We start from the raw sequence: 72,089 nt of genomic DNA, 5'->3' as shown, positions 1-72,089 counted from the left end.
TGTTTGTTCTGCATCTGATGCCTGCTTGCTTTATTTGAGAATAATAAATCAATAAATCAATAAATCAATAAATCAATAAATCAATAAATTTTTGGATTGTAAAACCCAATTGTCCTCTGTCTGTTCTGTGTGTTGCTAATGGCTGCAGAGGCCTCTATATTGTATTCCCTCCTCAGCAGTTCCTCTCTCATGCTAGCACTTGTTCTTCACAGAGCTGGTCCAGACCCTGATCATCTCTGTTTGCCCTTCTCTGAACCCATTCTAGTCCCTGGGATAGGAAAGTCGTAACATCTCAGAGTACCCAAGGTGCAGGCACAGGGGTTTTATACAGAGAAAAATATAATGTTCCCTATCCTGTTCTCTCTTCCTTTGTCCTTTTCAGTACTGGATTTCTTTGTCTGAACCAAGCACTTGAGCATTTAGGTGACATTTTATTAAAATTCGCAATTCCAATGAAGAGATCTTTTCCCTGAATGGTAGTAGCAGTAAGAGCAGCGATTATTTTATATATAAAGTTTTCCTGTGTGAATTGTCTGATCTTTAATACTTTTCTCACTCTTGGTTTTGTTCCCAATACTCCTGGCCTTTGTTACCAACAATTCAGTGATGATTTCAAAAATCTTGTTTTGCTTCAGATTATTTTCAGCTGCTGCCTATTTTGCATGTTGGAAGTACATATCCAATTATTTGACGTAAATCAAAGCTTCTAGGCTATTACTCAATTTAAATTCTACTTCAAAGCCATGCCCAATTTGAATAGAAAAGGTTAATATCCCCTCTTTTTATTCAGAGACTTATTTTAATTCACCAAGTTTTTCATCACACAGAGCAGGCTAAGATTTCTACCTTAGATCATATGCAGTACTTTTTTAAAAATAAAACGCCCTTATACTTTTTCCTCACAAAGAAATTTTCATCAGTTTGGGGTTTTTTTTGCCATTAGATTAGATCTATCATCCCTTATTCTGATCCCAATTTACTTTTCTCATTCCTTGGAAGTCCTTCATAACTATCCACTTTTCCTTCAGTGGCATGTATATTCCATGTGGAAATAACTAGGTGTGAAATTTCCTGAATTTGTGAATTCCTATTTTTTACAAAATTTATGTTAAAATCTGACAAACTGCACTTGGTCATGCTGCAATGTTTTTTTAAGATTCAGGCATCTGTGAAGCAATTCAGAGTTCACAGACCTGTACAACATTCTATATTGTCACTAATTCTTCTGTCCTACCTATCTTGTGCATTTAATCCCTTTAGAGATGCTCTTCTGTTGTGCACTGTCGGTGTCACAGAGGCGGAAACTGCAGCAAATGTATTTTCCCTGTTTATCCTGTCTTCTTCTGACAAATACTTTCTGTTCTGACCAAAATTTGTCATTAACTGCTTGCTGATCATACTAAATAGTCATTAAAGAATCCTCTCTGGGGGAAAAGGCTATCGGCAGTTTTGAAGGCACAACATGTGATGTTTGGATAGGGAGAAGAGAAGAAAAAAGGAAATACTTTTTGTTGTTGGGGTGGTGGATAGAAGTCAGTGCGCTTGTCCTGGTTTCCACTGGGATAGAGTTAATCTTCCTAGTAGCTGGTACAATGCTGTGTTTTGGAATAGTATGAGAATAATGTTGATAACACACTGATGTTTTGGTTGTTAAGTTGTGCTTACTGTAAGTCAAGGACATGTCAAGTTTCCCATGCTCTGCCAGTGAGCAGGTGCACACGAAGTTGGGAGGGAGCAGAACCAGGACAGGTGACCTGAACTAGCCAAAGGGATATTCCATACCGTCATGATGAATATATAAACCGGGGGGAATTGGCTGGGGCCAGAACCAGGACAGATGACCTGAACTAGCTAAAAGGATATTCCATACCGTCATGATGAATATATAAACCGGGGGGAATTGGCTGGGGCCAGCTGATTGCTGCCTGGGGGCTAGCTGGTCATCAGTCAGTGGGGTGGTGAGCAATTGTATTGTGCATCACTTGCTTTTCTTGTGTTTTATTCCTCTCTCTCTTTTTGTTACCTCCCTTTTCATTACTGTTATTGTTATTATTTACTTTATTTTAATTATTAAACTGCTCTTATCTCAACCCACGGGTTTTAGCTTTTTTTCCATTTTTCCTCCCCATCCCACTGCAGGGGCCAGGGGGGAATGAGCAGCTGCCTGGTACTTATTTGCCAGCAGGGGTTAAACTATGACAACACTGAAACAACGTTATACCCAATTCATATTGTATGTGCAATTATATGCTCAAGAAAAAAAGGTAGCAAAAATATTTTTGAAAGGTTTTAAATTTCTTTATGACCATATCTCATTTCTCTACTTGTAGTACTCCAGTGAAGGTGTACAGCAGTATCAACCCAGTATATTTTCCCATTTAACAGTTTGCAGGCTTTCAGGCCACTTAGAATATTCATAGAATGATAGAATTGTTTAGGTTGGAAAAGACCTTTAAGATGCTGAAGCCCAGCTGTTAACCTAGCACTGCCAAGTCCACTACTAAACCATGCCCCTAGGGTACCAATGGGGCAAAACTCCCTTCAAGCTTACAGACAGTCGCACTGCACTCTACAGCATCATGTGCACACGTTAATTTTGCCACCATCAAAAATAATTGAAAAAAAAAAATACAAGGAACAGAAGTAGCATTCTTAAGTTAATTCTGACATGTTCAGTTTGAATCAAGAGAAATTAAGATCAGAAAACTAAGGTAATTAAACGACAGTTGTACAGCACATTGTTTCATGTCTGTCTCTTTAAAATCTGCCTTTTACTAGTGTGCTGTTTCATCAGTGGTCTATCCAGTATAAAGAGATTAAATGAGAATTTTGACCTGCTTCATTGCTTCTGTAAACAAGTGTATTCAATGAGTTTCAGCTTGTTCATTGACATAATTATCTAGGTCATCTGGAGCTTGACCAAAGCCCACGAAAAATCAATGGAAATACTTCCATCAGCTTTAGTGGATTTTGAATCCTGCCTTTGGGGCTTGGAATAAAGATGACAGCAAGGAAGCCATCTATTTCTGAGCTTAAAAAGAACAGATCATACTTCGATGGTTTTTTTTGATAATTTATTGACTGGCTTTTAAATACTGAATTGAATACAGACCTCATGATGTTTCTAATTGTGTTATGAGTGTCTTGATAGACATTTTTTATAAAGAAAACAGGAATATAAATGAAATAAATTTAGTAGTGGTAAAATTGGATGATGCAGAATGTCAAAGGGGGAGCTGTTTGCACGTCTTAATTTTAGTTCTGAAAAAATATAGTTAAACTAGTAACAACATAGCATTTTGTGTTTTTAAATAAGTCAGTGATGTATGCTAGCTAAAGTCTTTGAAGTTACGTTGGTAACTAAAGAGGTAGATGGGGTCTTGGGGCCATTCAGATATTTAAGCACGGAAAGATTTAAATAAACCATTTTTGGAACTCTTAATAGCCAAAACTAGTGATAATTTAAATGAATCCATGGTTGTTGAATACTGCTCTAGAGTTTTAGTGGGTTCTTTTTTTTAGGCAGAACACCCAGAAACCATCAGTAATAACATGAAACCAGACTAGTGCTTTGCTTCTAGAGTAAAACTTGTAACTGTAAAAAATTTACAAGTCTAAACTCAAGACCTTATGCAGAAGAATAGTTCACTTTAAGGACTGAATGAATTTAATCAGTTTTAACTCAGTCATGTTTTAGCAATATCATTGCAGAATAAAATTCACTATGGTAAAGTAACAGCATGAAGAGTGTCTCCATTGGAATCTTATTAGTGTTAGTTCCCTTTATGTGGAACAGTTTCCAGGAATGGAGATGGATCACTATACTTTTCTTGCAAAAACTACCCATTTGAAGCTGCTAGGAAATGTATTTTAGTCTTGGAATTCTAATTTGACAAAAGATTTCCCTGTTGCAAACCTCATTATTTTATGAAATTACTTACTGCAACTAAAAATATCACTAAGAATGCCTGTTGAGACATCAAATTTACTTCAAAAAGCCAAGTAAGCTCATTAGGTGTATTCAAAAGACTAGCTGCATCCATTATCTGTTCAAAGTCAATTAACTGACTTACTTAAGACCAGAAATCCTTTCTACAACTGTGCACACTTTTTTCAGTGATAATTAAGGGACTAAACATATGTAAAAAAGTAAGAAAATTTCAGAATACGTTTATATCTAGGTCTCTCCCCATCATAAGCTGCTCAAATCTATTTCCTTCCAACAGAGCTTGTAGATGCCACAAAAGAAATGAAGTATTTCAGTCCTCAATCCTCCCAGTTTCAGTTGTTCTCTGAACTGTCCAGACTGATGCCATCAAACTAGACTTAGGCAGCTAAATGTTGAGGCCTAAGAAACTCCCTCAATTACTCATCCAATCTCTTGCACAACACCAACTATGTTTGGCCTTTTGAGTTTGTCTATAGAACTAAGGAGCTTTAAAGCTCCAAAGGGGAGAAAGTATGTGGGGCTGAAACTGGTTATACTTAAAAAGCTCATTTTTCAGTCTTACCTAAAGCAATTTATTTTTTTACCACCTTTCTCTTCCAGACACATTTACAATAAAAATATCTATAGTTGTAGTGTATAGGGAGCAAGCGTGATAATATTTAGCAGATCTAATTTCCGATAAACAGTAAAGACAATAACCTGGAATTTATAATATTCAGTATGTCTTATTTGATGGTTAACAAACTGCTTTTCAGATTTGTGAATATCCAAGATTTTTGAGGCTGTATTTTGGAGCTGTTTGGTAATGTGATGCAATGTTTCCTCTCACCACACTTGGGACTATGTCTGGAGATCAAGGAATTTGGTAAGATTTCTTTTGTGACTGTACAAATCTGAAACATTACTTTTTTCGTTCCTTAATATTAGATAGGAGAGAGGTAATGCTTACTATAAAAGAGCAATGAGACTCTTTGAATGGAAATGGTAGTTCATCACAAAGAGAGTTTACTAGACACTTGTGACTCATCAAAGGCGTATTCAAAATGCATTTACTGCTCAAGTTGCCATAGCAGCAGGAAACTTTAAACCCCCATGGGTCTCAAGTATGGAAAAACCCATGATTCTGCAATGTTTTCTAAAATTCAGGCTCTTTTGCATCAAATGATAAACTGGGAATAAGTTCTACAGTAGTAGGCTTGCTGGAAGACTGTCCTAAAAACCCCTACACTCTTCTCTCTTAAATTGCATAGGTGCAGCGTTGGCACCCTAACTATCAGATGTCTGAGACACTTTCCAGCAATCTACAGGTTCAAGAAAAATTTAAGCCAGAAACGTATAAACTTCTAATATTTTCATCCCTTTCTAAGAAATTAAAAGATGCCTCTTAAATGTGATTTTGATCCAGAATGAGGCAGTTTTAATACCATATTGTGTCTCAGGGTTGTATTGAAGGGCTCATATTTCCTAAAGCACAGCCCTGTCTCAAGCCATTCTCAGTGCTCTGTGCTGATAGAGCAGCTCCAGTGGTTTGGGGTGTTAAGCTGGAGAAAGGAAATTAAGTTCTCAGACTTGACAGAAACATGTATTTACTAATTCTAGAACCCTGAGAACGACTAAAAACATTTCCTTCTAATAGTTCATCCCCCTTACTTCTTCAAGAATTAGACCCCATAAATACAAAAGTAAAACACAAGCAATAATGATGACCTGAATTTCTGGAGGAAAACAAAGATGGCCCCAAACTCTTATTTTGCCCTTCTTCATTTATTTTAAAGAAAAAGGCACACACTGAGTAGCCTTCTTCTGGATTTACATTACTCTTGAATATTTTCTCTAATATGAAACTAGGATCCTTTTATAAAAAGTCACAATGTAAAATTCTTTTAAATAAAGGAATGTCATATAAGACCGCTATAGCTTTAACAGGGTTTAAATATATATAGCTTTAACAAGGATGATCTTCTACCTGTCTTTAATTTCCTCATAGATGACAAAATATAAGCTTCACAGGATGGCTAATTATCTGAAAACACTCTTGTAATAGTTACAGTACATAAAAGCAAAGTCTAAGGCACCTTTTAAATTTTGGTAAGTTGGGGAAGGAAGTTCCTACTGCAGTAGGGCAAATCTGCTTTCATAGAAGTATGAATCCAGTCAATTTCTAAATAAAAAGACATATGGTTTTGTTATCTCACAACAGCTAGTGCTAATACAGGTAGAAAACACCCACGCTGATTTTACCACAGGTTTGCTCATTGCTGTTAGGTAAGCCTCTCCTATTTCTCCTAGACAGGTATACTTTTCCTTGTATGAACGTTCCCCTAGAGAATCTGAAATGGATGAATTAAGCCTGAGGAGCCAGTGTGTATGGCAGTGGTTCCAAGGAAAGCACTGGGTGTTCATGAGATGTTGTATCAGGATTGCTGCAAGGTTTGTTTTTACCAGATTATACCATATACAGTAGTAATGGATTGTGTTACTGCATGTATATATATTTGGAAATGAAACAAATACCTAGCAGAGTATTTATCCCACTGAAAATGTACTATATCATTGGCTTAGCTGCAGTGTAGCTCAGGATCAGGGGAGTGAGGCTTTATCAGTGTACGTTTAGGGGTGGAGAAAAGGAGATACTGTGAGTCAGTGAGGTCACCAACAAATAGGGACATGAATGGAAATATTAGAAACGTTGGGGCAAGAGAAGATAGAAAAATGCCAGACTTGCATTTTTTCCTCCCCAAGGCTTGAAGTGCAAGTTTCCCTAAACTGAAGGTGAATGTCTGTAGATGAAGTTTATAGTGTTACAGTAATATATATATATATTCTGATAACAAAACATGAAGGCAATCTTTACAGAGTATAGCAGCAGGGTTATGTATTGGCCACTAGAGAGCAATAGATAATCAGTAGTTGTATGTTTGGTACAGAAAACCTGAGCCCTCTATAGCCATGTGACGCTTTTAAAAATACAGATGCAGAAATTAACATAATAATGTAAAATTACCCTCTTGACACTTCTTAATAGTCCTAATGCCCTCCAATCAAACGAAATAGCAGGAGGGAGCACTATGGCAATTAGCAGCAATCTGTATGTAAAGAAACCTCTAGAACGCATGATATAACATATGCACTCTGCTTAGCCACTTGAAGCGGAAATGTATTGTACAGCATTAAGATCAGCTGCAGAAATGCAAATACAACAACTAAGCTAGTTCCTTCAGTTTCAGAGTCCAAGCCTGCGTTATGAGGGGCTGGGAAACTTTCAGCAGTGAAAGTTCTTTTCCTGCTATTTTAAATCCTGAGTATTGTAATTGTATGCAGTTTGTGCTTGTGTTACCAAATTTTGTAACTGGAATGTATGAGCTAACTAACAAATACTATATGGACATATGGTTTTGTTTAACAATCTGCACGTATTCTTGAAGAAACAGAATGCATGCGTTATTTCAACTCAGGATGTCCCATGCAAAGAACTATCAAGGATGATTAACTGAAGTAATTGCTGCTTAGGACAAGGCAACTTTGAAGAACAATTACATCCTGGAAAGCTGGCAAAGACTCTGGCAATTAAGATGTATCTGATACTTGTTAGACAGCCAAAGATGGGTCCTTATGCAAGCTACCTTCATTATAATACTAAAAATCACACCCCCTACATACACCAGGTACCCCGACCCACAGCGAGACCCTTCCTCAATGATCATGCATAGTTAACCAGTAAGATTGCGTAACCATTATGTAAATTACCATCCAGTCAGTGTTAGAGGGTTGGAAGTTTACAAGTTAATATTCATGTAATTGTATATAAATCTGATTGTGGAAACTACCAAGCTGTGCTAGTTCACCTAGCACCCAAATTTGCACAACTTTGTATTAAAGGCAGTATCTCGTCTTCTTAGACTTTTTCTTCAGTTCTGCACACTGGGTAACTAACTCACTTTTGAGATGACACTTGCACATTTTGGAAAACAAAAGATGGTGTTTTTCTTTTCTAAGTGCTCTGAATACTTACAAAGTAATGTATTTTCACCCTGGAAGCCAAAGTATTCCATGTGACGTAATTCAGATCTACCAAGTGCATTCACAGCGTACATACCCAAAAGCAGCTCTTTCCTCTGTGCTCCCAGAGTTCAATACTGTGCTATTGCATTATTGCAGCCTAGAGAGTGAAAAATGACATCCATGCGACTATAGTTAATGCTAGTGTCCTGAAGGGGGATAGGAGAAGCTGTTATGTGAAGGTACTGCAGTGGCTCAGAGAGAAATTCTGCATGTCTCCAAAAAGCACCCTTTTTAATTTTCAACTTGAGTTATCAATGCTGGTTTTCACAGGTTTTTCCAGTACGTTGCTTGCTTTGTTTTTGGGGAGGGCTTATGAATTTAGTAACATGCAAAGCAAAACTGTTCCAAGAAAAGCTCCTAGAGCACCTGATTAATCTTATAGCCTGTTTACTCACCCTCTTTATTCTCTTTCCTCCCGAGTCTTCTCCAAACACAGCAGTTTCACAGTTTTGCAATTGAACTGCAAAGCTGAAGCTCTACAGCAGCAACTGTCTACTTGTGGGTCTCATGGCTCTACAATCCACAATCAGCATTTCATGTCAGATAATCTTGTTAGAGGGTGGAAAGAAATGCAGGCTGACAGCAGGACAAGCAGTAGCAGCAGAGGAGTCATGCTGAATTCCTAGTATGTTGGTGTCCCACAGCAGATGACAGGACCAGTCTTACAAGGGATAGCAAAAGATACAGGAAGGGCATTGTGCCTTTCCTGTAGAAACTAGGACCCGCTGCAAAGTAAAATAGGCTACTTGCTTGAATGCTGCTTCTATTTGCCAATTAGTAGCATTACCACCAGCATCTCCTACTTAGGTGACAAGTATTACCATTACTAAGTGATGACCCTCCCTTTAGGGCCCTCAGCAGGGACCCTCACAAGTCCCTAACTAGGGTTGTGGGGTGGGTGAGTCACAGGACAAATTGAGAAGGAACAAAAGGCTTCAAGAGAAGTGGGAAATCAGAGGTCATAAAAAAAGACTAGCAAATGGCAAAGGAAAGGGCAGTGATATGGTGGTAACTGCAGCAGAATTACTCCCTTTCTGATAGTCTAAATAGGTTCAGGGCTGGAGACTAAGAGGAGCTATGATCTGGTCTGACTCATCTCTGCTAAGACAACACTCGCATGATAGGGAAAGGAATAGCTTTGAATGCAAGATTAGAAAATGCAGGGAAAGGACTGAGTTTATGTAGCTGGAAAACACTGAGGAAGATGCAAATTGACTCTCAAGCTTTCCATAACAAAGCCTCTTCTGGATGATGTTTAGTCTGGCCTTATTTAAATACTGAATAACCTATTCGAATTTGTTACAGGCAATTACCTTTCTAAGTTCAGAACAGGCTAGCTACACGTATCTACTAAAGAGTGGTAAAAGTCCTTAATGTTGTGTATCAGATAACTGATTCCATTTTACTGATATGCAGTATATTTATTGCTCTCTGGACTGTTGCAGATAAAGCTAGACGAGCTGAAAAGTAACAGTTTGACTAGCAAACTGTTTCTTCAGTTATCACTTGTGTTAGAGAATATAATTCTTTAATTTTAGGAATGTCTCAAATTTTTCAGGTTTTTAAGAAAATTATCTGCGAAGTGAAGCTCACTGTTCCAAAAATTTGCAACTGCCCCGTGCTGACCAAGCTAGGAAACAAAGTATAGAATTACATGGGTAAATATTTATCTGCATGAGGTGTCCCAGCCAAACTGGGTCACCTTGATGGTGGTTTCATACAGGGTTCTTACACCCTTCAACCATTCAGGTACAACAAAATTTGACTAATTACTAAGACCCACACTATACCAATTACTAATCCTAGTAAAACTTTGTAAAGCAACTGTATTTCTGCAGCATTCTTGCTGCTTTATCTATTAATCCAGATGTCCCTGGAGTCAATCGTGCTACAGTTACTTATCTATGATGCCAGATGACAACTGGGAGGGTTTCAAAGACATATTATTTGCGCTAGGATCCTGGCTTTATCTGGGTTGTCTATGGGTATCCTTTATCCTTCCTGGACAGCTCTGTTTCCAAGAAGCAAAGTCCTTTTCTCCAGGGCTGGGTTATCCTTTAGTTTGTTTTAGTTGAGCATGTCTCAGTAAATTCTGCTACCTTATTACATTGCAATGTATAATGTGAACTAATACATATTAACAAAGTGAATACACTTTCATGTTATACAGACTGAGTGATATAATAGTTAGGGAAGTCAAATTTTCTAACACCACATAATCACCTTTGCAGAGTAGCTGACACAAGCCAGTAAGTGCAAATTGTCCCTGGTGGCTTTCATGGGGTTCACACACACAATTCCCACCTCTAAGTGTTTACATTACAATATACACTCATGATTTTTAGCCCTTTGTTATATCAATAGTCAGCTTTTCTCAGACAGAAGCTTATTTATATGAAAGGTGAGTAAAGTACCTTTGATCACCATTTTTACCTTTCATTGAACCTTTTCCACTACTATTCTTTCCTGAGCTCAGGGAACTTGAAACCACAAACAGATTTCACGATGTGGTCAAATCATATATTTACACAGCAGCATAAGGATGCTTTATTCTCTGCTCCTTTTCAAATCTCAGCATACAGCTTGTGTTTCTGAACTCCATTAACCATTAAAGTGAAAATTTCACAGAAATATATTGTAATTCCAAGATTTTGCTCCTGCACAGTACATCAGCTTGGAGCTCATTATTTTATATTTGATGTTAGGATGTTCTTCCCCACTGTGCATCACTTCTACCTATCCAAAATGTAATCTGCCATTTTACTACCTAATTATTCATTCTGATAAAGTCGTTCTGCAGATCTTCAGTGGGCTTTTGTCCTTAAGTCCCTGAATAGCTTGGTATCATCAGAAGGTTGTCACTTGAGTGTCCAGCTTCTTTTCCAAGTCACTTATGAGTATGCACTACAGCAGTGCACCTTTGACATGCTTACAAGTACTGCATGCTCACTCTCATCCCCTGTGCACCATCTTTAACCAATTATTCATTCCAAGATGTTTGGTCTTATGTAATTACTGCTTAGTTTCCTTGACAGTCTTTGCCAAAAGCATTCTAAAAATCCAAATGGGCTCTATCAGCAAGATGACATTCTTCAGAAATGTAAAAAATGTTCAATAAATTCAATGTTCCAAAGTCCACCGTTAACATTGTTTTCTTACACTGCTGATCAAATGATGTAACATCGAGGGCAACATTTCATTTTGGAACAAAAAAATTCATAGCCGAGAGGCCTCTTTTTCCCCAAAGTTCCCCCTCTGATAGATTTAGCTTTCCCTTTTTTTTGTGACCCGAAGGGCCTATCCCAAAATCTGAGATCCTTGAAGATCTGTGTTCATGTCTAGACAATGGTATGAATAGGTCAAGCCTGGTTTCTAATCATTCCAGTACAGAATCAATCAGAAGATGTAAGTTACTAGTGGTTCCTCTTATCACACAGAATCCATGAGAACAATCAGCAAAACATGGTTTTACGTCTAAGCCACATACAAAAATAGCTTCATTTTAAAGATGCCATCTGGAAAGACTCTGGGCCCTGTGTAAAATACGGTTTCCTTTTGAAGCAGAGTGGTTAGATATTGCAGTGATGTTAAAGGTACTTTTAGAGGGCAAGATGCTGGCAGTTAAAATCGTACTTTCTCCCTTCAAATTTTACTAATAACAGTTTATTTAAAGAGAAATTTGGATTTTATAGGAAGCATATGAAAATGTGCTATTACTACATCACTGCAGTACTTAACTGAGGAACCCCTGTGGTATGTTTGCTGTGTTTGCCCGCGCCACATGCTCGTGAAACGTGGTGGTATCAGGGGTAATGCGGAGAGATTATTGGGAACAGCAGCTCTTCCTGCGGCCTGTTGTCCCGAGCTAGCAGGCATCAACACAACAGCGCGTCTTATACACCCTCGTCTGCCATCCTGTCGTGTTTCAACACCAACCAGCTTCTCCCACCATGGCTCGCCCTGCGCTCCCCGCGCGCTGCTGGCTCCCACGGGGGTGACAGGTCCCCACGCGGGTGCGGACTGCGCTCCCCGGGTCTCCTCAACGTGTCACCCCCAGCGCCGGGGCCTCCCCAGCGGGGCCCCCCCCAGGCCGGGCCGGGCCGCTGTGCGCAGCGCGCATGCGCCGCCGCCGCCGCCGCGCCCGGGGCGCCTCAGTAGAGCTCTACACGGCGCCTGGCGGGAGCGGCGGTGCGGCGCAGGCCAATGGGGTGGCGCGGCAGCGCAGCGGCCGCTGAGGTCAGTTCCGTCGCCGCGGTGGGCGGTGGGTCGTGCTGAGGCGGCGGCCCGCTCTCGCTCGCTGACGCTGCGGTAAGTACCTCAGGATGGAGCGGGGGGGCGGGAGCTGTGTGCCGGGAGGATGAGGACCGGCGCTGCGTTTCTCGTGCGGCTGGAGACGAGGGGAGCGATGGCGGCTGGCGGGGTCTGCCGCTGAGGCAGCCAGCCAGCCAGCCAGCCACCCACCCACCCAGCGCGCTCGCCCTTTTCTCAGCTGGTCCTTCTCCGAGCCAGGTAAGGCTCACACACCTCGCCTGTGCCGGCCAGGCCAGCGCCGCGGACGTCGGCTGCCCGGAGCCGCCCTGCCTGCCCGCCCGCGCGGCGGGCCGAGGGGTCCGAGCGGCGAGCGCGGGCTGCGGCTTGGCGGGCCGCGCGGTGCTGCCCCCTGCGGGCCGGCGGCGGCACTGCGCGGCGGCGCGGGCGGAGCCGCCTTCCCGGCGGCGGCGGCGGCGGGCCGAGGTCAGCGTGGCCTGCGGAGGGTCCGCCAGACGCCCGGCAGCCTCTGCTTGGGCAGAGGCGGGGCTCGGCCTCCGGCGACGGGCCCTAAGCGCGGGAGGACTCTCATCCCAGGGGAGGCGGCAGCCAGTTCTGCGTGGGTGGGCTGGATGCCCAAGGAAAGGGGAATTTTTGGTGCTGTTGGGCGGGCGCTGCTGTCTGCTGCTGTCTTGTGGACGCCATCAAGCTGCTTCAGACTCGTCTGGACTGTGAAGCCGTTGTCCAGGTTTGTCATCTTGGTCTTCTTCCTGAAGGAAAGAAGCTTATGGGTTAGTGACTGTGTTACTGAGCAAGGTAGGGCATCCTGTATTTTGTGTTTGAATTGAATAGTTAGGCATAGGATACACTTAATTAATACTAAATTAAATTTTGTTGCAAGAGAATCGGTCATAAAGTATTACATTAGACACTTAAAATAATGTAGACCTGTAATATGACTTAGATTTTTTTTCTAAATGAATGATCCAGTCTTATCATAGATGTAGCCGAAGTGTCCCAAAATGTACGTTTAATGAAAAAAGTCAGTTTCATTATTAAGGCGACTAATGGCATTTTGCAGGATTTTGCTAGCATTCTCTTCTGCATTGTTGCTACAGTAAATGGTTATAGTCGAGGCCATTTTCTTGCACATGCAGATTGTATGTGGCTCATCTTAGCAGGAATTAAATCTCTAGACATGAATTTCAGCATCTACATAAGTGTTTTAAGGACTGGACATGGAGGGATATGTACTTTTAATGGGACTCTCTCCCATTTTCTTCAGTGCCATACTTCCTTGCTTTCTTGCTTATGCGCCTTAAAGCATAGAGTAAAGTAATGCTTAATATTAGTATGTTTTGGATATACAGAAAGATTTTGAGAATGGTTGTAAATTGTGTGATACGATGAAATGTGCAGAATAAATTTAAAAAATGGTTTATACATGTAATGATAACTGTATAAACATCTCTGAGCGCTCTCAAATACTACTTTTGATACAGTAGTTATTTGAGAATGCCTTGCTTAGCTTATTGCAAGAAGACACCAAGCAATTGAGTGCTATGTTAGAAATGTGTATCTTTTAGATACAAATAAAGCTAGGCCTCAGTCCTAGAGCCACAGAGAAGCAGACCTCCTTTTCAGTAGAGTACTGTATAGTGCATACGTGTACCTGCCTTCATACAATGCCAATAAATGTTAATGGCTGGACATTTGTTCACCTATGCATTTGAAAAATAGTGATTTAATCAGCATTTTGCATAACTTTAAGTAGTAAAAATGTTGAATGTAATTATTTTTTCTGTAGAGTGAAATAGCTGTATATTTTATAATAAAAATAAGCTCTAAAAACCTAATGAATGGTCTTTGCTCTTTTTAATTCTCTGCATTGAGATTCCTCATTCATTTTCATGGAAAAACTTTGTGTGAATTTCAAATACAAAAAGTGTTATGTTAGCTGTTATTGTGAAACAATGTCTTTTTAAGAAGAAATAATTGTAGATAAAATTTCCTTGGTGTATTTGACTGACTTTGTTTTTCATACAAACCCAATAATTTTAATTAGTACAATATATTATACTTGAGTGAAGCACTTAAGATCTCTCCCAGTCACTGGGCCTAAAATTAGTGACTAATAATCGACAGCTGCAGTTGGGTCAGTGGAACAGTTAACTCTGCTTATCAGAGGTTGTCAGTTGATGTTCAGTGTGTAGTATGTTGCATATATATAATTGTAAATTACAGGCATGATGATTTTAAGCTTACACAGTTATAAGCTTTTCATAGACTCAGATTTAACACACTGCATCTTCCTGATACAGTGATGCACAGTGTCTTCCAGGTCTGTTTCAACTGCTATCTTAGGGAATGACTTATGTGTGCTTTTCAGTACAAAGCAGGTGTTCATAGCTGGGTGCAGTCTGTGTGAGGTATTTGCTTTGCCAAAGTAAGGTCTTACTTATTTGATCCCATATGATAAATGCATACTGCTTTTCACAGCCATCTCATTGATAGCAGCATATAATTTGAGATAAGAAAGGAACTAAAACACTGGAAAATATTTTTCTTTGAAATGATGAACAAAATATTAATGTATTTCAGGTAAATGGAAATTTCAGGCATATAGAATAATGGGAAGGCACTGGCAGTTCTTGTCTTGACAGTGGCCACATCAGTGTTCTGTAATCTACTGCAGTGCAAAAAACCTCGTAAAAAACCTTGAAGTTGGCATCATCAGGCTGCAGAGGATGTTTCTTCCTGTTTTTCTTGGTTTTAATTGATCTTTGTTTTCTAACCTGTATGTACTTTATATCCACTGTTTGAAATGCATTTTGACTCCTGCAGATCTGTTGTTCTCTGTGTGTTGAGCAGCAAGTTTCAAAATACACTAGTGTTGTGTGAAAGGCAGGATTATTTCCTTTTATTAAATGCCTGACTTTTTAATGTTGAATGGCAGGTGTTTGAGCAAGGTTGGTTTACCTTCCTTTTGTTGTCCTTTTTCCATGTGCCTCTAAATCTTTGCTGCTTCAACCCCCCCCCCTCCCCCAACTAGGGCTCTAATTTTTTTTCATGTCTCCAAATTCAGGTACCACCAGTTTTTTTCTGAATCCATTCCTATAAAGCCAGTGACTGGAATTAATTTTAACACTACTAGTGTCTCTTACTCCATTCTTCATTCATCCTGTTCCTCTTTGCCATTTGGACTTCATACAGACTTCTAGGTCTTGCTTTAATGATATCTTTGGATTGGTCTGTGTGCTCTGCATTTGATTGTAACTGGAAAATATCGCCTGTGTCTTTTAATTAAATATTCTGAAGCATGTCTTTGTTAACCCTTTAAATACCAAAACAAATTTTCAGGGGAATCCCTCTGGCCAGGCCCTGCCCCCCCCCCCCCCATATGGAGCAAATGGGTGCTGGATTTTACCACCCCTCTGTCTACATTGATGACCTCATTTTTCTGAAGTCACCAGAAAAAGCAAATAACTTTTTAAAATAAGAGTGACATTACAGTGTACTGGTTGGGCTTGTTTTATCCAAAATAATGATACAGTGGACCTGTTTGCATCAAAACTTTTCTTACTAACTATTCAATGTTCAGGAAGGATTGGTGAATAACTGTGTAGGGCGACAACAGTGATTTCACTTCAGCATCAACTGGTTATTCAGTTCTTTTTTGTTTTGTGCTAGGTCTGGCTGGGGTGGGGTGAAATTTCTTCATAGCTGTTTTTACCGTACTGTGTTTTGGATCTGTGGCTGAAACAGTGCTTATACCAGTGTTTTGATTGTTGCTGAACAGCAGTTTTACAGCATCAAGGTTTTTTTTCCCCCCCCATCTCTGCCTCAACTGCAGGGAGTAGGCATGCAGTGGACAAGAGTTTGGGAGGTCATGCTGCTGGGACAGCTGACCAGAATTGGTCAAGGGGATATATTCCATACCATACAATATTATGCTCGGCAACGAAAACTGGAAGTAGAGGAAGATGGGGAGAGTGAGCTTGTCTTCCAAGGTGGCTGTTGCTCAGAGACTGGGGCATTGGTCTGCTTGTGGAACATGGTGAGTGATTTCCTTCGCATCACCTCCCTGCCTCTTTCCTTGACCTGTTAAAGTGCCTTTGTTCTGACCCATAAGCTTTCTTGATGCTTTTCTCCAGTTCACTGCCCTTCCTACTCAGGGAGGGGTGGAGAGCCAGCGAGCAGTTGTGTGGCTGCTTGGCTGCTGGCTAGGATCAACCCACCACACATCTGAAACACAGTTACAGTAACTCCAGCAACATTCAAAACCTGGGTTCTAGCAATATTGTATTTGTCACAGGTGTGAATGAAAGCTTGGTTTTGGGGTTAAAACATGACAAACCTGTTTGCTTCTACTTTCATATATAAAGCTGTTTGAGTTAAAAAAGTTTAGAAGGATTACTATCCTGTTGTTTGAATTATCTCTGTTACGCTTTTTAGTGTCCTCTTGGGCTGAGCAGCAGCTCAGATCTGTCTGGTAAATTGGAACATTCTTAAAATGTTTGACAGCATTTCTTGAACTTTCTTGCTCTTTAAAGGTGGTGGATCCTTCTTCATATTGTCCCATAATGTGATGTTTATAGTCATATAAAAATAGAAGAAATAGTAATTAAAAAATACAAGAAAAAGGGTTTTAATATTGTTTTTTTGTGGTCAGGGTTGTTGATGGCATAAAATGCTCTATGCTTATCAGTTCGTATGGAAGGCCTTTTCAGTATCAATGGATAGCTGTTAACAGAAAAAAAAAAAGGCCAAATATTGATCAAACTTTCAAATGCAATTTCAGTTTGTTCTTAAAGCTGTATAGAACTCTTCAAAGACTCTTTGGTTTGGATCTTGAGCTTATCAAGATCTCTTATCTTTGTCCCAAAATAAAACAGTGAATCTCCTGAACATAGGCTTACCGTCACACTTGTGTGTCAACAAGGTTCATCTTAAGTCTTAAGAAGTGATGTTAGTAGGGGAAGAATAGTCCACCTGAGTCTACCAGAAATGTATGTCTTCTTTCCTCTATGTCCTCTATTATCCAGATTCTAAAATGTTACACTAGAACATTAGACTTGCTTAAGACAAGTTTTCAGACCATGATGTAATAGTCATGTATACTTGCTTCCTTCTTGGGAGCCTGCCATTGATTTGTTTTTCACATGGGGATATAAAGGTTTTTTTACATAGGGGTATACAGCTGTCTGCGTTGCAATGAAATGAAGTTGCTACGCTCTTAAGAACTACCTGCTGAGGAGTTTTGCAGGGGTGCTGGCTGCCATCCATCTGCTAAAGAATGAAAAGCCCATTATGTTGTCCCTAACCAGTTTTGTAACTTTATTTTTACTGTTGTTTGGGATTACATCAGTATACTTGCTCTTAGCAGAGCCTTACCTTTAGGGCAGCATTCCTATAGCAGTTAGGGATTTTTGGCAGATGAGCACAGGGAGATGCAGGAAAAACTTCCTGGATCAGGTGCTTACTCCTGTCAAGCCATTGTGGAGATGTACCATAGTGTAAAGCTTTCCTCATTCATGTAGGATTATTGTAATAGGTTGCTGCTTAAGTGATCGCAGTGCTGTGCTTGTGGAGCCCAAATCGGGTCCTGATTTCTGTAGAACAGATTTGTAGAGGAACTGGATTTCAGAAGTAGAAGCCTTCTCTAGGATATATTGTTATCTAAAGGAACCTGGAAATAACCTCATGAAATAGGGTCACTACATGAATGCAGATGTGTGCAACAGTATGTCTGTAAGTAAGAATGTTTGAATAAGGAAGAGGTAATTTTAGTTGTTGCTGTTAGCTTTGGACTTTGTTTTGTTTTGTGTGTGTCTGACTACTATAGTTGTTCATTTTCCAAATAACAGTGGCCTCATAGTCTTGGCAAAAGCTTAAAGGCTGAGATCTTGTTCATGTTAAATATAGAAGAGAGACAGTTAGAGTGCTGGAACCTGTGGGGCCAAATCTACTGCACCAGTTAATGTGGTTTTACACTGATACACTGGTATTACTGTTCTCCCTCTGCCTTCTGTTGCGTTGTTTATTTTGCTTGATTGACACATTCTGTATTGCCAGGATGGAATGAATTATTTATATACTTGTCCACATACATAGAAGTGATTGCACTGTGATATTTATAAAGTGAAAGTAATTAATTTTGCAGCTGCAAAAGTTTTGACTTCATTACTTTGAACACATGTGAAGTATAAATCACATCTTGTTATGAATTAGTGTTCAAGACTGTTCGAGTCTGAAACATGGGCACTGATTAGAAAAGAACTTCCTTCTGTACTTCAGGAATTTCCATGCTAACTTAAAATTCCTTGTATTTAAAAACAAACTCACAGTTGCCTGTTTCTAGTAACTATTGTTAGCCACTCTCCCTTTTCCTGCTGAGATTCACAAATGAGTGGCACTTGCAGTGTTTCATATCTTTTCCCCGAGTTAAGGGCTGTATATGAACTGAAATCCTATTCTGCTGCTCAGTTCTGTTACCAGGTGTCTTTCCTGTTAGGTTTATAAATACATGTCTTCAATGTAAAATATTTTATGATTTGGAAGAAGTAGCATGAACTCTCTAGGTTTTGATGCATAGCAAATAATTTTATGAATTTATGAACATTTTGAAGAAAAGCAAATGTTGAAGGATTATTTGATTGGGTATGTTTTGCTTAGAGTTAATGGTGGTATGTGTAGAATACAGTCAGTGGTATATCAACAGTAGACTTGCACTCCATAATTCAACTGTAGTCCACTAATAGTTACTAGTTCATTGTATTTCAGCAATTGGTGAATCATTAACTGACTTATTTTTCTGCTTTTTATTCTTCAGTGCTAGAAGCTGATAAAATTAAGAACATGGAATATAATACGGATGCAGTTGCTTGAGCACCGTTTCTTCCAAGGTCTATATTCTGCAGATTGGTGGCCTGAATGATTGATTAATGAGCAGCATACACAAGGCTAATATCAAGAAAACATTCAATCTGTTGATGCTCTGTTTGACAAAACTGGTGCAGAGTCACGTCTTCTGAAATGCAGTTGAAAAAAATGAGGGAAATTTTACCAAGATTGTACCCTGGCCAAGTCAATGATAAAAATAATTCTTTAACTACATCCCCAAAGCAATCTCCTGAGGATAAAACAAATCCATCAAAAGGGGATGATGACCAAAACTGTTGCTACCAAGGGACTGAGGCTGAGAACAATCAGTTGTCACTGATAAGCTGTATAAAATGCAGAAGTGTTCAGAGAATTTCAATGCAAGATACAGAGAAGCATAAGAAGCTTGGGTGGACTGAAGACAAAAATTTCATCTGCAAGAAGTGCAGTCATATTACACCACCAGTTTTCCATTTTGTTCCTGAGGGTGCCAATGCTGTTGAAAAACATGAAAAGAAATCCCCAAGTAAAGCCCAGAGAACGTTTAAAGTTAAAAACTTTCTGCCAGGTAAATACTACTGTGATAAATGCAGGTTTTCAACAAAGGATCCTTTACAGTATAAGAAGCATGTAGGTCAACATGAAGAAATTAAATTTATCTGTTTCCACTGTAGTTACGTATCCTACACCAAAGGAGAATTCCAGAGGCATTTGGTAAAACACACTGGGGTTTTTCCATATCAGTGTGAATACTGTGAATATGGTGCTGTTAGACATGACTATATAGTAAAGCATACAAGAAGAGTACATGAAACACCCACAAAACGGCTGTCAAAAAATATCATAAACCACAAGCAAAAGAAGCAGAGTCAAAGCATTTTATTTGAAAAGCAGAAATATGATAAAATTCCTTTTCAGAATGAACTTCCAAATTCGTCTTCAAATATGGTTTGTGAGGTTCCAGGTAAAGCAACTAAAACAGTCTGTTTGTCTCGTGATGTAGAATGTAGTGTAAACATGGCACCAGTCCAGGATAAAACAGTATTGGAGCCATCTGAAATAAGCGTATGTGAGAATCAAAGTGTGGAAGTTGAGGTTTATTCTCCAAAAACAGAGCCTTTAGAACCTGGGATGCCTTTAACAGTAATTGCACCATCTGAACTTGTAGTTCCTTCTAACTGCTTAGCCCAGATAGTAGAGATTAAAATAGTGAATGGAGCACAACAGCTGGTTCTTAAACTAATTCCTATGAAAGAAGCGACTTATAAACCTGTGAACAATCCTGAAGAGGAACTTGAGAATCAAGGTATGGAACGATCTGCAGAAGGACGAAAAACATCTTCTGTGTCTCAGAATGAGTTACTAACCATGGAAGTGAATGTTGACAAACTCTCCAGCGTTAGTAGCCAGCTTAATTTGGATAGTACCTATGACAAGAATTCTGAATGTCTTTGTTCTTCTGATTCTCAAATCTCAGACTATAACTCTGTATCTGTACATAGGGAAGAGGCGTCAAAATTGTGCTTTCATTTAGTGAAAGGTATTGATGTCCATTCAGGTGTTATAGAACTTTGTTCTCAGTCTCTGGTGATTAATAGTACCGAAAAAAAAAATAATCTCAAATCCTCGCGGTGGGAAGTAGATGGGAAAAATAATTTACATTATGACTTGTATTGTTATGAAGAAGGTGTGGATATACCCTGTCCAAAATATGCTGCTATTTCTGAAGATAAAAGTTATGAGAACACTTCAGTAGAGGCTGCTCAGGAGGGCAAAAAATCTTCTGTAGTCCTTGAACAAAAGGATCCATTGCCTCTAAAAAGTGATGACAAAGAGTGTAGGAGTCTGCCAGTCAGCTCTACAGAGACACATTTAGCTGGTAACGGTTTTGATAAAAAAAGTGTTACACCTTCTGAAGCAAGAAAAAACCTGAATGTTACTAAAATTCCACCTTGCAAGGACCTGACTTTCGACTTCAGCAAAGCAAAGAGAGCTGAAACAGTAAGTCAAAAGAACAGTCATCTTGTGGAATCATTAGAACTACAGAAGATGGAAAATAAAGGCAATCCTCTTGAAGGACCTGTTATTTCGTCTGTGTTTTCTCTTAGCTCTGGAGCTGAAAATGTTCCAGAGGGTGTCAGATGGGATGACACAACATGCAGTAAGAAGTCAGCAACATTACTGTGTAGAAAGATTGCTCAGCTTATGTCTGCTGCTGAATCTAACATGAAATCTATGCCTATGAGATGTCAAGCTTCTAGTAGAAAGGTGCTTTTCCATCAAGAAAATTCATCAGGCTGTGAGAGAGTTTCTGCTGCTGAAGTGGAACAGCCTGCATCTTTGCCTCCAGGGCATGGTGGAAACAGTGTCATTAACAGTGAAGAACACAGTAAAGATCAGTTCCTTACATTTGCAAGAACATCTAAAAGCAGGGTAACTAAAAATTCCCATGTTGCTACTCCAGTGTTTATTCCCAAAGGGACAATGCTGAGAGTGCTGAATGCTACTAGCAGTCAAAACTCAAATGGAATAGAAAACAGGAGTGAAACATCAGCTTCTGTGTATTGCAATGAAATGTTTCTGCCTCGCCCAGTTCCTGTCAGTGTTTCTGAGACAGTTAGTAATTTGCCATGTTTGCCTAATCGGAGTGAATGGAATGCTGAGTCCCGAAGTATATCACTCAGGCAAAGACCAAGGCGAGAGGCAGGTGTTAAAAATCATAGCAAACAAACTGGTGTACCATTTCAGAAAAGCAGTGATTTGAATAAGCAAAGCAGACCCTACTCAAAAAGTCAACTAGGTCCCAAAAATAAGGCAAAACAATCAAGCTTCAGGGAACTTTCTAAGAGGAAAACAAGAACTCAGTCGGAGACCAGTTCTGACATGTCTTATCTGTTGACAGCAAGACGTCTTCGGCTTGTCCCTCTGAGAATGAATCAGTTGATAAAATGCCCTCGTCGTAACCAGCCAGTTGTGGTACTAAACCATCCTGATGTTGACTCACCAGAGATAATTAACGTCATGAAGACTATCAACAAGTATAAAGGTCAAGTCCTGAAAGTAGTTCTGTCAGAAAGGACAAGTAGTTGTCTGGGTGTCAAACGTTACCGAAAGCGTCTTACTCTTCAGAATGTTGAGATAGGAAACCAAGTGAAAAAACAGAGTATGCTAAAAATGAAACTAAAAAAGACCCATAAAAACAACTACCAAGTGGTGGAAAATTCACCAGCTGAAACACTTCAGTGTCTGTTTAAGTGTTGGTTTTGTGGAAGAGTATATATGGACCAAGAAGAATGGATAAGTCATGGGCAGAGGCACTTGATAGAGGCAACGAAAGGCTGGGATGTTCTTTCTCTTTCAGCAAAAAAGCACTAAGTGAGAGACTAGGGGTGGTTTCCCCTCTTATGTTTAATGAGTGCCACTAAGTTACTTGGAAAGGAAGACTGAAATAACTGCTTTATTTTGCCAAAAGGTCTCCACTGTTAGCAAAGTGCAACAAGAGAGCAGAGTTATAGAGATACAGAAAAGCTGATAGTGAGGATTAAGCACTACTTTGCACTCCTGTGTGTGAAATTTGTATTTGAGGTCAACTTCATCTGTTTTGTAGGAGAAATTTGTAAAAGATTTGCTATGCAAACTTCTTTCTGGTTACCATTTTCTGTGCTAGTATACTGTGCTGTAACTAGTTTGTGCTCAATCTGTATGAATTAAAATCTTAGACAATGAGATCTTTGTAAATTTAACAGGGTTTAGTTTGCTTTATTACAGTGTAGTGTTTCAGAGATCAAGTGTATGTGTACTGAAAAGCACCTTTGATCCTCTCTGGGCAGCAAGTGTGTATCATAGGTTTTAGTGGCAAATTAAGCACCACACACAAAAAGTAAAACTTACATTTTTAAGTGGTGTGTTTCAAGTACTTCTGCTGACCTCAGAGGAGACAAAAGGGTGTAAATGAAGAATCTGTGGGATCGGTTACTCTCACTAGGTCAGATAGCACTAAAAAGTTTTTACTTTGATTTAGTACTTGAAGTTTTGAAGTCTTTAGCTAGCCTGTATTGAGTAGATGTGAGAGCAGCACACTGTCAGCTTTCTGTACCGTCTTTGTTCTGAACAGGCAGATTCGGAGATACCATCAGGCTTGGACCGACAGAAGAGAAGCTTTTCTCTAGATCATCTCAAGGCTGTTCTGAAATGTAAGGAAGTAATAGCAAAACATAAACCCTTTATCACCGTGTGTGTAGCTTGATAGAAACACGTTTGCAGAATTAGGCATTTGGTTAGAACTCTAGTCTGTGAGGTAATACTTATTTACAGGGGGAACTTGCTGAAGATGAAGAACTTTCAAAATGGAAAAAACATGTTGCACAGCTTTTACATTGACAGTGTTGAACCAGATTCTCAGTGCAGTCTTTCGTCCTCCTTAATGTCAAGAATTTAGATGTTAAAATACACTTTTTGTAGGCCTCAATTCATACAAGCATGTGCCTAGTTACATACCTATGTCTGATTTGTATCTACTGACTTCAGTGCAGTGTGAACGTTGCTCAGTTGCTAAAACACTTTCCTAAGTCAGGGCCAAATTTCAGGTTTTTAGTAAAGAGGAGGGATGGATGAGACTGAAGTCTAATGTTTCTGTACGTGAACAAATGTTTTTCTTCATTGTGTCAATTTTATGTAATTTTAAGTAATTTTAAAATCATATGGAATGAACTATATTGAAGCACATATTTATAATTCAAATCACTTCGCATTTTTACAGATTAAGAAAATACTGACTAATGCTGGATGTTTGTTCCATGTTTGAACTTGGACTACTCTAGAAAAACTGGTAGTCCCTAATTCTTTTCACTGTTTGTGCATTTTTGTAAACAGTTTAAGCTAGGAATATTTTTTTATATACTCCAGCAGATTATACATTGTTTTGATAAAGTATGTATTTGCATTGAAATGTAAATATTTTAAAACTGCATCTGATTGAGGCTTATTTTCAAAGCCAGTTAAAACATAGCTTTCCCACCTTTTTGCAATACAGTGTTAAAGTCCTTCAGACAGCTGGTGCTTTAAGTCAGATCTTTTTCATCATATACACATAGAAAATTTTTGTATCATTTGTATCAGACTAACCTGTTCCACAAAATAACCTTCCTTTTGTCTGTTTTGTCAATAATAATGAAATGACAGTTCTCATTTTATATTCAAATGGAATTATATTTTTTTAGATGGGTGCACTAGAGGGTTTTTTTTCACTTCGTATACTTCAATGCCAAACCTAACAGTACCACTTGCATTTTTGATGGTGAAAATAGCATCCATATCACATATAAATGTTGAGATTGTTAATGTAAGAAAATATGGTTAAAATTCCTCCTTTGTTTTAACTCCTTCAATTCAGATTATGGTTTGAGTCAATTTTGTTTCTGTAGAAGCTACTAAATAAATAGTTTTGAATTTGCTTCTTAAGAGTTGTCACTGGCAAAACTAGAACATTCCTCATGAAAGCTATACTGGGCAGGGCAGGGGAAGTGTTGCTGCTCAGCTTTATGAAATCTAGGTGGTTTAAGTGTACTAGTAATGCTTGTCTTCTGTAAGCAAGTTTGCTGTTTCAGTAAACATCTGCAATGCTTTGTATGTCACTGCCTTAATCTAGCTGAATTGTTAAGCTGTGGGGGTTTTTCATGTGTTTAATTTAGAAAATATTTTTTTTGTTTTAACATGAAAACCATTTGCAAGTTGAATTGTATGATGGTTACAAAACTCTTAAAGCATATTGTCATGCCTCTATGAGCTTTGCCAAACTACTTAGCAGCTTCTGTTTTGTTGATTTTCATTCTTATTAGATATGTCATGTCAGAATAATTCCCTTCAAGTTTAATAGTCTTAGTGGTTTGAAAGAAATAATTATAACGAATGTTCTCTTGCATTTTGATGCAGCATTAAGAAATAAAAGGTTATGAGGAATAACAATGAACTGCTGAATTTTTTTAGAGCTAGTTTGTGCCACTACACACTACATCCATCATAAATTGGGTTGGAATGTCACGTTTTGGGCTTCAGTGTTTTTATTAGTCTTGTTCTATTCTGTAAGGATAAAGTAACTGAGGTTGTTTTCTGGGTATATTCCAGTTACCTAGTCAGACTTCTGGGTGTGCTTAGAAAGGAAGATTATGGACGCTTTGCTGAAAAATACTGGTTTGCCTTTCATATCTTAATTTAGTTAAGCCTTCCAAAACTCAAATTATATGACTAAATAATACCATAGTTTTTTGCTGGAACAATACTACCTTGTTGTCTTTGGTACACACTGGAACATGGTTTCTTGCTGAGTTTGAAGCACATCTGTTGTTCTTAATAAAGATTTTTATCTCTGTGTTTGCACATGGTATGAATTCAAAGGGACTGTTTGCGTAATAGTCCTAGTAGGTGTTTGAAGGCTCAGATACGGAATACAACTATCTGCTACTTAAGTTGAAGAGTAAGTGTCAGTTAAGTAATAGAATTCACATTATTAAAGCTAGCTTTATAATCTGCTGCAATACCTGTGAACATCAGTTGATACCCACTGACCTCGGTAGCTGCTGAGCACAGCTTGTTACTCTGCAAACAGACACAATGAATGAAATTCTTAAAACAGTGAGTACTTAGATAAATAGCATTTCAAATGTGTTTTTAAAAGCAAGAATGTTTTTTCTTATATGAGTGTAGTACGCTTTATTAGGTTTTGCTACTAACTGAGCTTCAGTGACATTTCGGTAAGGAAGATGGAGTCTGTTTTTTGTCTCATGTTAGAAGGTAGGGTACAAGATAATTCAGTCATTGTCAAGATACCAGGGGTCAGTCCTCTCTTAATACTTTTCTGTGAATTACTTTAGGCATATACTGTACCGGTATCCTCAAAGTTAGAAAGAGATTAGAAGAATCAAAAAATGGAGTAGATCTGTATTCTCAGTTGGAGTCAAGTTTAGTGGAGCATTTAGAATGCTTTGTAATATGGGGAGCTTCTCAATCAATGGCTAATCAGATTTTTGAGACATGTCAATTGTTCTGTTTACATCTATACAAACGAATCAGTGACATTAAGGCAGAAAACATCTTCTGTGAGATTTGAATGGATATGTGAGGTAGCACCGTTCTCTCTGGATTCCTGACTTATCCTTTCCGTCGATGAGTGTAATAGGAACATATTTGTAGAAGTCAATGATCTCTTTCACAGAATTAAATTTCTGGGGGAAAAAGAAAAATTATAATCAGTGACTGAAAACAAAATTGCTAGATGGTTTTATCTATAACATTGACTTGCAAATAGCAGTGTTAGAAATATCTAATGTTTTGCATAGAATTATGATCTGAGTAGATGGAAGCAACCATAAAAGGAAAAGCACCAGATTTTAATCCTCTTCCTTCCTTTGTGTGTCTCTGTCTTGTGTAGGACAAAGTAAGTGGTAGCTTAGGGCAAAAGGGGAGCGTATCTAAGCCCTGAGAGTGCACTATCACCTGTAAGAGTTTGTGATGCCAGATATGATGATAGATTTTGAAAAGGTGAAGCAACTATAAATCATTACTACCTTTACCCTGTCAAAAGCTACACTTACTTAGCAGTACATGAAATTTTACACTGCAAGTTCCTTTGTAGCTTTTATTTTCCCATTCAGTTTACTGAGAAAGTTGCTATAAAATCCCTTTAATGTATAGAACAAGAAGGGTCTCAGCAGGGTTTTAGTCTTGTTCTCTGGTACACAGAACAATTACATCCTCCATTCCTAAAATGATAAAGGTGTGGTTCAAGATTCCCGGGTTTGGTCAAACAGCAATGGAAAGCTATCCAGGATATTTATCCTCATTTGTCCTGCTGGGAGTCTCAATTGTACTATTCCAATGGTTAGCAGTCCTTCAGTTTAAATAGTTCTTCCTTGTGTGTAACTTCCAAGCTCTCATCACACTACTAAGTTGTCATTGCACCGCTGTTTCTCCTCTTGAGCTATTCTTTGGACTCACTGGTATTAAGAACTGTACGCAGTAATGCAGGCTTACTGTGACATTTATACATAGCCTGTATCTACATTACTTCACATTTACAGTAAGCATGGTCATTCATTGTGTATGTGATGGGATCTCATGCCTCAGGTAGCCTCTCATCTCTTGATCCACACCTAGTTTATAACAAGAGAATCTGATGAAATCTGTGATTCAGTGAAACTGTTCCTGTATTATTTTAAGATGAAAGTTACTTTATTTCAAAACCAGTGTGCTAATTTTTTAAAAGTGTTGTTTTGATGACTTTTACTCGTATGCATTTGCTCTGCTTTGCTGTAATTTCTTTGCCTTATGTTCAAGGCCCCTGTTGCTGCCAGAAAGCTAGGCAAAACTGTGGTTTGCATTTCATGCCATACCAAAGTAATGGTGACTTTTTTTTTTTTATTCTAAAGTTACTCCTTATCAGTTCTTTTCCTGTTTTCTAATATTTTTTTGTTGTTTGGAAAGTTTAGAAGTCTTACTGTAATTATTTATTTGCTTCAGAAATTTAACTTGGCTTCACTTGGCTAACATCCCATTATTCATCACTGTACCTTCAAGGTGTAACTGGTAATGAGGGAAAAATGGCTCAGATGTTACTTAGATATTTTTCCTGTTTTATTTCATCCTGTACTCTTTTATTTTTAGTGAGATTTGAAATACTGAGCTCTGAATCTCTTCAGGGCTGCTAGAACATGAAGTTGACTTGGACATCATAATGATGAGCACTGATGGTCCAGAATGTTATGTCTTCAGCTCTTTTAATGCTACCCCACGCTTTGCTAGATGTAAAAACACCTGAAGACATAAAGCTGAAGAAAATTCAGTACTTCAGATGTGTTCATTTCCCTTCACTGTCTGAAGGGACTCAAAGTGATCTCTGCTGTCACAGGAATGTCTTATCTGCTGGTCTCCAAACTGGTCTGGGAAGATAGCAATTAGGGTCTCAAGGATTGCTTGCGAAAGGTTTAGTTTTGGATTGTGTTGGGGTGGTGGTAGGACTCTGGACTGTAGGTCACACTTCCTGAATGAGAGCAGTTCATCCTTGAACTATCGTTTCAGCTGTGGACAAGATGTTTAAAAGGTAAAACATCTGTCTTGGTTAAAAGTATTAGAATCCCCTGACAGATGTTCACTGTGCCCATTTTCCTGGTGGTAACTTCTGACAACACTTTCAGTGGAAGGCATTGTAGAAGTGTTTCCTTATCTACTGTGATGAGTCAGGCCAGTTTAACAGCTGATGAGGGTAGGTGGAGCGTATCCATTTGACTCACATTGAGATGAACTGAGTTGAAATGATGTGACTTTGAATGACTGGAGGTTTGAAAATGAAAGTTAGTTGCAAATGGTGATAGGGAGTGGTGAGAATGGAGGAAACACCTGTGGCCACAGCAGTGAAATCCAGAGATACACTTTGGCCTGTGCTCTTAAGCTTGTGTGTAAAACAGGCAATGAGAGAATCCTACTTCTGGCTTTAATTTTTAGTTACTGCATTGTGAGTTGAGCCTGATGCTGCAATGGCAGTTTTGCAAAGGAGATAAAAAAAAATTTACGTTTTGTCATGAGCAGGTTTAAATGCGAGCAAGGTTTTGATTTCTTTGTCTTCAAAAGAACAATGTACATGAAAAGCAGCAGCGTTACAGGTATCTCTGGATCCTTAATATTGAAACTAACTGGAACAGAGGAAGGCAACAGCCAAGTAAAGGGTGCTCAGGAGAGCAGTTTTGAATGTAAATGCCTAAATTCCATATATGTCCCATTTGGGGATCTAGTCTTTCTTTTGTAGCTGTATGTGTTTTGGCCTTTAGTGAGCTCGGTTTAATTTATTAAATATGTATGTAGGTGTGAACATCTGTGGCTAAATTGCTAGCAAAAGATAGAGCTCCACTAACAGAATGGTGTTGGTTTTTTTTCTATACATGTATTCATTATATCCCAGCTTGGTACTAATCTAGCTGCATGGAATTTCAGTTACTTCTAACATAAACAAAAGTCTGATGATCAACACTTCCCACCCCCACCTTATGGCCTTACAGGGCTACATGAGAGCTAATGATGGAAGCACTCATAAAATTTGAATTATATAATTAAAAAAAATGTTAATTGAAAATCTTCTTTGATACAAAGTGTTAAGAACTTATAAATGGTATATGAAAAATCAAAAGGTGGAATAGTATGGAGAAAACTTGGAAAAATTATGTGTAAGGAAAATCATGTTTTTAATGGATGCAAAGACTAATCCAAAAGTGAAAACCTACTGCATAAAATCTGTAAGACTGAACCTTTGAATAAAATCACTAACTGAGAAATGTAATAGGTCTGCACTTGTTGTCCAGGTTTCTTTCTCTTTTGCAGATGAAGAGGGAGTATTCAGCTAATTTAGATAAAGCAGCTGGTCTGTCTGCACTGCACACCGCAAGATTTAGTGTAACAAAGGGTTTCCCTGTGGAGGAACGATGCAGAGTACTCTAAAGCATTCTAACAGGCATTGGAAAATTATAGGCAGCAATTTTGCTGTAATTCACAGCCTTACAAATAGTTTTCACCCTTCTGAGATAAGAACCTTAAGTGAGGTGCAGAAGTTGAGGTGACAGTTTTCAAGAAAGGGCATTTTGGGGAATCCTTTGAGACTGCCTGAGATGGAAGTAGCTCTTCTGAACAAGGCTGATGCCGCTGATTTTTCATTATTGCATATGTGCTTTGTGCCTAGTTAATTCTATGTTCATGTTTGCTGCTGACAATAATGCACAGAAGTAGGAGGCTGCTGCCTCTGTGGCTCTCTGGTACTACACATAACTGACGAGCAAGACAAATCTTAAAAGTTTTTGGTTGTAGTTGATTTATGGGAGGATTTCTGCGTTAAAGAGAAAAAAATATAATAAACATAAGGCTTAAGGTAGCATGTTGTGGTGACAAATTTGGCCTGGTAGAGCCAAGCCTTAGACATACTGTTGGTTGTTAATTAGACGCTTGAAATCTTTATTCCGGAATTGTAACTTTCCAATTTGACTGTTGCAAATCCAGACGCACTGTTTAAGATGCATGCTTTCTGTGTACAAGTCATGTATTTTGGTGTTTCCTGAGAAGGGAGGGATTGTGTTTTCCTTCCTTTTAGTTCAGTAAAAGTTGTTCATGTATTCAGGTAATTTTCTAGTTGCCTTAATTGTTAAATCTGTTAAAATGATGACAATACAGTTTTATGTCTTTATTCTGTAGACCACTAAACATGTACTACATTATCCTGTAGTGTACCATATTTCAGTTCCATTCTTTTAGTGACTCACTATTTCTGATACGAGCATTTTTTTTTTTTTGAGGGCTGTTATAGGAACCATGGGAAACTAAATCTCCTGGAGTTTAGGAGAAAGTAAGTTATCTGGGAGGTTCAGTTCAGAAATGCAGCCAATGCTTTATGGAAGACTGATGGTTCACTACAGCAGTGCCGGGATGATGGTACTTGCAGTACAGTTCTTGATTTGTTATACCCTTGGATGATGGTAGCTGCAGTACAGTTCTTGATTTGTTATACCGTTTTGCTTCCCAAACTGTTTCAGTATGCTCGAACAATGGAGGATATTTCCCCCCCTCATTGTTAAACCAATGTTCTTGAAGAACAACTTGCCAGTAAACCTTGCTCCCTATCTCTGAAAGCTCGTGGATCCTATTCCATTGTCCAGTTTTCAGCTGGGATGGACTCAATTCTTAGGAGGTAGTGCGGTGCTGTGTTTTGGCTTTGGTGTAGAGACTTTTCAGTTCCTCAGGCCTTGCTAGTGAAAAGGCTGGAGGGCACAAGGAGCTGGGAGGGGACACAGCCAGGACAGGTGACCCGAACTAGCCAAGGGGATATTCCATACCATGGGACGGCATGCCCAGTATATATAGCTGGGGTCTGGCTGGGGTGGGCAGGTCGTTGCTCGGGGGCTGGCTGGGCACCGGTCAGCGCATGGTGAGCAGTTGTGTTGTGCACCACGTGTTCCTTTCTTCCTTTCCCTCCCCTCTGGATGTTATTCTTTCCCTTCCCCTTTTCGTTATAACTGGTATTGTCATCATTGTTAGTGGTCTTTCATTTTCATTCTGTTTCAATTATTAAATTGTTCTTATCTTAACCCTCGAGTTTTACGTTCCTTTCCAACTCTCCTCCCCATCCCTCTGGGTGAGGGGGGAGTGAGCGAATGGCTGCGTGGGGCTTAATTACCAGCCGAGGTTAAACCGTGACATCCATGGTTTTTTTAATAAAAATCCAAACATAAATCTTGGACCTGCCAAATTTCTGAAGTCATCTTGGATCAGTTTTGATTTCAGGGTTTTTTTTTTTTTAGTCTACATATAGAAAAGATAAGTTTTGAGAGTATTGACATGAATGAAAAGGACATAATTGAAGATTCAGCTACAGAGGCTTTGACGCTTCACCTTAGCTGCATAGCTAATAACACTCATAGTAGGGTGTTGCTTTGCTTTTTTGCTGTACAGCTGAGCGTTCTTTTAAATTCTTTTTTTATCACATCTTTGTAGAGATTATTCAGTTTTATCTTTTTTTTTCCCTTTTGTAAAAGACCTGCAGATACAGTACTCGTTATTTAACTATATAGGTAGAAAAATAGTTAGACTCTTACTAATATAATTGAATTTAATTATGTAAAAAAGCATTGTTAATCTAAAGGAATTTTCTAACTGGAATGTACCATATCTGGAAGACTGATTGGTGGTGACTCACATGATTTGATTGCTTCTGAATATCCATTACAACTTTTGTCCTATTTCCTCTTTTTTTTTTTTAAAAAAAATCTTAATTTGCCTTTTGCTGCGTGAGACACACAGTAAAAGATATTACGTAGCAGTAACAGCAACAGGCCATGCTGTCAGATATGTGGAGTTCTATATATTTTAAAATATCTGCTTATATTATAGCAAGTTAAAAAATATGCTAAAATAATATGTGTACCTGGAAGGGGAGGACTTTTCTTTCCCGTTTGCTTTGCAGGTGCTGCTTAGAGTAGGTAGAAGCATTACAAGTACTTAGGAAATTTTCACATTGATTTAAATCTGAATGTGAGCATGGTATATGACATTCAGTTTTAAATTACCATCTTGAAGTTGCTTGAAACTTTGAGATATACTTGAAACGAGAGTATTGTAAAAGAAACTTCAATGAAACAGCCAGTTTATGTGGGAGAGTTTGTAACTAATCCTTAGTGTTAAGAACTTGTGAAGTGTAACATAAAAGCAATAGACTGTTAGGTGGGGTTTTACTTACTACATCTCCTCTGAGGCCTGTTCCCAGTGCATATTGTTGACTCTCTTCCAGAAAACGTATTTTAATATTGTATACTCTTCTTCCATAATAGACAACCAAAACGTATGGTTCAGCATTTGATTTCTTTGAACAATCTCTAACCAAAAATGTCTCATCCTGTATGACACAGATTTGTTACAGATTGGTTAGTTTACAACAAAACTTGTAAGCAATCACAGACAGTTTATAGACATGTTGTCCAAGAATTTACGTCCCAGGTTTTGAGATAAATTGTACTTACAGTGTTTTCCTGTAACAGTGCCTTCTCTGCTTCATGGCGATCATATTCTCCAAGGTACCATTCATATTTGTTTAAATCCTTAATTTTAAGACAGCATAATCAGTGTATAGAAATTAACCACAGTTGGCAGAAGCAAAAGCCAGTGAAAACAGATTATATCTGATCTGCATTTAAAGGAAGTTTAGCACAGTCTATAAAAGTAGTAACGTATCTAGTGAAAGTAGTTGTAATGTATCTGTATCAGGAAGTGCTGTTAGGAAGTCTGAATCAAATTAGACATCTAAATCCTTCTCTGTGATTTTAAGAGCTCATATTGGACTGTTTTCAAGGGTGCTGAATACTCACAGCTTTCAAACTATTTAACTTCTTGGGGGAATGTTTTCAGTAAACAGCAGTTCTTAAGGTGTGTGTGTGTGTATGTGCCTTACAGGGATAATTCTGTTATCTAAAAAGCTGTCTCTCTATGAAGTGAAGCGTTCTTTACCTTTTCAGTGGATGGGGTAAGAGATTGCATTTCCTGTTTTACAAGTGAATGTTTTGATTTATTTTTGCATGCTGCATGTGGTGTAGGAGATGGTGACCTCTTCACTGAGAAATTTTCTGTGTTTAACGTGGACCCTGTAAAAGTAAATTCAGAAGAAAAAAAATTGTATTTTTTTAAACAAATTGCAATTTCATTTTGCCCTATCAGTTTTACTTACTCTGAGAACAGCATTTACAGTTTAGAAATACAGTATTGTGATATTAACCTTTAAAAGTTGGAGCTGTCAGTTATGAGTGGTCTTGGGCTAATGAAGCACAGGTGATTTCAGATTCATGTGCTAAGAGATTTAACACATTAGTTTCCTGATGTTTTTTAATTGACATCACACTGCCAGGTTCTTGCACGTATAGTAGAATATTAAACTATTGATAATATAGCAAGTGCTAAATAAAATAAGAAATATGGGACAAGTGTAATGGTTCATTCTGTTCTGCTTTCACTTTTTGAGCCCCGTTTATTTGTGTTGGATCAGAGCTGCTGTTACGTTGGATCATATTAAAGCCCCTTATTATCCCATTGCCAGCTAGCATTGTTTCTACCAAGCTTTTGAACCCTTAAAGGATTGAATTTCGGTCTGCTGTGTGATTTGTTTCAATTAACAAAATTAGGACCAAGAAGTGTGGTTGCCCTTGCGTTAAGGAAAAGGTGAAGGTGGTGGTCCCTGGCAGCATGTTCCTGCACCATGCTGCACTGCTCAGAAGGCAGCTGGCCAAGGGACCTTATGTAGCTGAAAACCATCCTCCCAATGCAAATGTGATTTAGTGTCTTTAGATTTAGGACTGCCATTTACCAGCTGGACTTGGCTCACCATATCACTGGGGAGCTGTGCGAGTGCAGGGGCTGGGGCAGGAACATGAAGCATGGGGTAGTGTGTGAGGCTTAGGCTGAGGCAGATTAGGATGCAGCAGAAACAGCCTGAGAAAAGTAAGGGCTTGCTTTCAACATCCAGGTCAAATGCAGTTTGCAGGTACATTACGTGGGTAAAAAATGGTTAATAACTACCATCATATCCTGCTCTACAACAGAAAGCATTTTTGTTTCATGCAATGCTGGTGGGAGAAATAACCTACTGTACTGTAAGAATAAACAAGAAAAATGTTATTATCAATGGCTTCCATCTTTTTCTTCTGGTTACTGTCACAAGAGACAGCACTGTTTGCCAGAGTGGCATTTCATTATATTTTATCTGTTCATGCTTTATCAGTTTATTATTTTTCTGTCTATACATAGCATATGACAGAATATTAAAGAAATGTAACTTGGAAGACAGTCTTTTACAGAAGAAGAATAATTTTCACTGTTTCATGCATACATGTACTTTGTTCTGATTTATAATAGCATTACATTTTTTTTTTAAGACAGTAAACAATGCCCGTTGATCTCAGTAGAGAGACAGCCATGATCTTCAGCAGGCAGGCAGTCTGTTCAGAAATGAAATCACTGTTCAAAGGCTCTGGGGCTAGACATCTATGTTTTGTTTCTACTATCAGTTTGAGTTGTCAAAATGAAAATATGTCACTGCTCAGCTTATCGGGTCCTGATTTTGGCATTTGTGTTCACATTACATTTTTGGTGACTATGCCTAGATACTTTATTTTATAAAAGAGACCCCACAGCTAGGACCAGGTTGGCTTTGTGACTGGTACCGTGTATGTTCTGTGGAATTTTCCTCTGGTATGTCTTAAGCTGTGGGACAAGAAGCAGAAAATCCTCTTGAGATGCTCAGGTATTGGGTCTGGCAGGGATGGACTTAACAAAAGCTTGCTGAGAAATTGAAGAACTTTGAGTGTTTTAGATTTCTACACAAAATCATTTGTTATCAGGAATAAAAGGTAAAACTACCAGAGAGAAATACAGAGAATCATTTAAGTTGGAAAAGACCTTTAAGATCAAGCACAACCATAAACCTGACACTCATGTTCTTATATAGGATAAGAAAAAGATATTTGTATAAATCTAATAAAGTTAATATTACTGCTTAAAATATTTTAAAATCTAAATCGGGACTTTAAAGACAATTCCAGGGTAGCAGGGGGAAAGGCCTCTTCTTTGTTATCTTCCTGTTGTTCAGGGAGGCAAGGAATTTGGAGGGAAAAGGAGATTATGCTATACCAGAGGGCCTGAATGACCGAGAGCAGTGTTGGGTATGGTAGGAAGTGTCTGAAGTGGAGATGGGTATGGAGCACTTAGGAATAAGTCTGAGAGGCTCCTGAGAACAGCAGCAGTGTCCTGGTTTCAGCCGGGATAGAGTTAATTTTACTCTCAGTAGCTGGTACAATGTTGTATTTTGGGTTTAGTATGAGAGTAATGTTGATAACATGCTAATATTTTAATTAGTTGTTGCTAAGTGACACTTATACTAACTCAAGGACCTATCAGTTTCTCAGGCCCTGCCAGTGACAAGGCTGGAGTGGCACAAGAAGGTGGGAGGGGACACGGCCAGAACAGCTGACCCGAACTAGCCAGAGGGATACTCCATACCATGGAGTGTCAAGCTGAGTATATAAACGGTGGGGTGGGGTCGGTTGGGCAGGCTATTGCTGCTCAGACTGGCTGGGCATCGGTCATCGGGTAGTGAGCAGTTGTCCATCACTTTTTTTTTTTCTCTTTTGGGTTTTATTCCTCTTTCCCTCTCTCTCCTTTTCATTACAATTGTTGTTACATTTCATTTTATTTAAATTATTATTTTTTTCTTATCTCAACCCCCAAGTTTTACCTTTTTCCCCATTCTCCTCCCCATTCCACCAGGGGAGAGGGGGGAGTGAGTGAGCAGCTGCATGGTGATTAGTTGCCAGCTGGGGTTAAACACAGAGACCTAAGTGAGCTTTGTGGATTCTGTGAATAAAGATTATTAGAAGGTATGCAGAGGAGGGTGTATGGAATTGCACCCCCAGCACAAGAAGGATGTTAGTAACCGGAAGTGGCTCAGTGGAGGGTCACCACCAGAACCGGGAAGCTAGAGACTGGGAAACAAAGCTGGGGGAGATGGGCTCGTTTAGCCTGGCAATGATCAAAGTTAAGGTGAATCCTGCTTGTATCTGAACAAATAATAGAGTCCATATGTTCTTCCTGGTGGTGGTATTTGCTTTTGCTGTAAATTCACGTTCTGCAACTCATAGGTTCTTGTCACAGCGCAGAGGTTGGGTTTTTTTGATACTAAAGGGCATTTGCAGAGGCAGTTAAGGGAGAAAAAGTTATGGTAACTGTAGTCAAGGACAGTGGGAAATTACTGGTGTGGATTTTTCTTATAACCCTCAGTACTCAAAGCCTCTGGATCTCCCCAGACATGAACTGTCTTCTTTTTGAGGAATGAAGACACAGTATGAGCCAACTTGGCTGGTGCGTTCTAATGACATTCAAAAAACCAGAAAGACCAAGGTCGTTATTTATATGTATTCCATCTAAGGTATAGATACACCTCTACCAATCAATTTGTTTAGGAAAGACAAATATATCAAAGAGTTTCCTTTCTAGCATCTTACATTTTTAGTATGCAGTTCTGCAAAAAGAAATCATATTTGCAACAACAGAATGATAAGTATTTTCTTTTGCTTACATAATTCTTACGAAGTTTGGCTAATAAACGTATTTTGCTTTTCAGAAGTCTGTAAGTACATGCTGGCATGTTTTTCTGTCTGGTGTGTTTATGGAAATACTTTTTAAAGCAGGTGTAAGTATTTTGAAAGGTAGGGATGAGCCACCTAGTAACTTCAGGTTAAATACTAATGAAGCCATATTTTTCTAAAGGAAAATAGGTAGAGGGGTTGGTGGACGACAGATACAATATAGTATGACAGCAAAAAGCTAACAACATTTAATAGTGTTTGTAGAGGTATTGTCTTTGAGAATAGAGGCTGTGCATATGAATCTAGTTAAATTACTCCTGTGTGTTGGATTCGGTTCTGGCAATCTTAAATCCAGGGAAAATCAACAGAAGGATATTGCCATGGTTCCTCAGAAAGCCATTCCCCAGACTGTTTCTTGGCAGGGCACCCCAGCAGTGTTAATGTTGGCTTCTAGTACTTTCCCTTAGGTAAAACCACATAGTCCAGGGGAAGCCCTATTTCCAACCATCATTTTTTGAGAGACCTGTTTGATAATGGCACCTACAAATCCTTCCCTCTAGGAACCTGGGATAAATCTAAAGCAATTTATTCAAAGATTAGTTTATTTGTTTACACAAAGGCATTAAACCCATAGTATCTTCTCTATCATGTCCTGAATATCTGTAGTTTCCATTTAGCCCAGCTGATCGCATCTCTGCCTGGAAAAGCAGGAGGCCATTGTGCTCACAGCATGCTCTTTCTCTATGGGCATCTCTTTATGACCAAGCAATTTGCCTTCTCTTCCTCTCCACTGTCCTTCAGTAGCTTGTCCAAATCTGTCCTTTTCTGGGTGTGGGGGTGTGCAATGATTTCACACTTGCATTCTAGGCTGGGCGTTTCTTAACTTGAGCCAAGCATGGGGTATAACTGAGCAAGTAACTCTGCTTGTTTCTTCACTACTATTGACTGTGCCATTGCTTAACTTGTTTTCTGTTGCTTTCTTTAACGATCCCTTTGCACTAACTCTGTGCATTGAAAATCCCTAATGCAGACATACATAGAAACATGGATCCATTTTTTATTCTTATTTATAGATGCCCAGTTTAGTTTTCAAAGCAATCTGCAGTTCTTACCTGAGCTCCAGACATTTTTAGAGGTCTGCATACATTGAAGGCTAGGAAAAAGCAATAAATGAAAGTAATGTCAGAAAACTATTTCTGTTATTGGCAGTATTTAAGAAAGAGAGCAATGCATGTCTGTGCTTCCCCAGAATACTCCTTCCTCTACTGTGTGCAGCTTTGAGCCTTCCTGGGTTTTGGATGACAATTTGGTATTCAGCATTTTTTTTTTTTTTTCAGAATTTTCTTTCATTAATTTCACTAGCCACTTTTTGAAGTTATGTAAATTTTTACTCTCCACAAGAATATGTGGCGAGAGTTTCACATTTTATTTGCATGTGTAGTGAAGCACAATTTGCGTTTGTTTGTTTTAAGCCTGTTCCCTGCAAATTTCACCTGATGTTCCCAGTCCTCCTATAGGAAGACCCAGGGAGCAGTTGTTCCCTGCCCTTTCTGATTTTCTAGACTGCTGCTGAGTACCCAGCTGGTATTTTGTCATGCTATTAATTAGAACAGTTACACTGGGAAGAGCACCGACCAGATAACTTCACATAACAGACCCACTGGTACCACACAAGAAACAAAATACTAGGGGTCACAAATACTGTCACATTTACTGCAGACAATCATTTTTATCTTGGAGAAATACCATCATTGTAAACAAGGCTAGATGAGAAATTCAGTATTTGTCTGGGAAAGGTGTTAAATCATTCATGTACTTTCTATACTTTATACTTTTGGGTTTTGTTGAGTACTTTAGGAGACTATAGATTTAAAAGCATACTTAGAAAAGAAAGATTTGTGTAGGTTAGAAAAGAAGAATAGGAGCAACTGTGGCAGATTTCTCTGGAAGAATAATCGGTCTTTGAAAGACCTAGAGTGTATTCTTTGTATATAAAAATAGAAAATAAGGGGGAGAGGAAATGCTGAGGCCAGAGATGGCAGAGCTTCTTTATACAGGATATTGAACATCTTATCATGGAAAGTGAGGCAAAAATATAATACAGTAGTATGCTATTAAAGATAAAAATGGAATGTGCAATTACAATAGCTTGAAAGCAGTTCCAGAAATGGTTCTTGTCATGCATAAGGACAAAACATAGTATATCACTACATGGCATCAGAGAATGTTATCATTTTGCTTTTATTGCATAGGGAAGTATAATTTTCTAGGGCAGAATGTTTAGTTCTTGAAGCATTTAGTACAAACTCATGAAATTCTTATATTCATACCTGGGTTCAGGATGATCCTTTAGTTTATACTGCTGTGCTTGAAAAGATGTTTCAGGTTTTTTCCCAAACTTTGTAACTATAAATAAAAACAGAACTTATTTCCTTTTGTGTGTAATTTGACAGTATCTAGCAACTACCGTGAAGTGAATTAACTAAATTCCATAATGAGGGGGAGGCAGTTCAGTAGAAAAACCTAATAGGCTGCAGTCAGCCTGGCTTTAAAGTCAGCTAATGGTTTCAGTGGGAAACATTTATACTAGTACTGAATGTTACATGATGAACATTACAGGTTTTGCTGATGCCAAGTATGGTTTAACATAATGGTAAGTAATGTAGAATGCTGTACTAGAAATATATGGAGGGTTCATAAATCCTTTTTATAGGACAGGATAGATAGGCATTGAATGTATTAATGGAGTTAATACTGTTTCTAGATGAAAATCAGGAAAAACTGTGCCTTAATCCACAAAAGGAAATGCCAAAGGAAATTATGAACTCATTAACACAAAGTTGTAAACAGCATAAAAATCCTGTATCCTGTATCTATCTTCAAAATATTTAAGTGTAACATTTTTTCATGGACATTCATGCATGCAGACACAGCAAGTGGCTTAAGCTGTTTTTTCAAAGCTGTATGCACATCTAAAGAATTAGTGTTTTTAAAACTTTTTTTGAAGAAAACTTGGGTTTTGTAACTTTAAATCCTAAAACTTTAAAAAAATCTTTCTTTCAGAATTCTTACCCTCAAATTATGGAAGAGGAGAAAGATGGAGAGAAGGGTGATGTTCTCTGTGTAGATCAGATTAATCCAGTTTTTTCTCTTCAGGATATCCTTCCCTTCACTTGTATTTTCCATGGAACCTTGGATTTACTTAGAACAAATGTGATACCCTGGTTCCCCACATTGCTGTAGTTAATGCTAAGTGAAATTCCTTTTTTCCACTGTGTCTTCCACGACTGTTGAGGTCACTCTGAATCTCTTTATTCTCAGCAGATGCGTACCCATGTCTCTTAGTCATTTAAATATAGAGCCAGATGGCCTGATGCTACATAGCAGGATAGATGTCAGGTTCCTATACTGATTACTTCAGCTGGAATTTTAATGATAGAATATTTTGTTCTTGGAATATGAAGGAAAGATATATTAATATTAAATACTAACCTTGTTCTTCTCCACGTGCCTATATAAAATGATAACATAGTAAATATTTTTTTTTTTATTACCAACTTGAATTTACCCCAACAGGCCCAACTATCTTTTAATTCTAAACCAATTTATAGACATTCAATCATTAGTACCTTATCACTTTGTCAGAAACTCAGGCTGAATCCTTATCTCTGTCCACTGGCAACAACGAGAACTCAGTTTTAGGGGTATAAGTAAATATACAGTTTACTGCAATGATCACCATTTCATGATGACTGTCGTGCATCAGATTAATTTATAATATGGTTTTCCTTCATTGATCTTGTATTAAATCAAGAGATTGATTTTGATTGACTGGAGATACACTATCCATAGGTTAAAATCGGTCAGTTCTTTTCAGGCTCCTTACCTGACGGTATGGCTATTCTTACTGTCATGGCAGATACATCATTCAAAATCACTGTGTGGAGAGTCTTAATTCAGCATATTGCATTATAAAGAACTGAATGATAGGCGTCTAAAGACCAGAGTTTGACTCAAACTTTCACCGTATTTCTGTATTATTTTGATTCACATTGGAATAGTAATTGTTTGTTACTGTGATTCAAGACTAAAATAAATATTTAAGAGAAGACTTGTGTTGTACATGTTGCAGTTTGAGTATGCCTTTGAAGTTACTTCCCCAATAATGTTTGGCCATTACTTAGAAATTCATAGTCTCATTCAGGTCAGAAGGGACATAGGCAGGTCTCTAGTCCAAGCTCCTGCTTAAAGCAAGGGGAATTCTGAGACCTAGGCTCAGAGCTTTGACCAGCTGGGTCTTGCAAACCTCCAGAACATAGATTTTGCAGCCTCTCTGGGCAACCTGTTCCAACATCCCCATAAATACCCTCGCTTAATTTTTTTTGTCCTTATTTCTGGTTGAAACCTCTCACTTCAAGATCATTGCTTCTTGTACTTCCACTCTGCACTCTCTAAATTGCCATGCTCTGCCTTCTTGATAATGATCTCTTATGCATTGGCAGCTGCTGTTGGGTTCTCCCAGAGCCACCCCCCCTCCAGGCTAAGGGAGCCCAGCCTCATCAGCCTCATTTCCCAGGGCAGGTGTGGCACACCCTGACTGTACTGGTGACCCTCTGCTGCCCACTCTGTCAACTGCAGCCTTGTGCAGTACTTCAGGTTTTGTCTAATGAGTGATGAGTAAAAGTCTGTTTCCTTCATCTGGCTACACTTCTGTCAAGACAGCTTGATGCAGTTAGTCTTTACGGCCACCAAAGGCATGCCAGTGGCTTGTGCTCAGCCTATGGTTCCCAAGTCCTTGCTGCCAAGGGGGTTAGTCTGTCCTGCGGCAGGATTTTGCATTTGTCCTTTCCAACTTCAGGAGGCTTGTCTTGACCCTTTCTACAGCTTGTCTGGGACCTGGTGAAGGGCAGTCCTGCTCTCAGACCTCTTAGACCAGCTGTTTGGTGTCTGAAATTTGTCTTGTTTCAGACACCAAACTCTTGTCTCCTTCTCCACGTCACGCTCAAACTACTTGTGTCTTCAGATCTATATGAATGGGAAGTGATCCAAATTAAATTTTATCTTTTCCATGTTATGAGATATACAATATTTCTCCTTAAGATGTTGCCAAACTAAGAGGCTGTTAGGAGCTGCAGTATTTGTGCAGCTGTACAGTGCCCAGCCAGAAATATTAATTACAGATGTAAGATATTGTTCTTGGGTTGGTGATGGTGGTGTTCATATTTGGTTTGTAATGGGTCAGTATCTAGGCCAAGACAAAGCTTTTTTGTGTTAAAGTATTATCTTGCCAATATGTAATCTTTTTAGCATTAAACATTAATTACAATATTGCAATCAAACCATGTTTCGTACTGATCTTTCAAACTGAAAGAGTTTCTAGCTGTGGAAAGAGTGAGGTTTGGGACAGCCTTCCAGTCAGAACTGTGGGGAAGAAAAACTCAAAGGACTTGAAAGTTAGAGCTAGACCAGTCTATAGATTTGTGCTACAGCCCACTGTGGGGGGGAATGGCTGGGCTTCACTAGTATAGAGATTCCTTTCTTTCCTTGCAATGAGATTAAAACCCAGCACAACAGAAACTAATATGTTTATCTTTAAATTAAACATTAAATAGAACATTCAGTAAGAAACACAAAATGTCATAAATTATAACCTGTCTCTGAATTTTACAAACATCCTTTAACACTGCATTGTTGTTGGGACTGTATCTCTTAATGCATCTTATAGGAAACCACTTGTCATAATTAAACCCCTTTACTGCTAAACCCATTTCCTCTGCTTGACTTCATTGGGCTGAGCAGAAAGTGAAGGAACTCATTACAAAATTTTTATAGAAACTGGGATTGGAAAAAAAATAATATCACTTGCTGTTACCGGTGTCTGTGTAAAAGTTACTGCTTTACATATGTCTATAGGTGCATTTCCAGCATCACCTCTCTCAGTGGGGCTGGAGGTGGCCATGCTGGGAGGAGAACTGGTCAGCTTGGAGGAGTGGGGAGGGAGGGAAGCGCCCTTGTAACCTGTCGGACAGGGGAACCCAGAGCTTCAGCTTCAGCATTGCTGGCATTGAGAGAGCATGTGTCAGCGGTGCCTGGAGCAGAGCCTAGAGCTGCCCTTGGTGGATGTACTGAGGCTTACAGGGCTGCCTGTGGCCCAGGAGGTTTGGGGACATAGGGGAGTGTGAGCTCAGGCAGGTGGGCTGTGCTGTGGGGCGCTCGGCGGGTGGTGAGGGCCATGCATCACTGTGGCTGTGGTCCCTACCTGGGACAGCAGTGAGGAGTTCTGCTGGAGGAAGCCATGGGACCACGCAGGCACCTAAGCAGCAGTGTGTGGCCCCCTCAGTTGCTGCTGGGGCTATTTTGCAGGCAAAGCTGCTATTTGTCTGGGGTGATGGATTTTGCAGGGCTTGTGGAGGCCCTAGGGAAGGAGTGGGGGGAGGAGAGGGTGAAGGGAGCTGGGGGATAACAGGTGAGGTTCATTCTGGATATAAAATTTGTTGATTTTTATTCCCCTTACTGAAAAGGGTCATCCTATTTTTGAGGTAGCCTTGTATTTACATCACAGTAATACTATTATACTCCTCTGTTGACCTTATAATTTCAGTTTTCTGCTTTTAAAAATGTGTGGAATCTCTGCTTCTCTGAATGAGAGTGTCTGTCCCACTGCTCACTGTTCATAGGCACCCTAGACATAGCATCTGTCAGTTGTAAGATGCGCTTTTATGTGGATGCTTGGAAAGGTAGCTTTGTGCTGTATGTATGTTTTTGTTTCTGCAAGCAACTTCAGGAACGTACCTGCTATTCAGAAAGTAGCAGTAGTGAAAATGCTACACACATTAAAGATAGATGCATTTATGACCCAAAGCTAATATGATTCTTACAGTATTTTTACCTAGTAAGCTAAAATACTGTTACAGGAGAGGCTATGCAGCCATGGAATGAGTATGTTTTTTATGGTCCTGATATATACAAAGATGATTACTTACTTCATTTAGTTCCTTAACAGATAGATGTCTGGAAAAGAAAGAATTATATGCAAAACATTTCATTATCATAAAATAGAAATCACTTTGAGTACTTAAACACTTTGATTACATCATCACTGAAAATTAACAGCCCTTAGCAGGGGAAGGATTTTATTACTGCTATAGAAGTTCAGAGGCTGGTTATGTTTTTACATAAATTATTTGCAGGAGAAGGTTATAGACTTCCATTAAAAAAATAGCATCCACTGAATTCATTATGGTAAATGAGAAAAGTCTTTGTTAAGGATTTATTTTGGGAGGAGGGGAAAAGAGAGATGAATGATTATCGGCTCTCTTAAACACTTTTCATCTCATACCAAAAAGTCTTATTATGAACTTTAAAGTTAGCTATAAATAGAGGTAAGTTCATTGAAGACTGAAGAGTTTCAAAAGAAACATGCACAGAGGCAGAATGGAAAGGGCAAAGGAAAGGAGGTGTGAACCAAGAAGAGGAATGGACATGCTCCTCATGGTCCTGATTCAAGTATGTTATTTGAGTTATTTTTCTGCCTTCTCCTGATATGTCTGATCAACAGGGATATCTTTCTTTCCTGAGAAGGTTTGTCAGAAAATATTCTGCCCTCAAAGAGGGACAATGTATTGAGTCTGACATCTTTTGTTAGATATCCTGGATATGATGAACACTCATGCTTTTTAGCAGCATGTATCTCATCATAAAAGAGATAGAGGACCAGATTTTAGAAGTTATTTAGCAATATAAGGTGTGGATATCTAGCAGTTTTTTGAAGGCTCCAGGATGTAGTCCCTGCTTAGCTTACCTCCTGGACAGAGAAAATAAGACACCAGGTTATTTTGCTAAATCAGAGAGAATGCAAAAGGACAATACATCATAGAAAACCCTGGGAGCTATTTTTCAACACATTTTCAGTGAGAAGGGGTCTTTTGCTTGTACCTGTGCTGAAAACATCAGCATGGAGGCTTAAAGAGGCAAGAAATTTGGGAATTGTCTGTTAGGGGAAAGTTTCAGGAAGGCTGGGAGGAAGGAGAGGAACTGTTTTGAGTTTGGATAGTTGCTTTTGTGTTAGCTTCTGCAATTTGTTAGCTTGGTCTCAGAGGTCATTATTTCTTGTGTGAAAGCCTATATTCAGGACATTGGATACATGGCAAAGAAGCAGTAATAAAGGTGTGCTGGCAGGGCTGGCCTCCACCATGAGATGACTTGCTACTCACATGGCCTGCTTACCACAGGCATGTAGAAGTTGAAATCACACCAAAGCTTCTAAAATACATTCCAGGATCCTGCACATGCCTGTTTTTTATGAGGCTATTTATAGACTGTATAAATAATGATGTGTTTAATTTTGTAAGTCTTCCAAATCTTGTTGGAAAACAGGACTCACGCTTCTAAATCACATCTGTGGTTTGACAGCTTTGCTTGGAGTCTTGCAGGTAACGGTCATAGCGCCGTACTCCTCCACAATGCAGTTCATACGTATGCTTTCTCCTTAAAAAGCTGTGACTGGACTGAAGATGGGTGAGAAATATTTTGAGTGAAGTGCTTGTGTGGGAAATTTGGGAAGTGTCTTTCCAGATCACATGTGGTCTTAGTGTGTGCCACTCCTCTCTTACTTATGTGATTAAAAAGCCTAGTACAATCAAAATACCCCAACAAACTATTAGAATTATTTTGATACCTATAACTATAATGAGAAGTGGAGCTTTGTGGTTATGATTTTTGCTGCTGCCTTTTACTTCTAGAATAAGAAATGGTAAGTATTTATATTAAAGAAATTTGCTTTACAATAGGACCTTTCAAATCCAAGGGCTCTGTATACTGATGTCTGGCTGGCAAACGTGGTTTATAACAGTTCTCACAGAGCTTTCAATGTATGTACTGTCCTACCAAGGGAGGGAATCAGTCATGGGACTTGGAACTTTGCAGCTATAGGTCAGGTCACACATCTGACTATGAAGCTACTTCATGTTAGTAAAATGTCTTAGCAGCCAGCAGCTTTTGGAACCTAATCCATGAAAGAATTTAAGCACCATTCAGGAAAAAAACCCCCCACAATCCATACTTAAGCTCACTCCTTAAGTATATATTTAAGTTTAAGCAGAAGATTATTTCACTGATTTGTAAGCTCCACTCCCCCACCCCCCCCTCCCCCCGGGATTTGTAGCGACCTTTGTAAAATGAAGCAAAATTCCATCCTGATGAACTGAAATTGAAACCATTTAAAGAGGGTTGGACAGGATTGACACTGCTCAGTTGTGCTCAGACTTCTGGCTGCAATAGGTTTTCGTTGAGAGGCTTTTGAGCGTTATACCCTGTGGCCCCTGGGTGTGTGTCGTTCCTCTTCCCAGCATGTGCCCACCACCACCCCCATGATGAATGTGCATTTTGGTCACACAGCAAGAGCGCATTTGCATCTGGTTACATGGCAGTGAGCAGCAGCAGCGCACATACGTGCTCGTCTAACTGGGTAAGAGTGTTGTGTGAAAAAAGCAATCAAACTCATAACCTGACATATGCATATGCTTGGTCGTGCAGCTGGACACAAGAGGTTTGTGCTTCAGGACTTGGTGCTCATCCACACTGCTGTGTCAGGATGCTGAATGAACATGGGTGTGGTATGAGGGAGGACGGCAAGATGGAAAGAGTAAGAAGCAACTCGTGGTCTGGATTCATGGTCTCATGGGCTGGAGCAAGACTTCTGGCTAAAGATTAGTAATTTCTTTTGCTGAATGGACTGTCCCCGGGATATGGAGTGCCTTTCTGTATCTCTGCTGCAGTCACTGTATTTCCCTGTCACTTGATTTACCAACTGTGCTGAGCAAGCGCTATTGTTTCTACTTAGAAGGGGTTGCAAAACCTCTAAATGTTACTACAGAAAAGTAGGAGAAACCTTAAACAAAGCGTTCGTGGAAGTTCTGCCTACTTTGTTACTCCTTTACCATTATTTTGGCAGTTTTTTCTTTAAAAAAATGCCTGTGTCACATTACGCTAAATACCACTTCTCTCAATTATTCACAGCTGTCTAAAGAATAACTTTTGTTTTCTTAAGTAAAAGCAGAGGTGTGATGGCAGTGAAGACTTGTGGTTTGACCGGAGGGAGTGTTTTGGTTCTCAGGGAACGAGGATGAGGAATGCACCCATACCTTGTTACTTTTGCCGATATTGAAAAGGTGTGAGTTTGGCTGAGCGTGTTCCGCATGTAGAAGAACTGTCTGCTTATCTCTGGCTCTGGAGGAAGTGGCTGATACTGCTTTGGCAGTGTCTTCAGAGGTCTAGGGAAGTCAAAGGGGAATGTTAAGAACTGTTAAGGAGTAAAAGAAGTGCAGGGACTGCTATAAGTGCAAGCTCAAGGAGTAAACCACTGGAATTTTCCAAGGGTATTTCAGTGTATTTGTGCTGAGCTTAGCTCAGGTCCAGGAGCTTCTTGGGGCCCTTCAATAGCAACAGTAATTTTGGATAATATTCTACATTTGCAAGACATTACTGTACTGTGTTACATGCCATTTAACGCTGCTTTCATGCGCTTCACCGGTATGTGCCAAGTACAGCTCTTGGCTGTTGATATTTCTGGGTGGATATGGCTGTGTATAAGGCCCAGCCAGGGAACACACTGCAGTTTAGACGCACAGGAAAAAATGCTCTTTATCCCAGAACACCCACTGGTAACACGTGCCCAGTGTTTTCTGGCAGACATGGGCACGCTCTGCCTGTGCTCTGAGACCAGCCAGTCAGCCCAGCTCCAGCGGGAAGCTGCAGCATGGGGAGCTTGGGTCAGTAACACTGGAGGTGCCTCCATGCTAGCCTGCAGACCTGCCCTTCTGCAGCGGGCTCCTGCAGCATGTTTGTGTGGTACAGACCAAAATTAAGTCAGGTGAGAGGATTAAGAACCATCCTGGCCACTGTAATATGAACAGAAACAAATAGTGAAATTTTGTGGAATGGAATGAGATTTCTGTGCTTTTACAATTTTGAATTTGTGAAGCTACACTATCCTTTTATACTCTTATTCCTTAAGTTAAAATCTTAAATAATCTGAATATGTCTATAATACCAATCATATTTTAAACTTCTTTATAGCTTTTACAGCAGTCATTGCAGGCACAGAAGCATAAGCTTGTCAGGCCTGGATGACCTTTTGGAAGGATGTCTTAATTGTAGCAGTTAGTGTTTGGGGTTGAAAAAATGAAGAAACAATTAATTTTTTGTTTGTGGGCATATCATAGAAACATATATTCATGGAACAGAGCTTGGTCCACCTTCTGTGGGAGTAAATGGCAATATTCCAGTTAATTTATATGGACCATGGTTTGTAGCAAAGAAAACTGGCAGAAAGATTTAAGAGGCAATGAAGTCACTATTATCACGGTAAACAGAGCCTAAGGCACCAATACAAATTGATGGAAGGTTTTTCCCCCCCCAACGATTTGTATCTGTGTTGAACAGGATTCAACATTTCTAGACTCTCAGCTTGGTGGTAGGCTCAGCCAAGCTGATTCTGAAGATGCAGCCCTGAGCTGTAGAGGAATGAAGGCAGTGGGCTGATTAGCATTGATAACATGCAGCTGTGGCCTTGCCTCGAAGGCAGTGGGTTGGCTGACATGGATGATGTGCAGCTGTAGCTCGTTCCTGGTAAGTAGTTAAATAGCATTGAGGATTGTGGGGGAAGGGGTTGGATGGAGGAGTAGTGTGTTCTGACCTCTGGAGGAAGGAGAAACAGCACGGACAGTAGAATCTGACCAACGGCAAAAGCCTTGTTGCAACCTACTAGTTTGTTAGTGCTGCAACACTGAGCTGCTGCTGTGAATGCTCAGGGCTCATTTTGTTCTCTAATTTCATATCAGAACCTAAAATAGTCCAAACAGAGCCAGGTGGCAAGAGGATGCCAGCTCATTTCCAGCCATCTCGTTGCCATGGGCGGTACAGATGGATGTGAGTGTTCGTTAGCATTGAGTTCCCCAAGGACAGCAGGGGAGTAATCTCATAAGTAATCTTACCGTGGGGGAGGTATAGGGTCCTGGAAAACAGAGGAAACAAATATCTGTGTCAGTTTTTGATTTGTATTACTAAAAGAAATGTAAAGAGTTTAAATCAAGCAGACATGCCTGTGTCAACAAAGGGTTCATGTGCTCTACAGCATATGTCATAGTTCAATATGCCATTTTAAAATCACTGAGTGGTAAAGGACATCTACGTAAACCATAAATGCAAGTAAGTGAGATAATTTTGGACTGCAGATGTGAGTGCTCTTACCCTTCAGGTATTGCTAGCAAGATTGTAGCCTGCCTTTAAAACTATATTAAATGGCAAAACTACCTGTAAAAATTTTAAATGATGACTGTCTACTTACCTGGGGTCCATGTATTTTCATTCTTTCTCCTAAAAATAATGATTAATGATCTTTAATACAGTGCTATCCATATAATTCATAAATAAATGTATAGCTTTACGCTGGTATTGTTGTTAGTATTTTTATTAGTATTGCAGCCGCTTCCCCCAACCCCTACCAGCTCTGCTTCCAGAACCTTTTGCTCCAAGGTCATGTTGTATCTCTGTATCTTTGTAACTTTTCCTGTTACTGAATGGGGAGCGTTAATTTATGTGAACCTAGAAGAAGCTGGAAGCTTTGGAAGTTCAGTGGGAGTTTGTTCTGTGTGGGAGTGACGGCAAGTCACAGTCTAGACCCAAGAGAGGTCACTGAAGCGCGTATTTTCTCTGTTAGCTGTTCTGTGCATGAGGCCAATGGGCTTCCAACAAGGCATACTGGAAGTGGAGAGGATTTTGTTTGACCTGTACTTTATTTAGCCTTTGTTATGGATGGATTCACTGATGGATGCAGGTGCAACTTATTCTCAACCATTTGTGCTTCTCTCCATATAAACCAGACTAAATATACTTAGATAATTATGGCAATCATAGAAGTGTTGAGAATCTTCCTGTGCTGTAGCCAATAAATCTTTTTAATATCACTGACATTCATTTCATAAGAGACATAACCCAGAATCAGTTAAAGCAGGAAAAAACATGTTTGATTTTTTCAGCTTAAATTCTACAATAAAGGAGTAAAATCGTCATGATACTTGATAAAACAGAGTGATCTTTGGTTTTACCTCTGGATTTCAGAATGAAACATTTGACAGTGATATTTATTCAGGTATTGTAAATTTAAATATAATTCAGAGACTACATATATGCTTATCAAGTTATTTGGGATGCATTTTTTGACTGTTTTGATTTTTATATAGAAATTTCTAAAAATCTTGACAAACAATGAAAGTAAACCTATTTTTTTGCTTTCAAATTTACGAAAATATGACTGATTATGTAAATGAACATAGGACATGTTATTAATAAAACACCCTATCTTACTCTTTTTGCATTAGATTTTGATTTTGAAAATATTTTCGTAAGTTCTACATACTGAAGTCCTACCAAATGCAAAAAGAGATGCAATATATCTTAAGTTCTTCTTAACGTAAACCATAACAAATTACTCTGAATAAAATCATGGTACCTTAAATATTTAAAAATTCTAGAAAATAACTGTTGATAAAAATTCTTCTGTGCTGTTCATGCCATCTTGTGGCAAACCCACTTAATAGCACTGGGCATAAGCATAAATGTTAAGAGACAGTTAGTAAAAGTGTAGTTATATGCAGTGTTAGCTAAGGAGGTACTAAAAATATGTATAAGTTGCATTCTCAAACTGCAGAGTTTAGTTTACCTGCCTGTACTATCTTTGGTTCATCTTAATGTCAGCACACATCTCATGGAGGCAGACAAACACGTAAATCTAACCTGCTAAATCCTGGTGGAATTTGAAGCTTTATATAAACTGGCAAACTGTCAGTGGGACCTTACCTAATGATTTCTGCAGCTTTTGAAGCTGGTTCACTTGATTCTCACTCAATTCAGCTTTTTTACAAACTACATCAGGTTTTGCTCACAAGAGTCAATCTCATTCTAACCTTTCATTTTGCAGGCTTTATAGTCCTTACTTTCTCACAGTCTGTAGGAATTATTTGGCTCTATGTTTTGTATTGTAATATGAACTAAAAGGAAAAAATAAATTGTTTTACATGGAAATCTCTGCATTATTTTTCCGGCAAATATTTTCTGATCAAATATAATACGTACTCTCTGAAAATCAGCTGTTAGAGCAAACATAGAAAGGATCATATTTTCCTGGCTTGGCAATTGCATTCTTTTTGACCATAGTCAGCATATAGTTCAAAGATTTGAAAATGCTAAGAGAAAAAATATCATTCTTTTTCAAGGTTAATCAGATACTTATCCCTTCAGTAGTTGACTTCATGAGATACTGCTACATGTAAAGTATATCGATTATTTTAAAAGTAGTTTTCTATATACTTTTAAAATAATCTTATGATTGAGTAACCATCAATTGGAGGATTTAACAGTTGGACACCTCATTCGATTCTTGAAGAATAAGATATTCTGTTTCTGATTTCACCACAAGAAATGAAACTGAAAAAACCCAAAAGTTAAAGGTACACTTGTGACTCAAAATTACTGGATTTTGAAGCAAATTTACAGTGAAAGGTAAAACAATGGAGGAAAAATATATGCTAGGTGATATACCACAGAATTATAATATTTTGGTAGGAGAACATTGTCAGGTAGCTTTTGTAAACAGTTACCCTGGGATGTAAATCCTTAATAGGAATTGCTAAAATTGTTATTACTATTTAAAAATAGTTATTAGACTATGCTTTACAATATATTAATAAAAAATGCCTGAGAAGGTTAAGGAGCCAAAAAGCACAAGATTCTGAGAAGGAGAAGCAAAGCATAGCAGGGATCTTGCAGCCTATTGGTGGAACAATTCAGGAGACACAGGCTTCCCCATCCCCCTCCTTATAATTGTAGGGAAAAGGAAAACCCTGTTTTTAAACTGAATGGCTTTTTTTTCTGCCCCTTGAGGAACAGAGACCTCATGAGATAAAATATGTTTCCTTTTGTAAATAATTACTTTGATGTTAGAGAATTGAAACAGTATTGCAAAATTTGCAGTATGATTATTTTGGAAGGCAGCTGCTGTTCTGAAAACCATGTCTAGTCTATCATCTGCAATCTTGGCTTACAAAAGCTAAATATGGAAGCAACAATTTCTATTTCTGATTGCAGAAACAGGTCGTCTTATTTTTATTATACCTCTAACACTTGACATGCTCCTCCCCTCCAGAACAGGCGTGTGTTTCTGTTAATAAAACAAAATAAAGATGTGTTTTAGTCATCATCCTTGAAATTATGTGTAGTAGAAATGGTGCTGCTCCTGACTGGGATTCCTCTAATTCTTGGTAGATCTGAGCAGTCAATAAGTGAAAGCAAGTGGCAAGAACACTGGTGGAAAGTGAAACAGGAACAGCTCACAGGACCTTGTGTGACCTCATACAGTCAAATGTTGTGTGGCTAGGACTTTAAATAGACTGCACTTAACTTTAAATGATATTACAGAAAAGGAGAAACCTGTTTGTGTATAAGGTTTTAGATCTTTACTTACAGCCAAGTATTGAGGGGGCTGAGATGTGTCCTGGCTATTCGTTGGGGAAGCGGTGCCTAAAGGCCTTAAACAATGTTTATCTGTAAAAGAGGAAGAAAAATCAAGCCTGAGTAATTCAGCAATGCTGTGTTTTAAGGAGAAGTGGGTTTAATGTTCAAAATATGCTTTTCAGGTCAGATCTTGCCATTTTTTGTAGCATTTTAATTTTTTCCTTTTCAGAACTCAACCATTATTTTAGTAGCTGTATTGAGGGCATAAGCATGACCCTGGTAATAGCTTTATGGTTAACTTCCTCACTGTGGTTAAAAAAGAAAAGCCTTCATAAGCTGGTACAGAGTTAAGGAAGAAATTTGACCTAAACTGTGAATAGATTACTGAATTTTTCGTTTGAACCTTTGTTCTTCCCTTGCTGTTGTGGTGGTCTGGTTTGGCAAGGGGTGTGGTGGCTTAGTCTCTAGAGAGCTTTTTAATTTTACTTCAGCTTCTAATAAATGCTGCACCCATGGCCATCTAAAACAAATGCACAGCTTGTACACTAGCATGTGTTTTCGAGTCATTAATTTTATGTCTCAAGGACATTGTTATTTGTCTATGAAAGATGACAAAATTGGATGTTAGCATTGAGTTTTGCCTTTCTGAAATAAATGTTCAGAACTTTCTTCAATCTTGTATCCTGCCACATTATAGTTACCGGGCATAACACACAGGCAAAAAGCAGCTTTTTGTTTAATGTTTTTTTTTCTCTGAAATCACACACACAAAATGGTGTCTTTTTGCTATTTCAGGACAGTCTTACATAAACAACCAAAAATTCTGACTGCTAACTGGAAGTCTTTACCAAGATCAAACAAGTCTTTGGAATTTACTTCAGGTTTCCAAATAAAATGCACAAATGAGTCTTTGGAACATAATGTAGAATATCTGGACGTTCAGACTGATTGTGATCTGCTCACACACTGCTAAGTTTAGTCACATTAAAAGCCATCTATTTAGACATCAAACTAACTCGCACAAAAATCAGTAGAAAAATCTGTGCCGCCTCTGTGAACTGGAGCAAGCTTTCATACCTGTATTGATCCTGTATTTTCTGACATTTTTGGTTTCTGGTTTCCTTTCTTCCTTGTTTAGGATTTCCCCCCAGTTTTTAAATGATTTAAAACCTCCATAGAGTGTTTATAATGGCTTAGGGCAATGGATAGCTAGAATGATATTTCACTTCTGTAAATGGGATATTAATTGGCTATGTATGTTTGGGCATTAAATGTGACTTAGAATGGCTTTAGTAAACCAAAACTTGATTAATGCAGCTATCTTGCAAGGTTAAGAATGCCTGAGAAATAAGCTCAAAGCTTGTTACAGCTATTGAAACTGGCAGAGAATGCCTTTAAAAACAGTACTACCTTTCTTGATCTGCAATTATCATCTGGAGGAAAGTTTCATGTGTTCTTTAGTAAGTTTTCCAGCTTAAAGATTTCTAGCCTTAAATAGCACTAGGCTTTTCTGAAACTGTTGTGGATTTGAGCAGTCAGTTTTTTGCACATTCCAGGTGGAATAGGGTCATAGAATTTCTCCCATGAAGGTAATGTTGAAATTACAAAAGCAGCATGTAATTATTAATAATAATGTAATCTAATGGAAATAAGGGTAACTGTTGAATATGAAGGTGCAGACAAAGCTCTTCTCTTGTTCCTGCCTACTATTTTATTTTTTAGTCAAACCATTTCATTTTAAAAAATATCCAGACTGAAAACCCTGTCTGTACTGTTCCTGTTTACCTCTAGGTTTGCTCACTTTCTTTCTGCAGACAGCAAGAGTTACCTGCATATTCGGATTCTTGTTGAGGTTTGGCTGGAAGGATTCTCAAAGCATGGATGGCCTCCAGAGTGGAAGAACTCACAGTCTCATAGTCACCTTCTTCCTCCTCAGATACCTTGGAGGAAGATTGTAAGTCACTCTTGCCCTTCATTGTCAGATCTTTGTTCTGGATAGAAGAGGAGATACACAAATAATACAAATAAATTTTAAGTTCAAGATTAATACTTGATTACCAGAACCAGACATTTGGTGCATAGGAAATTTTCTGATGGAAATCGAAGGGTTGGAAAGTAGTTGAACAGAAGTTTTGGGGATTAAATTTTTTATTTAGATTCATAAAATAGCCATTTGAGAGCCAGTTTAGTTATCTCTGAATTTGGCCTGTCACCACTCTTGAAAATATGATGAGTGTTTACTTTTATGATCATTGCAGACATTTGAAATTGTGCCTTGCATTATAGTATTTTCCATGTGGTGTTTGTATTGTACTGACTGTTTGCATATGTTACTTGCAAGAACATATTAACTAGCTCATCACAAATGTTATGCTTTAAAATAAGAACATGCACTGTTTTTGGGAATTTGTGCTAGCAAATGTGCAGTCCAAGTGAACACAATAACAAGTATGTATTGAATAGCGGAGTCCACAGAAATGTGGTGCTGAGAGTGACTCAGGATGTCTCTGGATGTATCTATACACTTGTGCTAGGCTTGTTCAAGATTATTTTCTGGAGTCTTGCTCAACCCCACATGCTAGAACCTAACTGCTGGCTTCCTTCAGGAGGAGACTTGTACAAATAGTGCAGAGCTGAGATTAGTGCTGAGTGAACTCAACTGGGGGTACCCAGTGTCTTTGTAAGTTGTATTTTGCTACCAGAGACAGTACAGATGCATCCACGCACTTGCATCTTCCCTGATGTTTGTTTTAATCTCTTCTTGAACTCACAAGTAATGGTGAATCAATAGCTTCCAGAGATGTCATCTTCCACTAGTTAACTGTCCTTTCAGTTTGTGCTTTTTGAGTGCTACAAATTAAATCAATTTGTTTTACCCTCCAAGGACACTAAAAAAAATTGATTATGACCCACTTTATTTCAACCTTTATTATGCTTAATGCCTATAATTATATTTCATTTTAACCTTCTCACTAAACAGGTACAATTCTTTAAAGCTTTCCTGAATTGTCAACCAACTTAGAAGATTTTGAACCTTGTATCCCCACTGTTACTTTCCTGTGAACTCTCTCCAGGTTGTACATGTCTGTATTACAACATCAAGCAGACCTTCAGGTGTTCTTGATAGTACATTTCAGGGTGAGGTTTGCCTTTTTATAAAAGTACATAAGAAAACCCACCACACCGTAGACAGACCCCTACATAATACATGCGTTTGAAGGCTCTTCTGCCTCCTAATGCTCTCCAGTTCAGTAGCAGATTGTTGTCAGCTAGGCTGAGGGTGGGTATTTTTTCAATCACTTGTGCAAACACTTCACACGTTTTCATCTAGACCAGGTTTCCAGATTTCTACTTGTGAGACCATCTTCTGTGAAATGTCAAAGACCTAACAAAAATCAAGGCATGTCACATATAATGTTTTATTTCTCCCTGCTACAGTTGTATTTCTTCTGAGAAGGAAATTGCTTTGGGTTGAGGACTTGATGAGACGTTCATGTTCACATTAGCAATTTTTTACATAATCAGACTTATTATTTCCAAAAGATGCTTTCAGACTGACTTTGTTTAATGGTGTCTCTGGCTATGTAATATGAACCCTTTGGTCAAGGATTTGCTTGCTTTCTTGTAAGAAATTTAGGTTACCACTGTTCTTTTCCATTGCTATAGAAACTCAGGACTCCTTGGAAAGTCCACAAAGATAATCAATTAATGTCTCAGAAATTACTTCAAATACTTCCTTAAGTGCTTTATCATAAGTAAATATTCTCCTGGCTGTTCTTTCCCTGTTCCGCTCTGCACTATTACTGCCTTCTACTTGGTATTAATCCCATATTGCATCTGATTGTAATTAACCTTTCTATGAAACCTGAAGCAGCCAAAGTATTGATTGCATCAACCTTCTTTAGTCCTTCTTTACTTGTTCCACTTGCTTATTAGGCAATAGACCTGTGCTTTCTTTTCATCTTTCTCTGGCTTGTAAGGTATTTGCAGTCTTTTCTTACACACCTGAGCTGAAATTTAAACCCAGCTTTCAGATACAAATGGGAAGACATTGAAATGTGTACTGTAGCTTTTCATCTTTTTTTTTCATCATTACATATGAAACCTTGAAGTTTATGACTCATATACTTGTTCAGCTTGACTTCTGTTATTTACACATAATCTTGTGATAAAGGTGTATTTCAGATTCAGACCATAAATGGAGAATTGATTAGCGAGCGAGTCACTTCTCTAACCTCCCACTAAAATAAATTAAAAGTTCTCATATATAATTCAGAATTCTCATGCTTTATTTTGCACTAAAAACCAGTGAGGATTGCATTTTCTGTTACCAGTGTTATAGCCAAGATGATATTAACAGATCTCAGGAAGTGAAAGAAAAGTAAAATTTTAAGAGGAACAGTGTGATACTTACAAAACGGTAGGTATTAGTGAGAACAATTCTTCTGTTTTCTGTATGAAATGAAGAAAAAATGTCAGCAGGTGTCATTCTGTAGAAAATGATGCAATAACATCTTATATAAAGGAATAAAAATCTGCCAACTACACAGTATTTTACAGATACTAAAACAACGGAGATGAAGCAAATCCACCCATGAATTTGTTGACCTGTGCAATGCATGAGGAAGTAGCTGTGTGGAAATGGGATTCACAACCACTAGCAAGTCTAAGCCCTCCCACAGAAAATACCCAGAGAGGGATGTGCTTGAACTCCTCTCTCTCTTCTGAGTTTTGCTGCTTGGTGCAGAACTGTAAGGGCTCACCCTGGAGAGCTTTGGGATCCTGGTCTGGAAACCTCTCTTCTGAATAGAAACATCTTGTTCTTTTAGTGACAGAAGAAAATCTGACCTCCTGCTTTCACGACTGAACTGGAAAATGAGTTGTGCTGATTTATGTTATGTAGTAGTAGCACAGCACTTACCCAGGCAATTGGTATCCTGGTTTCGGCTTAAGAAGCTCCAAATTCTTCTCTCCCAAACTGAGAATGCTCCAGCTATTGGGCTATAAACTACTCTAGGTAGTAGCTGCCTGGCTATGGAAGTTGGCTCATGGTATAGCCCGGACAGCATGAGCTACAGGGCCAAAGAGCTGGGGAATAGGAGAGTGAGTTCACTTGAGAAGTTCTGCCCTTAATCTGATTTACACATTTAATGCAGTGACTGCTTAATGTAAAACCACCGTGGTATGTCCTTGTCCAGTATGTGTCCTTGCTGAAGGAGTGGTGGAAGGACTGCTGAAGCAATCCTTGCTTAGGCTGCCTGCAGCCTCACAGAGCTTGCATCTGTGGCTACATAATAACCTGATTTCAAAAGCAGAGCATGAAGGTGTTTCTATTAAGTTTAACCTATAATATACAATTGCAGCATGCTCTAATGCTTAGGAGGAAGGAAGAACTGTGGACTGAAACTGTTTTATGCCAAGGAGAGAGACTTAAAACTAGACCCACGTCTTGCCGAGGTGTTGTACCCCGTGTTGAAGTGTGTGAAGGATGGGTAGCATCCCAGAGCCCTGCCTTCCAGCTGTGTTTTGAAAAAACCCCAGTCTTTACCTAAACAGCCTCTTTATAGTTGTCACCATTGTTCTTTTAAGGTCTGAATACTGCATGAGCCTGATATGCAGAGTTTTGTATACCCCAGCAGATGGCATTGAGTGTTCATTTATTCAATATACATAGTACTTTTATGTCTGCTCAGAGGGTCATTTGCCAGCGGTGAGGAGGGAGAATTATTCGTGCAAACTAGTTGTCTGATATTCTGTTCAGTTAGGCCAGTGCAAATCAGAAGTGAACCCAGTTAAATCAATGACATTACCAAGGAAAACTGATACAGGTGAGGATAACTAGGTGGTACCAATATAATAATGATACAAGGCAGCCAGTGTCTTAAATTGCAACTTCTGTTAATAAATAAATGGTTGTTCTATCCTCAACAGTAAGAAGTGAATAACAGTGGTAAACACCTAAGCTATTAGCCAGGCATTTCATGGCTTAATGCTAAAAGGGGACCATTTGACACAAGCCTTTGGGGTGATTTATTGCTATCCAACATTCATTTATAGTTTGATGTCCAGGTTGGTTTAGAACATATTCTGTTACACAGGATTCACCAGAATTCAGAGGAACTGCAGCCCTCCCCCTCCTTTTCTTCTAACACCTCCTTTGCACAGTGGGATGAAGGGAGAGACACGGGTGCTGCTCTCCTGCAGGCATTCCTTTTACATAAGGTGAATGCCCAAATATTTGCTCTGTGTTAGCTGAGGAGTGTGAACCAGCTAGAAACCACTCCTCCTGTTATTTAAAGATGACATTTTGGTAGCGAAGATGAATATTTCACTTGTCAGTTCCATGGTACATATCAGGCCTTCAGAATGAGATGTGCTGCGTGCCATCTGGGTGGTGGAAGGCTATTGAAGAGGCTCAGCACTTGGGGGGAGGTTATTTCTGCTGTTTACTATATATATCACCCTGAAACATCCAGTTTATTACAGAATCATAGAACAGTTTGGGTTGGAAGGGACCTTTAAAGGTCATCTAGTCCAATGCCCCTGCAATGAGCAGGGACATCTTCAAATTTCCTGGCTTCTGGTACACTGGCTGTTGTACAGGGATGGAAGAGGACAGGATCTTTGTGCCAGGTAGTTGCAATCAGCTGGACCTTCTGGCATCAATATTTTTTCCCTGCAGGCTAAAGACTTAGAGCTGGCAGGAGTCAGAGTCTCCTCAAGCTATAGGGACCGATCATGTTTTATTCAGTCTGAAATTTTTTGTTGCTTTGCTACATCCTTTATGAAATTAATAAATGGAGTATATAAATTATAACAATAGTCAAGTGTTATATTTCTATGGCATATGCGTGGGTGTGTTTCTGCCACTTGACAGAGAATGTCTGATGTCAAAGGAGAAAAGGGAAGAAATTAATTTCTCTTTAATTTGCAAGAGAATAAAATGGTGTGCATTTTGCAGCAACCTTGCCTGCTTTTCATAGTGACCTAAAAAAAAAGTCTGTTCAAAAGCATGACAGGTTAGCAATTTGTATGTGAAAACCCAATGTCAGAAACATAGCCCTTCTTTAAATGAGAAAGCAGAAGTTAAATCTGTTCTCATTGACTTCTGTGAGTCTGTGAACACACAGTGGTTTTTTAGTCACTGTTTGTGGTGTTTCAGCCAGTGACAAAAAGCAATAGTCTTGTGGGTTGTATTTTAATAAACCTTGTGATCCTGACAGAGTGTCTCCTAATCACTTCAGCAGAAGAAAATAAGGCTGGAAAAGCTTCAAGGAAGAGCCTGTATGGGAGGTTTCAGAGTCACTTTCTCTGTCTGGTCCAAATGTACAGTGTAAAACCTTGCCCTGTTAAGGAGATGGGCATCTTTGCCTGGCCTCTAGAGGGGTTCAGGAAGCTTCTACTTGTCTTAATTGCATAGTTTAATTCCAGGACAAAGCAAAATGCTAGGCAGGCTTTGCTTCAGAGACTGTGAAAAAGGCATGTGAATAAATGCCAGTTATGGTGAGCTTTTGTGATATGGCCAGCTATCCACAGAGAATAAAAGATTTGCAATCAGATGATAGACTGCTGGGTGTTATTTTTCCAGAACGGCTTTTTCTAGCCCTAAATCTAAATCTTCTATATTATATGGATATTGCATGCACTTAAGCAAATTTCACATAACATAATAAACATATGGTATCCCAAATAAATTTGTCTAGTTGTGTCCCTATTTAGATAGATAATTTTTTATGCTTTGCGTTAAATGACTCTTAGCTCAGCTACAGTTGTGAAATATGGTATCATTTTCCACTGTCTAAGTAGAAGTGTTTTACTTTTGAAGTCAATGTGATTGAAACACATGCTTACTACTGACCATAATCTGTCATGGAATCAGATTTAGAAATCCTGTGTCGTTGTCCCATTGTTTTGGAACAGCAAACAGCAAAAAGAGGAGAGTCCTTCATGACTGGTAGCAAAGGTAAAAGGAAGCTTGCCTCAGTTGCTTTCTGGAAGTCATCAGCCAACATAATGTTTTCAGTCCCTAACAAGAAGATGGCTTTTATTGATGGCTTTTTGCAGTGTATAACATCAGGAAGCCAACATTTTTTTGGGAAGTCTGTAAGTAAACACCTTTTTGCTTTCTTCAATAGTGGGTTTACATTTTCCACTTAGTGGATATCAATTTCTTTTCCTTTTTTCTTACAATTCATTTTAACTTTTAGGATCTTACAGTGTTCTGATCTGTCACACTTTGCATGTTACAAACTATCACTGAGTAATAAGTATGGTAAAAAGACATGCTATAGTACTTCCTTTTTCAGTACTGAAAGAATTTTACCTTTTGGTTGTATATCCAGATTCATTGCTGCACATATGTTTGGACAAGATCTAAAGACATAAAAAAAGAAAAAAAAACAATCCACTTAGTTTAATATTAGAAATTGCTATTGTTCTATGAAACTTTTCAAAAAGTGTAGCTTAACAGAAAGAGCAAAAGCTGCAAGAATAATAATTAAATTTGAAAAACAGTTTGGCAGATTTGGAAATTCAACAGTCTTGGGTCAAACCCTACATTTTTGTTCACTTACACCTCCAAGTTTGGTGTAGTTACAGAGAGCTCTACTTTGCAAACATTCATTTGAAACAAATACTGTAACGGCCTTATTGATGCTTTAGCATATTCAGTATATTGTTCAAAGGGATGAATTTGCTTAGGGAAATAGGAGCTAAACCTGTCTTTTAGCATGCAGCTGTGCCACTGCACATGGCTCCCATCCCATTCTGCCAGACAGCAGAATAAGTATAACAATTCCCCATAGTCCTGATGTGATGTTCTTCCATCCTGCTATTACTCTCCCATGTGGAATACATGAGATATATTATGTGGAAGAAACAGATAATAAATGGATCTTGACTGTACTCTGGTGTCCTGGATGATGGGCATCCTGGATGCCATCACCCTCTTTATCCACTGGACCTTAGATCTGTATCATCCTGTCCAGCAACATTTATGGATCGTTGCAGTAGTAGCACTTAGTATTCAGAAACCACAACAAGAAATATTTTGCAATGAAGATGTGGCCAGGGATCGCAGTAGGACTGCATAAATGCACACTTATTTTGTGTGCATTTATCTAAGCATCCACCCTTGGAATAGCCCAGAGTTTGAAATGCCAACACAAATTTTTGAGTTTCAACTGTCCCACTATTAGAATTACAAATTAATTCAGGTTAGCAGCAGCTTTTGAACAAAGAGTGAAGCTGAGTGGTTTCCTATTTACTGAGCAGGCTAGTCATCTGGTCTTTCGCTGTCTGCTGTTTAGAGCATGGACACATCAATAATAAAACTTCTATTGATGTTACTTGTCAGTGCTTTAAAAAGTAATTTATTTATTTACTTATTTTTTGGCAAAGTTGTCTTCCTGCTGTTTGGATCTGCTGGGCGATGTACTATCATTTTCCTGTTAGCTCTGACAGAATTGAACAAAGTTTACAGTTAGTAAGTGGGGAAGAAATGTGAATGTGAGCAGAATTGAGAAAGAAAAAAGTTTTCAGATCTGGGAAACGCATATATGTAAATTATTTCCTTCTTCTCTACCTCAAATATTTCCATTCTCTGAATATTTTGCTGATTTTCTTGTTTCAACTGTTTGGAAAAAAGAACGATGGCTTCTTGCTGAGAAAATATAAAGCTGGAAACTGAATTCCTGCATCCAGTGTTTTGGTTTCTTTGGAGTATGGTACTTATTAAATTTTTATACAGCTCAATAGGAATTAAAACCCAAAGACACCTAACCAAGATCTCTGTTGCTAGTAAAATACTTGCTAAACACCAGTGATGTATGTAGCTATCAAAGCTATAGAGATCAGTTCTCTTGGCCTCTCTACCTCTGGTTGCTCGAGCCCCACTTAGAAACAGATCTTATTTTACTCATGGAAAATAGTACTGATCTGTAAATCCTGGAAACAAACACTGAGATGATTTTAACTTTTACCCTTTGACCACTAGAGACTCCAGTGTTTGCAGCAAGAGTTAGGATTATCTCACCAAATAATTCCTACAAATTTTAAAGATGGTCACGTTCTCTTAATCAACCTAGTCCTGCCCAAATTCCTTTAAATTCATAGATCCTACAATCAAGTTTTAATTTTTCTTTACAAACACAGCCCCAAATATTATTTAAAAAAAAAAAAACAAAACCAAAGATCACTAATAAATAGTTGAATGTCCACAGCGATAATTGATTTTTCTGTCAGTGTGGAAATACTGGAAATAAAGGGCACAAATGCAAAGATGCAAATTTTAGGAGAATGAGAAGGTAGTTACTATAACTATAGAGAATTTTGGTTAAATGGTTAAATATATACTGCTGAATTATCTCTCTGGAGCACCAGGATATAAACAGGTAACTGATTTCTGTCATCTCTTGTCACAGCACTCTCAAAATATCAAGCTGCAACAACATCTTTTACCATTGCATACAACATACTCTTCATGCCAGTCCCTCTGCTGTCTTCTCCTAGTCTCTCCTCATCCAGAGCACACTCGCTCTCTCTTCTCTCTGTTTCTTCCTTGGCTGCTCAACCTCTTAACAGAACCAGCCACAGCTGCACCTTATCCACATCAGCCAACCCACCGCCCCTGAAGCCAGCCCACAGCTCTATATTATCAATGTTAATTAACCTGCCTTCATTCCTCTACAGTCTCTATGGTCTTTATCATTCATGTATAATCTTTTTGTCCTTTAAAAGAACAATTTCATTCTTTTCAAAACTATTTCCCCAACTCCCCCTAAGGCAGTATGTATTACAAATACAAAAGTTTATTGCATATGAATATTATACATACAGTGAATGCATATTTTGTGTGTCTGAATTTACTGCATTCCTTCCTGACCCTTCTGGTGACAAATTTCCCAACATGCACCTGAAAAGTGACCTTCTACAAGTTCTTCCTTGCCTGTAGCAGGGAACTAGTTCAGTCTCTTTAGTCTGGTTCTGGTCTGTGTAAGATGCAGCACTGAGATTGCACACCTCTTTTGCTGGCTGTCTCCATGCGTCCTTCAGAACTACACACGTGTTACTTGTAACTAGTGGCATAAAACACTCAGAAGTACAAGATTTGTCTGAAACTTACCGTGGGTTCAGACTCTGAGGACAGTTGGCACCTTTTGGGTGATTTATGTTAATAAAATCTCCCCCTTGCCCAAAAAGATTACACAAAGCCTTTTTCATCATTTTTGCTTTAAAATACAGCTATGCCGTTTTTTAAATCCCTGTGTCTAATTATAGGGCCAAAGCTTTTTTCCTTCACAGGATTTTCTTCATTCTCTGGTCAATGCTACAGCAACATTGCTCTTCTGCAAAAAGGTGGGTTTTTTTCTATGCAATTTAGGACACTTTCACCTCTTTTAAATTAAGGAGAATGTGGAATTTCATTTATCTTGCTATGCTCTGTAACTTTTTCCATTTATGATATTTATTCCAGACCAACCAGATACAAGACCCTTAATTGTGTCTGTGATAGTGCAGTTTAGTGGCACAGACAGAGCAGTGGTACCCATTCAGCTTAAGATTCAAGTTACATTATGTATGGCCAGAAGATATACTGGGGAGAAAAATCGAGGGTAGGATTCATTTTAAGTGATGATTTACTGATATTTAACTGCAGACAAATTGTAATGGAGCACCTACAGAAATATGGATGACATTTACATTAATGTCAACTGAATTAATCTTGATGGGTTCTGTTGCAATAAATTATTATTAATTTATGATGAATTGGATGTCTGAAAGTTTCTGTTTCAAAAGTCTTGAAATTTCCAAGAGTTATGAAATTATTAGGTAAATTGTAAGACACTCCATTTGAAAGTTTGTTTACTTCACAGCATTTAAGGGGATTATTGCTAGGGTAAATTTTACTTGCCAGGAATAAAAGGTGGCTAAGTCAATAGCTGAAGTACAGATGGTTAAAAACAGAAAAGTAATTTCATCTGATCTTTATTCTCTCTCTTTTCTTCTGTTTCAAGAGTGAAACAACAATAAGGACATAAATAGCTATTATATTAAATAGCTCTCCTCTGACTGCAGTACTTTACATGAACCAGTTAAATATTGCCTGACATTTTGTTTAATCAATTACTACATTCCAAAGGCCCTGCCATACTCATGCGTCACATTACTCTTCATGAGAAACTGTAAGTGGCATCATTTGGCTCAAAATATTCAGAAGCAATTCCTTATTAGTTAAACATTATTGCAGTTATCTGGTTTTGTAGTTACTTATTTTTGTCATTATTTGTGTAGTTATTTGGTTTTGCAGATATGTTTGAGAGCTCCTACCATAGAAGACGTCCTCATTCATGATTCACAATTGTAAAGTTGGTCCCAGTCCAAAGGATGCATGAATGAGAGAAAACAGGTGGATACAACTAACAAACAGGGGGTAGAACAGCAACTGAATGTAAAAAAAAAAGTTTTGCTAGAAGAAAAGGAAGAAAACTGGGAGCATGCAACTCTGTGCTGACTGTAGACATCTGAAGGGGGTCAGTCATTCACTAGTTTGAAAGTCCAGACACCTTTCAGGCCTGTGGAGAGAAAAATCCACCTTTATATCATTACTGCTCTTGAAAGAGGTCAGTATCATATTTTATGGGCTACTTAATACAATGAAAGGATCCTACTTTTTATCATCCTGATTATCCCAATCCATGGCTTAAAGCTATTTTTTGAATAAATGGTTACCAAGGTGATTATTAAGGGATGCTCTCTTTCAGAAACCAGCTTGTTTCCTGAAATGGTGACTAAAGGTATGTGCAGTGCATATGGCAGTGTGACTGGATTCCAGGGGCCTTTGTAATCACAAGGTCATTCTCTTACAGGTGGTTTGCAAGTGCATTGTACTGTTCATTTTGTTTTCTGGTAACGTCTGTCTGTAGATACCATTATAAATAGCAGGGTTTGGGTTGGGGGGAGGCTTAGCCAGATCCGCTGTGGCCCTGATTAAGCAAAACTCAAGTCGGTAGAGCAGAAATAATTTTAAAATAGTTTAAATCTAACAACAGATAACATCATTGTCCAAAAACCCTAAGGGAATGCACAGAAGAGAGTTCAGTTTTGGAAGTGATACAGGCAAGTAAGAGAGATCACAATCTTGGATCGATTGGGCTATATCACTACTGAAGTTCAGCTCAGATTTCCTGGTTGCCTGAACACAGGTGTGCCATGCCATTGTGGGTGCCTGGGTATATCCTGCCTGGCATCCAGGTGCTGCTCAGGAGGGATCTAGGTCTCTTGCAGATCATGGACTGAACTTCTTTGGCTGGTGCCTGTAGAGTTAGACATCTGATAGCAGAGTCCAAAATCTCAAGCTTGCTGAATGGGGAACTGCTGTGAGCTAGAGCAGTTGCCTGAAATCATAGCTCCAGTGACTGCTCAGGCTGCAGGGGATGTGCGTCCCTGTGCTTGTAGTATGCAGCTGGGAGCGTAGAGCAGACTCTTCCCAAGGAAAAGTGAAGGATAGCTATCCATCACCTTTCCTATTGAATAATCTAGTGATCAGAGGAGGTATGTAGCTTAGTATCTCGATGATTGCTGTGTTCTGCTTATATTTGTTCTCCACTGAAGAGAAAACAGAGGTTCAGGAACCCGGCTCCCGTGCCTCAGCTGAGCATGTGCACCTCTTGATCTTCACTCACAGCCTCCTCTGCTGCATGTGATGGAGGAAGGGTGGGTTTTCTGCATGGTGTTTCGCAGTCCTGCAGTTCTTGTTCTGTGGGTGCTTTCCAAAAAGGGGGCGTGGATTCCCCCAAAATGTGAGCCCAAATCTTCCTTTTCCTGAATACCATAACTACATGCAGAAGGGCAGTGGGAGAGTTTCGCTACTCTCCCCATTCCTCCTATGGGGCAGCAATGAGAGGTGACTTTGGGACTGATCCTGCTGGTGGATGGGAGGTCTGCTTGGGGAGTACGCGTTTGAGCAAGCCTGTTCCGGACCTTTAACAGGCTGAGATGGAGCCTCCACACCCCGACTTGCCTGTGGTACCTGCTCAGCTTTTAAGCCCTTTTGAGGTAGTTTTGGACTGGCACAGAGTTGCCTTTCTGTGTATGTGAGATAATTTGCAGGATGCTGTACGGGCTCTGGCTGGGGTAGAGTTAATTTTCTTTAGAGCAGCCCATATGGCATTGTGCTTTGGATCTGTGAGCAGAACAGCGTTGACAATGCACCAGTTCTGGCTGTTGCTGAGCAGTGCTTGCACAGCATCAAGGGTTTCTCTTTTTCCTGTTCTTTCCTCCCAGTGAGCAGGCTAGGGTTGGGTGAGGGGTTGGCAGGGGACACAGCTTGACAGCTGACACCAGCTGACCAAAGGGATATCCCGCACCATATGACATTGCTCAGCAATAAAAACCAAGGGAGTGGTTTTTTGGAGGCAGCTACTGCGCAGTGATTGCCTTCAGACCACTTGTTTGGTTTAAATTTTTTCTTTCTCTTTCCTTTGTTTACTAAACTGCCTTTACCTCAACCCACAATTTTTCTTGTTTTTGCTCTCACATCTTTCCCTGTCCCAAGGGTTGGAGGGAGCGAGTGGCTCCACGAGGCTTTGCTGCTGGCCAGGGCCTGCCCACCATGTGCACACAGGCAGGCAGAGCTGGAGGGAAGGCAAGGCAAGGAAGAGTCATTTGACCTTTCAGCTGTCACAGAGGTTTCAGAATCACAGTTTTGATGGGGGCATATAAACATTGTCCAGGTCTGAGGCAAAGGCCTAACCACTTTTCTGAAATGTTCCAGATACTGCCCTAAAACAGAGCTTTTTTTTTTTTTTTCCTTTTAATTTTTGAAGGTCAGTTTATGACTGAACTGCAGGGGATGTGCATCCCTGTACTTGTAGTATGCAGCTGGGAGCGTAGGGCAGACTCTTCCCAAGGAAAAGTGAAGGATAGCTATCCATCATCTTTTCTATCGAGTAATCTAGTGATCAGAGGTCAGTTCAGTACTTAACTAAAGTCTAACTGACTAAAATCAGTTTAGTACTTGGTGTCATGACATTACAAGAAACCTCTATAAAACAGATGCTCAAATGATTAACATATTCAAACTACTAGAGCTGTGGTCCTTCAAGTGCATCATGTAGAAGGGGACTTGCTCTTGTTTTTTTTTACCTAAAGTAAATGTTAGGAACATAATAATAAATATTAAAGGCTATATTCTCTTAGCATAAATAAGAAAACTTGAAAAAACTGTTTAAAATTATGGCTGGCACAATTAATTTGAATTATTTTCTTCAAAAAAGAATGTTCTAGGTTTCCCTGGCAACCTTTAAAACGATATGTATAAACACACCAACCATTCTACATAGTATCAGTTCAAATAACCCCACAGAAACACAAATACAATGAATGTTAACTAATTATTGTACTGGTTAAATGCAGGTTTTAGAAATGTCAAATAGAGACATTTTCTTAGTGCTAAACTGCATTAACAAGCTGCAAAATGCCAGCTTTTTGCAAGTCCACATACAAATTATTAGAAGATATTAAAATTAGCTTTTTCAGGAAAACAGGCCCCCTGGCAAATGTGTTATGAATTCCACTTCTCTAGTACTGGTTAATACAGGTATCCAGGCTGACAATTAGGATATACAGAATGCACTGTTATTTGTATTACAGCCTTATCTCCTTAGGAATTGCTGTAATGAATCCAAGCCAGGTGACTTGGCACTGGATGGGACAGATTAAGAGGAGATAAAATGATAAACCATTGTAGTTGAAGAAAAGGATGGCCCTACATGAAGGCATCTTTCAAGTCAAATGTGATCTTGCAGGAGAAAAAAAAAATTTTACTCAACCTGAACAGCAAATACTCACAGAAACCAGCCCTTTTAAGCCATTACTGTTGCAAAACTGAGATTTAGTTTTTGTTGTTGCGTGTGACGCTATGCTGTACAGAGAAATGCCTGGAAAAGATTTGGTGTTTGGCATGGTTTTCTTCCCATAACTCTTGTATGGAATCAGAGAAAACATATTCACACAGCAAGAGAGTGGTTTGGGACACTTCAAGCCAAATGCTGCAATATAACCTGAACCACATTGCAAAGATTCCTCGGGGAGGTGCGGCATAAAAATTTTGCCCCTGAATCAAATAGCATGAACCTTGAGCCTGCCTAGTCCTTGCGTTACCTTTCTTGTATATCCCCTTAATGGGATACATTGCACAAGACAGTACAACGCAGCTTCATTAATAATATGTACTTATATAAGTGTAGCATCTGCCACCTCAGTCCACACACTTGAGACCAGCATGCATTTAGTCATGTTTGTGTACTTTGAACTACTAATAAATTGTCAGGCAGTGACTCGCTGGCTGAAGAGATACTATCACGAGAGACAGAGTCTGTGAGTACCTGAAAGGTAACCACAGGCATTTGACTTTTAGAAGAATGCTAGTGGGAGGCTTTGGTACCCATGGTTACTGTTTGTATTACTGGGCATGTTTATGCCAAGAACTTTCTTGTCTACAACAGCAGCTCTGCCATGGCACAGTATAGAGGGGGAAGATCAGGCAAACAGTGGGTTGAAATAGAAATGCTTATTAAGTGCAAATAAAAATGGTCTCTCCATAAGTTTTGCTAAACTCACCTGAAATCGTATATTTTATGAGAAGATGAGAAAAACCAGGAATGAACCAAGTCTGTCACGTGGATAGGCTTTTTACATTTTTCAGTCCAAGCAGCTAAATACTAAAGTGAGTGGGCATGACTGAGGGAAGTCTTTAATGCATGTAAAATGGTTTATAGTAACATAATAATAAAAAAAAGATGCTCTTGAAGCACTGTGGTTTGTAAGCGTAGAAATGGGAGTCATTCAATTACAACACCTCATCTGAATTTGGTCCTGGGATGAGAGTAACACTTTGTAGAGGTTTAGGGCTGCATCACCGTGACAATTTTAATTTTTACATTTCTTAGCTTCTGTGCAAGCCCTTGGGTTTTTTTACATCTAAAATGGTAGAGAGTTTCTACTGGAATAAAAAGCAAAGATGCGAATGCAAAATGAATGTGGTTTACTTTTTCATGAAAACCCTGGTAACACAGACACTCTCAGAGGACATGCAAAATTTGAAAACGTTCCATCTAAAGATAATTCTGCCTGCAATATCTGTCTTTCAGAATGTTCATATATACATATTTTAAGTTATTCTCTCCTCTGCCTCTCTCTTAAAAGCAGTACAGTTTTCAGACTTGTTCTGTGTTGTTACCTACCAAGTGATTTTTACTGGCAATTTAATTCTATACATCAGGATACGTTGCTTATCTCTGCCCTTGCATCTTGTAATGAAGAGCGCAAATCCTTATTCACCTGGGGAAGTCAGTGAGGAAAAAAAATTAAGTTCTTGATTCTCTGACTAGTGCTTGAAATCTTGGGGTTGCCATCTGTCAGACCTTTTGGGGACTGCTTGGTGTGAAAAAGGAAGCTAAAGACTTCTAGCTTTCCGCTTGCCTACCAAATGCCTAGGTATCCCAGTCTCAATGGCCAGAGGAGCTGAAGGTTTATTATCTACCTTCTCCTCCACAGATGAGCAATATCCTGGGAGCAGACAAGAAGCCAGGCAGATGGTATCTTGTCTCGGAGGATGTGGTGCTGGCTACAGCTACTTGCCAGAGAATCTGGGAAGGTGCTGTGTGACCCAGCACTGCCCAGGGTGTTGTCATTATGCATATAGGTCTTCCTAGCATATACCAGAGTCTGGCAATCTTCCCCATATCCCTAGGCAAGCCTGCTGTTTCAGCAGACATTTAACTCAGACTTAAGTGCCTGAATCAAAATTCCCTCCTTATTCCTGTTATGCTGATGGTTTGCTGCTTCTCTACAACAGCAAATCATAAAACAACTTGAGCAGACCTATTGCACATGACAGGCAAGTAACAAGACAGAACTCGAAGAAAATGCCATTTCTGTCCTTCCTTGCTATTTGCTGTCAGGAAGGAGCTAACAGGTAAGCAGCTTTTAATTGAATTTCACTCAGTCTAGTCAAGGTGGAGTAATCTGCATATAAATATAATAATGTAAGTGCTAGATCCCTCCCTCACTGACATAGAGTCTAACCTGAAATATAGCTCTTAGTATCCAGGGAGAATAAAATTACCCTGCCCAAGGTAGCTGAGAAATTATGCACCTAGAGAACAGTGTACACTGAAGCACTCCAGTTTACAGCTGCTGCAGTGTAAACCTATATCCTTATCCGTGAACCCAACAGCATTACCCTGTAGTTACAGGTTGCCAATGAAATCCAGTTTATAGATGGATGAAAATGATTGCTCCAAGTATTCTCACAGGAGTGATTTCCATGCTGTATTAGAGGTAAGTACAGTAGCCATTCTTCCAAGTAAAAATGAAAGCAAGCAAGTACCTTCATATTTGTGTGCATAGTGTTTGAGGTTTTGAATCATCAGCAAATAACAAACAAAAATAATTATTGTGATGAGTTATTTTTTTTTAATTACCTATTTGTGTTTTGTTAGAAAACCATCTCAACATTTCCCAAACACAAAGTTCTTCATGGAGGATAGCAAGTAGTAAACCAGTGGTGTCTGCAGGGATCTGACTAGAAAACAGTATCTATTAATTACCTGAAAATTTCACAGAATATTTTGGTGTTTTGATTTAGCAATCTGTAGAACTCACACTGAAAAATCTAATGTAAGAAATGCTACAATATGGGAGAAAGAGAAGGGGCTTTGCTGAGTAGGTTACATTTGCTTATTTAAACATTTCTATCACTCCGATTGGGGTCCTGAAGTATAAATTACATGTTTGAATTAACCTGCTGTTGACTCAGTGTAGGTATTCATGTTTGAAAAGACTGGCTTTTCTCTGGCTGTAGCTAAGTGCCCCTAAGAATTAAAAAAACCCTCCACTTAAGAGATATTTTTTTTCCCTCTTTTTCTCTCTCCCTTTCACTTACCCAACCTGATGCAAAAACTCATGTTCTTGACAGTCCTAGATTGCCATCTGGTCTGAGACTGACTAATCCCAGATTAACCCTTTTCTTGCTTTTGACCACTCTTCTACAGTTGTACCCAGCTCTGGAGGGTATAAGCTCTACAGAAGTCATGGCTGGCTATTAGCTCAGCACTGCCAGCTACCCAATCCTAGGGCTTCCTGGGATTTCAGTTCACACTGCCTGACAGCTACAGACATGTACATAGGTGAAATGCTGGTGGATGTCTACATGAAAAGCTTACTAAGGGAGAGGAACTGGGGCAGAGTAGACCTGGCTGTTGATGCCTTTGTGAATAAGTGCCTGATTCTGGTAGCTGGCAAAGATGAAAATCAGACACATTTCACAAGCAGCACAATGTTCCTTTTAGAAAAGATTTCTTAAATCACCATTTTCAAGTGAGCCTCATATTTAATCCTTGTCCTAGTTCTCTTCTTGAAGGCTGTTAAACAGAAGCCAAGTCCAGTTACCACAAGTAAACAAACTATTCTGTGAATAACTGGGCACTCTGGATTTTCATAATGCATTAGCACAAACTTGTTAGGTCAACTTTGTGTTGCATGGGGATTTGAAGGTGATAAAACGTCAACAATCCCCAAGTTTTCCATCCTTGGTGCATGAAGTGGTCTTGGAATCAGACCAGGTATGGGGCTTGGCTCCACACTGGGGTAGTTAATGTCTTCCAGTTATGCTCAATTGTTTATTTTATTTCTGTGTTTATTTCTGGCATGTAACAACTTTAGTTGTTGTCATTTACTTAGAGGAGCAGAGACTAAACATAGTGTTTTCATATCTGGGAAGA

The 72,089-nt window shown here is 39.0% G+C and overlaps 2 protein-coding genes across 5 annotated transcripts; one reads left to right on the top strand and one right to left on the bottom strand.

Annotated features, from left to right (window-relative positions):
• The first annotated feature begins 12,180 nt into the window (after positions 1 to 12,180).
• ZNF518B (zinc finger protein 518B) lies at positions 12,181 to 25,098 on the top strand. Of its 4 annotated transcripts, XM_037384724.1 has the most exons (3): positions 12,181 to 12,319; positions 16,113 to 16,316; positions 19,092 to 25,098. In XM_037384724.1, exon 3 carries the CDS (start codon positions 19,295 to 19,297, stop codon positions 22,514 to 22,516), a length of 3,222 nt encoding a protein of 1,073 aa, XP_037240621.1. In that variant the 5' UTR covers positions 12,181 to 12,319; positions 16,113 to 16,316; positions 19,092 to 19,294; the 3' UTR covers positions 22,517 to 25,098. The 4 variants fall into 4 exon arrangements, with proteins under 4 accessions (XP_037240621.1, XP_037240604.1, XP_037240613.1 ...); XM_037384707.1 differs by lacking the exon at positions 16,113 to 16,316; XM_037384716.1 differs by lacking the exons at positions 12,181 to 12,319; positions 16,113 to 16,316 and adding an exon at positions 12,730 to 13,007.
• On the bottom strand, positions 22,656 to 59,830 carry CLNK (cytokine dependent hematopoietic cell linker). The gene is made up of 15 exons (XM_037384746.1): positions 56,720 to 59,830; positions 54,134 to 54,296; positions 52,316 to 52,395; positions 51,967 to 52,012; positions 49,142 to 49,170; positions 48,789 to 48,808; positions 46,938 to 47,066; positions 43,779 to 43,806; positions 40,288 to 40,306; positions 39,126 to 39,201; positions 37,908 to 37,948; positions 33,170 to 33,303; positions 32,686 to 32,763; positions 32,406 to 32,561; positions 22,656 to 26,361 (listed from the first exon to the last, which is right to left on the bottom strand). The coding sequence occupies exons 1-15, from the start codon at positions 56,924 to 56,926 to the stop codon at positions 26,215 to 26,217; spliced, it is 1,353 nt and encodes a 450-aa protein (XP_037240643.1). The 5' UTR covers positions 56,927 to 59,830; the 3' UTR covers positions 22,656 to 26,214.
• Positions 59,831 to 72,089: the final 12,259 nt, after the last annotated feature.

Source organism: Falco rusticolus, chromosome 1 (genome assembly GCF_015220075.1).
Source record: "Falco rusticolus isolate bFalRus1 chromosome 1, bFalRus1.pri, whole genome shotgun sequence".
NCBI classification, from domain to species: domain Eukaryota; kingdom Metazoa; phylum Chordata; class Aves; order Falconiformes; family Falconidae; genus Falco; species Falco rusticolus.
This window is presented reverse-complemented; position numbering and strand designations above follow the sequence as displayed.

Bases quoted from the DNA above. Each gene is read 5' to 3' on its own strand.
- ZNF518B (XM_037384707.1), top strand. From the start codon at position 19,295: ATGCAGTTGAAAAAAATGAGGGAAATTTTACCAAGATTGTACCCTGGC.
- CLNK (XM_037384746.1), bottom strand. From the start codon at position 56,926: ATGCATTGCACAGGTCAACAAATTCATGGGTGGATTTGCTTCATCTCC. The intron at 47,067-48,788 runs GTAAGATTACTT...TGACTTCCCTAG, and splicing joins GACCCTATACCTCCCCCACG to ACCTCTGAAGACACTGCCAA. The intron at 33,304-37,907 runs GTAAGAACTGCA...TTACTTTTACAG, and splicing joins TAAAAATGTCTGGAGCTCAG to GGTCCACGTTAAACACAGAA.